Here is a 72,089-nt window from a genome sequence, read left to right on the forward strand (position 1 = left end):
ACAACAAATCTTTTCTTTGATTTTTTTACCGTTGGGATGATAGCTTCCTTAGCTTACACGGCTAACACGCTCCTTAATAATTAACCTATTTTTAATCACAATCCCTAATAACAAGGCGCCTTATCCCGTTTAATCTGCTTTATATTATTTTTTCCAGAAAACTGCTACCAAAACGGAAAAAAATAGAAAAAAAAACGAGAATCACCATCGCTGAATAGCCGCACAAAATTGAATCCACCACCACAAAAATTCATTTCAAAACTCCAATCACATACTAAAATCGAACCCTATTTTGCTCAGCAACCCTCCATCCGCACCCCCCATTGATAGTCATACACAGTTCACTTCAGAATCAAACGACACAGTAAGCACTCATATGAGGACGCAGTATATATTAGTTGGAGAGAATTTTGTATAGATCCATACGGATTGATATTCTAAGTGCTTCGTTTAGCACTATTATATTCTAGTCACTAAATAGTAGGGACTAACAAGATGTTTATTTAACAAGATTCATACTTACTGAACCTAACTATTAAAATTGAAGTTCGCTTTTTAAGTGCTAGCTACTATTAAAATTAAGTACGTTGTTATCATGTCGGGATCTGAAGAAAATATTATTTAAGCGAGGTTATTATTTTATCAAGTATAAATTTTTTTGCCGATTTTTTTTCATGAAGCAATTAGCGAGCCTCGTTATAAACATTGTTGGCCAAAATAAGGAAAATAGTTTCTCTTACGACAAATGTATAAAATATTGATGGAAAAAAAACCTATCTAAAAGAAAATAGTGGAGGACCATTGAAAAACACATTTAGAGTTTAATCAATTTTTTTCGTTATTTCTTACTTTTAGTAATTTATTTCCGATATATAGACTATGAATTTATTTCCCATTGCAAGTTCGGGTTCTCTTTCCTTGTTCTAGGCCGACAAGTTTTTTAACGATGCCACGTTCCTTTCATGGCAAAAAAAAATACAAAAAAAAAAAATACAAAAAAGAAAAAAGAAAAACCCATTCCCAAAACTCTTAAGATTTGGAAATAGTTTTGAGTAAAGAAATGCTACCTGTCATGATTTTGGTATGGTTTTGATTCTAACCCTCGACATTAGTTATCTGACCATTTTTTTTCCCAAAAAAAAATTGGGCATGGAAATTCCCAAAATTCCTCGACGTAAAAAATGGTAAAACTATATACATGTGTGTCACTTGATTATGTTATCTGACGTACAATAAATACTGCATATGACATGGAAAATTGGTCATCACCAATCACAGAATTCTCCCTTTCTTTTAGGCTTCGATAGCAATAACAGAGATTTACGGAACACGTTCTAAAACATGCTGCAATGCCTTTTTGATTCCATCTTGATCCAGTGAAGTTATCAGTTGTATTTCTTGTACCTAAACCCCCACAAATTTAGACTTCGTGATACATATATACATAATTATATATAAAGAGTGTGTGTGTGTGTGTGTGTGTGTGTGCGTGTGAGAGAAAGAGAGAGATACATAGTACTTGCCTGTCGTCCAGCTCGTGCAAGAAGAGTGTATTGATCTCCAATAGGTGGTGCCTGTAATTAAGAAGACTTTTTAATTAGTCCGTGTCGGTTAATTTCTACTGTAAAATCAACACGAGACCAGAATTGGAATTTCTATTTTTGGTTCTCTTACATTAGAAAGCCAAAGCTGCAAATCTTGGGAAACCACCCTTTTCTCGAATCCTTGCCGACTAATTCTCACATCATTTATGCTGGACATTACAAACAATAAATGACATGCCAATTATTTATTATTGCTAATGTTAACATAACTACTGTTTTAAACAAAGAGAAGCTCAGAGAAAGTGGAAGGGGGGGGGGGGGGAACTTAGAGCTAGACACTGTAACTTGATGAGAATATATATATATATATATATATACAATATATATATATATATATATATAAATATTACGGAAACCAATCTATGATATAATTCTGAAACGTAAAATATTAATCAGTACTGTTGGTTTATATTTCCCTGTTCTCCTAGCTGTAAGAAAAATTAAACCTTAAATAACAAAGAAGAAGCAGAAAAGTTAGCAATTATATATTATATCAGACCTCGAAACAGGAAGTTGCAAAAGGTTGTACTTGGCATTTTATTATTCGCTGATCAGTGGGACATATATTTTAGAAATCTTTGGACTCCCTCTTACAGATTTCAACAATATGAGTAAGAGCTTACATACAATCAATCACCTATTAATTTTTTTTAATTAGCAGTCATGCTTGTTTTAAATAGATATTTCCACAGATAGGGATCGGATAAGGTTTTGTTCGGTATCACTGTTCCTTTTGCTTACGAGCAGAAGATCACAAGAAAGACAAGCCAAAGGAGAAAACCTTTAGAACAAAAAACCGACAGAATAAAACAACATATGTTATATCTAAAACATACCCATCCTCCTTTGATAGCTCTTCAATAATTACGTCGAGCCCGGGAAGAGGTTCTATAGTCAAACTATCACTTGCAGTCAACACATCAGGGTCTTCTACGGAGACACCCTGTCATTGTCAACCGTAAAATATCATCACCTATTTCAACTCCCAAAAAACACTAGTAAACTAAACTTTTTCCAAACCTGAGGGATAACTTTGTCTAACGTTTGTAATAGAGGGTCCTCCTCCAGTTGCTTTATCGACAACGTAATCCTTGACTTTTCCCTGCAAAATATATTTATATAATTAATATATACAATATATAATCAACTAGCCATCCATTTCAATGAATATACAAATTCCCCACGTCGTTCAAGTCATAAGTATACTCGAAATACATTAATCAGCTCAAATTTGCAGCAAACTAGATTCAATTATCCATGTAAAGATGTTATATATATTGTATCTAGTGCATGAATTTTTCGGCAACTTTGATTTTTTTCTAGTTTTAATTCTAATACTTGGTTGCAGTAGTTTTGTGCGCATTCCTGCCCCCAACCACAAACACCCCCCCCCCCCCCCCCCCCCCCCCCCCCCCCCCATACATACACTCACACACACACACAAAATTAAGAAAAAAGAAAAAAAGAAAAACAGATACAGAAGATATATATAGAATAACATTAAATGGGATTCACCTATATATTTTAACAACTTTGACTCGCACTTTATCACCCTCGGATAGGATGTCTCGAACATCTTGTACTAAATCCCATGAAACTTCCGAAACATGGACTAGTCCAGTGAGGTGATAATAACCTGTAAGGATTAAAAACTAAGATTGATACATAGTTATTTCCAATTTTTTAATATATTATTATTTTTTATTTTTGAGATAAGATTGTTGACTTAATCAACTCAAAATTTTGGATAAATGTATATATATATATATAGAGATATATACCGTCTGGGAAGCGAAGATGAACAAAGGCACCATAATCCTCTACAGATCCTACTCTACCCTCGAAAATGTCTCCGACATTTAGTTGAGGAGAAAACTTTGACCAGCTGACTTCCTTTTCTGAGAATATCAACTTCCTGTTTTCCTCGTCAGCTTCGATCACCTAAGAACAGTTTCAATTATTTAAGAAAAACATTTTCGTAATACTATCATTATTTATTCAGCAATATCATCGGTCATCAGAACAATGACCTAAATTTGAAATAATACTTGTCGTAAGAGAACATCAGCTACCATTCCAGAATAAAGTATTTACCCGTGTTCCACGAATAAGAACTATATGAGAGATTAAGCTTACATATCGTCTGATTTTCCTCAAAAGAATTTCTAACTCGATGACACTGTTCTAAAAACCTTTTACCCGCAAATATGCTAAAAGACTACATGAGACATGACTTAGCAATCCTTCAAACTTTTAGTAGTCAAATAACCATATTTTCTGATCAGAGTTTTTCGTTAAAAATTTAGTAACCGAAACACTTCACTAAATCTAGTTCTTTTGTTATTTTTCCTTGGAAAATCATTTTGACATAATCCAACCAGCCACAGAAGTTTCAAATAGTTGATTCAGTCTACAATGTACTGAGAAGTGAGTTTTCAAGAAGACTTAGTTGTTAGAGATAAGGGTCAAACAAGAGTTGAATTAAGAGAATATAGCCGAGTAATTATTATATTCTGAAGCCAATCGTACTTCTAAGTTCCAACACATTAGAAGATTGAGGTTCAAGAAAACGAACACATATATCAAAATTGTTCTTATACCAACCATAAGTTTCTAGTATATTAGTGATATTAGCGTTCGATGAACCCATATATTCTGTCCTTGTGCCAAAAGCATAATCATATTTATGCAAGCAAGCCACATAAAACTTTATATCTACCAAGTTCATCCTCATAATTCATCCAATGCCCACACAATTAGGCGTTTAATGGTTTCATCATAAATCCGTACAAATCCTACATTACCTAAAGAACAACTATCTACTTGCTCAACACATGATTTTTTAGCAACCTTTCTTTTGGTGTGTCGTACTTTTATCATATTGCAAAAAACAAGATTCAGTGAATAGTTTTCTAGCATTGGTCGAACTAGTTAGCATTATAAAACAGAATTCAATTTACGTTGAAAGTTAACACAATATCAACGAGGTGAAAAAAACAATAAACATCAGTGGCAAAATTCATACCTTCACAGAAATATTAGAACCAATCAGAGCTTTTGCAATCTCTTGGATTGTCTTGTGAGGTTCTGCATAACTTACCATTAGAAAACCAGCAATTCTTGCTAATCACAACATTAATTAATTAACAGCATAATCAGTGAAGCTGAAAACACAGAATTGATAGGCAAGAAAAGTACAACTTTTGCATCAAGTGGTTAGAAAAAAGTTACACATGAAAATTAGAGAAATGTGGAAAAACATATAACTAAAAATGTTTTATTAAAATGTATATAATGAGAGGCTTAATACCTTTGCATGAATGATAAGGGCTCAACTGTGGGAAGGGAAGAAATCCAAGGAGAGAATAAAATTTGATGAGCAATCCACCACCGTTGAATCCTTCTATTTTTCCTTCATAGAATACTCCCTTCTCCTTATGCGCCTTTGCTGCTTTCCAATCCGCAGACCTCTACTTCTTTCCACAACAACAAAACAGGTAAGAAACTTGCAATTTCCAATCAAAATATCATTTATCAATTCATCAATATATATATGAGTGTGTGTGTCCTCCTTTTTTAATGGTTCTTGAGCAGTATCAAATAGTCTCGACTCCCATAAAGTAGGAATTTCAGTATGTTTTTAATCATTAATAGACCTAGTTGAAATAACTTGGATTGCAAAATGCATCAAAATATCCGTTCCACGTCAGAATTAGAAAATGCAGATACAATCGAATTATCTGTTCGAATCTAGCCAATTAGATGCAGAAGACAATCAACACTTGCTACATTTCTAAAATGATATCGGCCCAAAAATAACGGACAATGAGTTATCCACTGTGTTCTTCGTGTATCAAGATCATTTCTAATTATCTCTCAAAACTCAGTCCTATTTCCCTATAATTTATGTACAATGGAATAACCAATATTCATGAAATTTTCATCTTTCTCTCCATTCATTAACAAATTACACAAATGTGAAAGAATAGCGGCAAAAAAGAGAGATTAGAAAGAAACACACCCGGGCAAGTCGAACATCATCGAGAGACTGATCGAGGCCATCATCAGTTGCGGTGGTGGTGGTGCTGCCATTAGATACCGATACTTTAGGGGCACTCAAGAAAGGGGGACGCTTGTTGGAATAAGTGCAAAGGCAACGAAAATTCAATGGTGTTGAACTTGTAGGGTTTGCGACGATGAACCCATTCTGCGATGTGCTGGTATTATTATCATTGCTCCCAAAATGAGGAGAGAGAAACGAAACAGAGGCGCCACCGAAAACAGCCATTGATTGATTGAATTTCAGAAGCTTCAATTGTGGTCGTTAATGGCGGTTTGGTTTGGGATTAATTACTATGGGAACTGAGGTCAAAATTAAAGTTTGTGTTTGTGTGTTGTGAATGTGTGTGGTTTTGGTTTGTTTATGATGATAACACAGAGACGATAGTTCTGGGCCATCCATGTGTCATCCTCACATCCATACTCACAACTCACAACTCACAACTCACAACAACAACAACAACTCATACAAAATTATCGATTTACCGACTGAGTGAACACCCTTTTTTATAAGTACGGGGTGGGTTTTTATCATTTACATGATTTTTTTTTAACACAATTCAGAAAACCTTTCAACTCGTTAACAAACTGTCTCTATCTTCTAAATTATCAAAACAAATAGATCCATAAGTTTTGTCCAATAATATCAATTAGGAAGCAACAATTATTCATATGAACAAATACCATCGCGAAGTTGAGGTAAATATTACATTTTGTTGTAAAATTGATTTTAGGTATTTGCGTTTGTTTTATACGAAATCATTGTTTAAAATATTGTTAGAGTATCTAACCAACAAACCAACTTGTAGATGTGGTATTTTCATATTTATATGTGAACAATTTATTTTATAATTAATGAAAATCTTTTTTTTTGGCAAAATGCATCTCTATTGTCCCATTATTTATGCGTAAATATAGACCTTATAGTTTGTATTAATATACTATGAATTGATTGAAGGGAATTGTGTCATTTAGTATACTAAGAGCTCGTTCGGTTACTGCTATAAGGTTCTAAAGGGCTCGTTCGGTTACCGCTATAATGTTCTACTAACTAAATAGTAGAGGCTAATTACATGTCAGGTTGGTAAGATTCACACTTTTTCAAACCCGCTACTAAAATCAAAGCCCGCTATTAAATACTACTATTTCATTAAATTAGTAGCACCCCTCCCCCCTGAGATTAATTTAATAGGGGGTGAATAAAAAGGAAAAATACAATTTTATCCTTAAAATCATAATTTATTACTGATATGCTAAATCTCACACCAATTTTACCAAATCATACACACAATTGAAATTTTTTCTCTCTCTAAAATCTCATCTTCTCCTTCCCCACCCTTCTTTTTTTCCCCTAACCTTTTTCACAAAATCACACACTAAAAACATCCATATCATTCCAAGTTTTTTTTTTTGAAAGTAAAAGCAATTTCATTTCATCAAATTAACTCATGACCAACAATATTTTGGACATTAGTAGGCAAAGAATCACCAAAATATGACTCACATGTAGAGAGCTTAGCTAGTGCATGTGCAACACGATTACCTATCCTTCGTACATGCTGAGCTGAGAATGTCCCAAAAATCTTAGCAAGGATATGAATGTCGGCTACTAAAGTCACATACGCTGAACAATCTTCATCAACTTTATTTATTGCATTAATTACCAAGTTAGAGTCTCCTTCAATGACTATCCTTCTCCATGTTTGATCACGAGCATATTCAACTGCAACGATAGCTGCTTTTGCTTCCGCCGAAGTAGGGTCGAGTGCTTGCCGGACACAAATAGACTTCCATCCCATACAAACCCCACCATGATTTCGAGCAGTGATTCCAAGTCCGATCTTTCCTTCCTTCGAATTAATTGCCGCATCGAAATTGATCTTAATAAAACCCATTGGTGGTGGCTGACATCTTGCCTCCTCAATACAACTCAGGCTCCTAAGACTAAGTACTTTGGCAAATGGATGACGAACTTGGTTTACAAAGTTTAGCGCAAAAGAGACGACGTCCATAGGTTCGACCGAATCGCCTTAAAAAAAGGATCTATTACGATAATACCAAAGTGCCCAACATATCACCACACAGTGATCAAGGACTGCAAGATCTGGCGATTTTCGCATATTTATGAACCAATCCATCAATTCCAATCAATTCCACCTGTGTATTGACCACGGGATAGTGCTCAAAGCCCATACTTGCCTTGCAAATGCACACATAGCCAAACAATTTCGAAGGTCTTCTACCTCTCCTCCGCATCGAACACAATTAACCTTTGCCGTTATCTTCCTCCTGCTCAAATTAGCTCGGGTGGGTAATAGATTTTTACCTGCTCTCCACACAAATATTTTGATCTTATTAGGCAAATTCATCGACCACACCCATTTCCACGTGTTTTTCATATCAATGTACGAGTTGCTAGTAGAGGATCTGCTGCCCTCGACTTCGAAAAGGGTTGCAAAATAATATACACTACGAAGAGAGAACCGTCCATTACGCTCGTAATGCCATACGAGTTTGTCTTCATTGCAAGACTGACCTAACGGAATTGCCAAAATAATCCTCCAATCATCTTCAAAGGAAAGTTGTCTAACCAGCCCTTCATTCCAATGATTTGCACCATCTACCATCATTTCCTTAACTCGCATATCCATCGACAAATCTCCTTGAGGCGTAATTGTTGGGAACAGGACACGTGTACGCAACGAAAAACAAAAATTTTATGCGAATGAAACGAATTAAAAACACATAATCACATGCCCGATAATTGTAAACAATTAATTGCGTACCTTTGCGCTTCCAGCGAAATTAAAAACAACATACATGCGAATTATTTAATCAACATTAAATCAACTAGCATGCTCGCATTAAATCAGTTAATCATGCTCGCAGTAAATAACGAATATCATGTAATCACATAACATACATAAATTCATACAATATATTTACGATACGAACATACATATTTAATCTAAATTAAAACGAATCGAATAACTACGGATTCAAAACTTTACCTCTTGAAGCGTGAGGTAGGCGCACAAATTAAATGAAGCAAGATTGCCACGGAAACCAATCTGTGCAATCCGGGGCAGCGACGACGTGAACAACGGCGGTGCGTGTGGTTCACGCGCTGTCTTCGGGCGGCGCGTGCGTCATTGGCTCGGGGCTGCTCCTCGATTGTTCGATTCTTCAATCTTCCTCCACTCGGATTTCACCTCGTATACTTCGATCTACTAAAACATGGCACTAAACACGCAGTAGTTAGAATAAACGGAAAGAATAAAAAGGAAAATGATCTACCACGATTAACCGGCCAAGGGGAGGCCGATTCCGGCGAATGGACGGCGAAGGCAGCGGTGGTGGCCGCGGAAGAGATTGGCCGTGAGAGAGATTGGAGCGGCTAGGGTTTTATTAGGGTTGTGTGTGTGTGCAAGACCTATAAATCAAGTATTTATAGTGTCTTGCATAAAAGCCCTAACGGGCTTAAGTTGGAGGGCCCAATAACTTAAGTTCGTTAGTCTTTTATTCGCTCGTTTATCTCAATTCAATGATTGGAAAATTGTAACGATTACATTTTCGGAATCATTATAATGTCCTCGTCATTACGAGTGTCAACTCTCGATTTCAAACGTTCCAAAAGTGGAAACCCTAATTCAGTGCACTTTCTAAATTTGGAAATTTCCCGATTTAGAAAGTTCACTAAGATGTTCGTCTATTCTTTTCCTTTTCTTATTCTCATTCATAATTCCAAATTACGAATGTTGGACCCAATCATATTGACTTCCAATCATGCAAAGATAAAACATTTTCATCTCTGACCGTTCATTCAAAGATCTCATGTGCACGAACAGTGTGACCCTCGATGGTTCAAATGTAAGCTAGCCGTGGGCCCACAACCCTTTGTGGTCAAAACTCGTCCCTTAGAGTTATGATTAAGATGAAACTCGTTTCACCTTAATCACCCAACGAATCAAGATTGACGTCTAGCAACTACGCGTCATGATTCCCTAGATACAAATGAAGTGGTTGCAAGAACCTTTTGATATAGTTAGCATACAGTACGATCCCTTCAATTCATATGTCCCGATTGAACTAGAGGCATTGGTTCATCGAGACCTTCTTAGTAGTTCAATGACTGTGCGATCGTTCTAAGTGTTGTAATCGGTACGTGCATGACTTAGAGAATCGAATTCTCTAATGATCACTTAGTCAGCTCTGGCCAGAGACTTAGACATTACAAACTATGAGAACACACATAAAATCTAAGACTATTCTAGCGATCGAATCCCCTACTACAATGCACAGACCTCCCACTAGATTTTGGATTGTACGAACACTGACCCTTGGGGCGGTCCTCGGTGGAACTCAGGGACAGGTCACGATACAGCTGGTCCTCTAGTGAAGTCACGGTGATATTTAGGTCATAAGAACTAATGGTGTACAACTATACCATAGATATCTCTACTCGATTATTGAGAACCACTTAGAGATTTCTAGGGTGAGGGAGTTCAGTGAACTCGTCAACTTACGAGCACCCACTTATGCATGCCGATATCACAATACCATTTACTGATAAGATGCAGTACACATACACTACGTGCTAGTCGCTTAATGAGAAATGTCGATATCCTCATTGGTGGCGTAACCCTTCGACTAGGAACACATTTAACAGTTATAATACTAACGTAAATATCTCACCATCCTAACGATCAATTACTCGTACTTGTAATAACTGTAAGGACTATATCTATGCTTGTGACAAAGGGACAAAGATATAGAATGCCAAGGGGTTTTATCATTAATACGAAAAATGTTTGTTTATTACAATAATAAATATGAAAGACCACAGCCACAAGTTGGCTTGTTGGTCACCTACTCTAAAAGTAATAAGTTTAAAGGTTGTCTCCCTGGGAATCCACCTATCAGTCCATTAAGCGATCGATGCTCTGTTTCCTACCCTCCATCTAAGACCACCCTCCACAATATTCTTAGTACTCAATATGCACCTCCACGTGAAAGATGGATTAGGATCGAGTTTAGCCCCCAAAACCCCTGAAGTTGGGAAATAACGAGCTTTGTATATCTGACCAAGAAGACTATTTGGTGTCTCGATTAGCCGCCATAATTGTTTTGCAAGAAGTGACGAATTGAAAGACTCAAGATCGCGGAAGCCCAATCCGCCATCTTGTTTGCTTTTACACATTTCACTCCACCTTATCCAATGTATTCCTCTTCCTTTGGTATCCTCCCACCAGAATTTTGACATCAATCTTTCAATGTCCTTGGTAAAGTATGATGCAAGTTTGAAGCAGCCCATAGCATAGCCGGAATAGCTTGTAAAACCGCCTTTATAAGAATCTCTTTACCTCCCTTTGATAGACACTTATCTTTCCACCCTTGCAACTTTTGGTAGAATTTGTCCAAAATGCTCGAAAAAACCATCTGTTTTGATTTATCGATAACATAAGGAAGCCCCAAATACTTCTCATGTTTCTCGACTACCTCCATCGGAAGAACTTTGCTGACTTCATCGATAGAGCTCCTCTTGGAAGTTTTGCTAAAAACAGTACTAGACTTTTGGTAATTAACCACTTGTCCAGAAGCATTTTTGTAAGCCTGCAAAATGCCTCGGATACTTCTAGCTGTGTACTCGTTTGTATTACAAAAAATAATAGTATCATCGGCGAACATAAGATGCGATATATGTGGAGCCCCATTGCATACCGAGAGTCCCCGTATGTTTCCGAATCTTTCCTCCTTTCTAAACAAGGCACTCAAAGCCTCCGCACAAAAAAGAAATAAATAAGGCGATAGAGGATCCCCTTGTCGGAGTCCTCGTTCTGGAGTAAGGCTACCAAAAACTCCACCATTAAGAACGAAGGAGTACGAAACCGAAGTCACGCATTTCATTATCAGCTCAACAAACTGTGCCGCAAAACCCAATTTAAGCATCACCAGACGAAGGAAACTCCATTCAATTTTATCATATGCCTTGCTCATATCTAATTTGACTGCCATGTGTTCTGCCGAACTCCATTTTATATAGTGCATGACCTCGTATGCGATAAGAATATTGTTCGATATCAGTCTAGCAGGAACTAAAGCTGATTGGGCTTCCGATATCACATTGTTCATCACTGGTTTCAATCGATTCACAATACACTTAGACACTAATTTGTATACTACATTACTCAAGCTTATAGAGCGAAATTGGGTCATCTTTTCCGGATTTTGGCACTTCGGAATGAGTACTATATGTGTATGATTGTAGCACCCAGGAGACCCTCCATTATTGAGTACATTAAGCACCCACTTAGTCACATCCTTCCCCACAATCCTCCAGAATTTTTGAAAAAAAAGGGCTGGTAATCAATCTGGTCCGGACGATTTTAACAGTTGCATGCTCTTTAACGCGGTTTTCAGCTTGAAGCATATCGTTTGTCTCTTGTCCCACTCGTGATTTGATTTCATTTTTCACTTCATCCAACTCATTACTAGAGGGATTTTTTGATGTAATTATGTCACGAAAATAGCTCGAAATAATATTTTCTATCTCATTATCCTTTTCGCACCAATTCCCTGACTCATCTCGAAGACCCAAAATCGTATTAATCCTTTGATGGCTAAAAGCTTTAGAGTGAAAAAACTTTGTATTTTTGTCTCCCTCTTGTATCCAATGCATCTTCGCCCGTTGTCGCCACATCATCTCTTCTTTATTGAAAAGATCATTCAACTCAGATGAAAGTTTGCAAATAGTTCTTGAGTCTCTTCAGTTCGATCTTCCGTTTTGAGCTGCGCAATATTCTCGTTGAGCTTTGCTATACGTTTTTTAACACCCCCGAATGAGGTTGAGCTCCATTGTCTTAAACCCGTTTGACAAAAGCTTATATTTTCTTGTAGTGAATTGTGACAGCCCCAACTATCTTCCAAAACCTTCTCGCACTCCGAATTATTTAACCACATGGCCTCGAATCGAAACAATCTATTTCGACTTTTCCTAATAGAATTTCTCTGGTACAGGCAAATACGAATAGGCAGATGAACATAATGAAAAGTATCCAAATTGATACGAACCCCGTAGAACTTGTTACGAGACCCTAATACCTTACGCGGAAGCAAGATCGAAAACATCCAAAAAACAGATTCAAAGGGTGGAACCGCGACCCGTTGCCTATAAAGAGGCAAGAACCTTGGTATGTGAAGACGCTACAATCGATTGTGAAAGATCGATTGGTAAGTCGGGGTGAACAAACGGAATCCACCGATATGTTCGAAGAGTTCTTAAAGAACCAAAGAGAATATTCTCAATTAAATCATCAAAATTCGTCCCTAAAATAAGCCAAATTGGCGACCTATTTATAAGGTCTAAAAAGACTCCTTTTTCACAAGGAAAAGGACTCCTACCTAAACTATAATAAGGAAATAAAAAAATAAGCAAATCCTAACCATTAAGGACTCTAAAATACCAAAATAAAATAATAAAACCTAAATTAAAAACGTGCATAAATAAATTAAATAACTTGATCTTCAAGTCGGCTTCTCGATCACCCTTCTAATCTCGCGACATTGGGCTGTGCACGTGCATGCAATTAAAGCTCAATTTCGACACTGTTCCACTTAGAATATCTCTTTGCTCAAAACATGAAAATTGTAGATCTTTCAGTTAGCTTTCCGAATCATTTTGAATCAGCTCAATTGAACTTCGGATGCGAGAGTTATAACTCGAAAGGTAAACTCTGCCAGAATAGGCGAGAATCTTGGATGCATGGAATTCGACTTGTCCAACGACTTCTTCTCTTTCTTTTTTTCCAATTCCAAACCACGGACTCTTCAATGGTCTTATTCAACCCTTTACTCTCCAAGGACAGCTCGAATAATGTCTTTAAACTCGTACGCTTTCGCGTCTTCCAATTCTTCGTCATGGAGCATCTCTGGATCGTATCATTCTCCCCCTCTTTAAAAGGATTCGTCCTCGAATCCGGACAAATATCACAAGGAGTATAAACAAAATTGACTTCATGATCAATCTCCCTCTTTGGCAGCATACTAACACATCGCTGCACCACATCGCAGAACACACCATCTTGCAGCCATTGAAATGTGTACGAACATGGATATTTTGTAGCTCGAATTCCCAATGCGTCCAACCTCTGTATAGAGAATGGATGAAGCATCTCTCTAGGCACCGCTATCTCATCAACATTCACACTGAGAGTTTGCACTTTGTTTAGCTCGACATTAACTTCATTGCATGGCTGACTCATATCATTCTCCACCTCTTCAAAAGGATTCGTCCTCGAATCCGAATCTTCAATTTCTTCTTCGAGTGGTGGGGCGGTTTTGCACTTTTGATCCTCCTCGGGCTGCAACTCTAAAATATCGTCTTGCATCCCTTCAATTTTTACACCAATGCTTTCCACGATGCCTTGAACATTTTCCTCCATGGGAATTTCAATGTTATCATTCCTCTGAGGTGGTGACACGTAAATAATATTTTTCTCCTTTGTAGAATCATCCACCATCTTGCAGCCATTGAAATGTGTACGAACATGGATATTTTGTAGCTCGAATTCCCAATGCGTCCAACCTCTGTATAGAGAATGGATGAAGCATCTCTCTAGGCACCGCTATCTCATCAACATTCACACTGAGAGTTTGCACTTTGTTTAGCTCGACATTAACTTCATTGCATGGCTGACTCATATCATTCTCCACCTCTTCAAAAGGATTCGTCCTCGAATCCGAATCTTCAATTTCTTCTTCGAGTGGTGGGGCGGTTTTGCACTTTTGATCCTCCTCGGGCTGCAACTCTAAAATATCGTCTTGCATCCCTTCAATTTTTACACCAATGCTTTCCACGATGCCTTGAACATTTTCCTCCATGGGAATTTCAATGTTATCATTCCTCTGAGGTGGTGACACGTAAATAATATTTTTCTCCTTTGTAGAATCATCCTCAATGTTGGACCACAAGTTCACGAATTGCTTGCTCGGACACTCTCCTCTCTTAGTCTTGAATTGCTGCTCGGTTTTTGATTTCTCTCTTTTAGGCTTTTGTAACGATTCTCTCACCATGCTTGCTGGAGAACTCCTTTGCGATTCCCACCTCGGCGAACTCCGTTCTTCTAACTTAGTAGCTTGCCTCAACCTTTGCAATTGTAAGTCCCTATAATATTGTGAAGGGACAAACCTCCTTCTCATGATTGCCTTCATGGACTCCCAATCTTCAATTGGTGGTTTGCCACAGCGGCGCCTACTTAAGACAAATTGGTCCCACCAAGTAATTGCATAGTCAATGAACGCTTCGACGGCGAGCTTCACCTTCTTCTTTTCGGAATAATAATGACAATCGAATACGAGCTCAAGCTTTCTTTCCCATTCAATGTACGCATCAGGATCACTCTTACCTTGGAAAGATGGTATTGTCAACTTGATAGACCTGATGTTTTGATAAACGCCATCTCTTTCTCCACCAAAATTGCCTCGGCTCGATGTTTCCAATTTGGACCCTCGTCTCATACTCTCCCTCCTTGATTTTGTAGCATTCACACCAAAATTTCCATCACAATCTACCTCTTTATCGGGATAAGGTATGACTGGTTGGTGAACATCACGTCGTACGTATGGCCCTCGAACATGTTGATCTTTGCGTAGTTCCTTTAGTTGGGTAACAATTCCTTCCATCCGATCTTGGAGTTCTTGGAAGCGTTTGTCCATTGACGTCCTACGCTGCTCAATTCTTTCTCCGTAATAACCGGCCTTCTCGGACATGATCAAAGAAATATCTTTTTTTTTTTTTTTTTTTTTTTTTTTGAGACACTAACAAACTCTTAGACTCTAAGAAGCTTCAACAAAAATAAATTTCGAATATTTTTTTTTTTTTTTTTTTTTGTGACGAAGACTCAAGACAAAACCTAACTTAGACTCTAAGAAGCTTCAAACAAAAATAATTTCGAATTTTTTTTTTTTTTTGGACTCTAAATAAACAAAACGAAAGAGTAGAAGACTCAGCAACAATAGACACGAAACGAGAAAAACAAAACGAGGACACGAAAAAAAAGGACTGACTCAACAATCAAGATAAAGGATAGGCGAAACCTGTTTTGGATGTTGGCTCTGGTTACCAACTGATACGAACCCCGTAGAACTTGTTACGAGACCCTAATACCTTACGCGGAAGCAAGATCGAAAACATCCAAAAAACAGATTCAAAGGGTGGAACCGCGACCCGTTGCCTATAAAGAGGCAAGAACCTTGGTATGTGAAGACGCCACAATCGATTGTGAAAGATCGATTGGTAAGTCGGGGTGAACAAACGGAATCCACCGATATGTTCGAAGAGTTCTTAAAGAACCAAAGATAATATTCTCAATTAAATCATCAAAATTCGTCCCTAAGATAAGCCAAATTGGCGACCTATTTATAAGGTCTAAAAAGACTCATTTTTCACAAGGAAAAGGACTCCTACCTAAACTATAATAAGGAAATAAATAAATAAGCAAATCCTAACCATTAAGGACTCTAAAATACCAAAATAAAATAATAAAACCTAAATTAAAAACGTGCATAAATAAATTAAATAACTTGATCTTCAAGTCGGCTTCTCGATCACCCTTCTAATCTCGCGACATTGGGTTGTGCACGTGCATGCAATTAAAGCTCAATTTCGACACTGTTCCACTTCGAATATCTCTTTGCTCAAAACATGAAAGTTGTAGATCTTTCAGTTAGCTTTCCGAATCATTTTGAATCAGCTCAATTGAACTTCGGATGCGAGAGTTATAACTCGAAAGGTAAACTCTGCCAGAATAGGCGAGAATCTCGGATGCATGGAATTCGACTTGTCCAACGACTTCTTCTCTTTCTTTTTTTCCAATTCCAAACCACGGACTCTTCAATGGTCTTATTCAACCCTTTACTCTCCAAGGACAGCTCGAATAATGTCTTTAAACTCGTACGCTTTCGCGTCTTCCAATTCTTCGTCATGGAGCATCTCTGGATCGTATCACAAATGGTCTACCCGAAATTGTGGGAACATCGCTTTCCATTCATCAGAGCTGCAAGCCCGATCTAGTCGTTATTCCACAAAGTTTGGTGGGGCTCTATTATTTGACGAGGTGAAAGGGTATCTGACAAAACCGAGATCTCTCAAACCTGCCTCATGTAAACATTCCCCGAAAGCTGATAGCGCTCTGAATCCAGCCTCCGAACCACCCTTTTTTTCCGAAGCTGATAATATAGCATTAAAATCGCGTGCACAAAGCCACAGTAATTCAGACACCATCGATAGATTTCGAATAGATTCCAAGAGCAGTTTCGTTCTTGTTCAATTGGATCACCATAAAAACTTATGAACCTCCACTTCGGCTCCAACTCATTATCACATATGTTAACATCAATGTTATTTTTCGAGAAACTCTGCAGAACAACATTAAAATCTTTAATCCATAGCTACGCTAATCCACCCGATCGACCTCTTGCGTCCACCGCAACACCAAACATATTAATTTTCTTCTTAATAAATTCAAATTTCTTAGCAGACAATTTAGTTTCTGATAAGAAAATGAGATGAGGGTTATGAACCCAAATGAGATCTTCGAGTGATCGGACTGTACGGGGTCCCCCAAGTCCCCGACAATTCCAAACTAGGAAAATCATTGCTGCACACTAATCTGTTGATCGGAAAAAGCCTCTACCTAGAGAGAAAAACGCCTCTCATTTCGAGAGAAAAAACCATATCATTCCAACTTCGAATTTGAGAAAAATCTTCATGTGTTCAAACTAAAATAAAGTTGGAATTTGAGAAAAAAAATCGAATTGATATGAATTTAAATAATTAAAAAGGCATAATGAAATTAAAAAAATATTAAGCCTAAACTCACCTTTTATGATTATTCACGTGAAAGATTAACGAATTTTGAGTGAATTGGAAAAAAATCATCACAAAAAAAGTTAGAGAGAATATAAGTAGAGAGAGATTATTATTTTAATTTATGTGTGGGATTTAGTAAATTTTAGTGTGGGATTTAGCATGCCCTATTTTATTATTGCAAACTTAGTGGTTTTATAGACACTTGATATATAATAACCGATTTTAACAAATTTAATAGAAAATCTAATCTTAGAAACCGAACATGCTACCAACTAAAAAATTAATTAGTCAGAAGAGAGTTAATCCAATCTCATGTAACCCAACCTAATCTTATATAGGTAACCGAATGAGGGCTAACTATTAAATTAGTTCATAGTCAATGGGTTGCGCAAATAATTAGGATAATGACCTTTCCCCTTTGAGACTAGCATTTAGTGTATGTGAGTTGAGTCTCATCAACTACAATGTAGATACATGAGCATACATAAAAGTGGGTGTTCATAGCCGATGAGTTCACTGAAACCCCTCGTCCTAGAATCTCTAAGTGGTTCTCAATAATCAAACAGAGATTCTATAATTATAGTTGTACAATATTAGTTCTTAGGACCTAATACATCAGTGCAACTTCATTCGAGGACCAACTATGTTGTGAGTTGTCTCGAAGTCTCTTCGAAGACCGCTCCAAAGGCCAAAGTTCGCACAATCCAAAATCTATTGGGAGTCTTTATATTACAGTTAGGGGTTTGACCGTGTTAGAATCCCATGGATTCTAATTGTACGAGAATTAATAAAACTTGTGCCACAAGTTTTCATATACCGTGAGCTAAAGAAGGGAAGAGTCCTCGTAGCTTTTAATTCTTTTAATTTGTCATTAATTGATTTATAATAGGAATTATTCTTCTAAAGAGTTTCCTTGTGTTGAAAATATTATTTCCTACGTGATTAAAAGTTTCCTAACCCTAATGGACTCTATTTTCTTGTAGTATTCTTATCACCTATAGAAGTATAAATACAGCAACACGGCGCCTCAGATCTTACGTCTTCTTGCAGAGAAAAATTACACAGGATATTTTTCTTTACTCTCGTTATTTTATTGACGTCTTTTTTATCGAGAGAAGTTGAACATAAAATATTTTTTTTTCTCTCGTTTTTATTGCTCCATCGTGATACGTTCTTTTCATAGAAAGTATATCGGCTTCAAGGCTTTGTGGTGAAGACACCAAGATTCAAGGAGTATCACAAGTTTGCTTCTTCTATATAAAAAGAAGATCGGTTCTTCGGGAGAGGGGCTTAAAGAGATCTCGGGAGGAGATCGATCCGCCGACTGAGGGATTCAGCGTTGAAGGGAGTTCAACTGTGCGGAGCAAGGGACGTGCTGCAAATTGAAGATTTATAATTCAGCGTAGTATACAAGAACGGCGTCAACAAAGAGGGAGTCTTTGTATTTTGATTAAGTCCTATTATTGTATTCGTAAAACAAAAAATTAGTAAATTTTATTTGCAGGTCCCCGTGGATGTAGGGTACAATTGTATCCGAACCACATTAAAATTTGTGTCTCGTTTATTTATGTTTTTACGAACTGCTTCATGAACTGTTGCAACACTTCACGCAACAGTAACGAAAAACTGAATCTGACACAAATAATTTATATCTGCACAATTCTAACAATTGGCATCAAGAGCCTATCACTAGATACACTTAGTGAGATTTTGGGATTTAATTTTTTTTTATTTTTTTGTGCAAAGATATGAATAATCATCGTGAAGGCGCATTCCTACCACCTCTCTTGGGTGAATTGAACTACTCTGATTCGAAAATAAGGATGAAGATGTTCATCAAATCTATCGATGAATGGGCCTGGCGCGCGATTCTAATTGGTTGGACACCTCCTACCTCGATGAATGAGTCACACGAGATCATTCAAACGCCAAAAGAGAAGTGGAGTGATGAAGAAGTACGAATAGCAGATTATAATTCCAAGGCAACCAATGCTATCTTGAGTTGTATCGATGAAGACCAATTCAAATTGATATCAATGTGCAAATCAGCAAAGGAGGCATGGGATGTTCTACAAGAGGCCTACGAAGGAACTACTCAGATAAACGAGTGCAAACAGACTATCGCTGAAACTGTTGCAACAGTTGGACATACTGTTCAGACAGAACTTAGGTATGATAAGTTGCATTCAATACCTGCTAAAAGATTAACTCCATTAAATATTGCAGGTGATGATGGGGATTCAGAAAATAACAGTGATGATGACGTGTCAACCTTGGAAGAATTAAAAGAGTGCTATGAAAGAATGTACGAAAAATTTCTTCAGGTATGCGAGTCTAATAAATTCTTAGAAAAAGAGAAGCTTGTCTTAATTGAGGAAAATAAAGTGTTGAAGGTAAGAATTTCTACTCTTGAACAAAATGTTATTTCTTCTACTAGAGAAACAGATAGCTTGAAGGCTAAATTTGCTCAAACCCAAGATGCTATTTCTATGTTTAATACCGGTAGGGTAACTTTGAATGAAATTTTGAACAAAAATCAGCCAAACTGCGGTCATATAGGTATAGGGGGTAATCAACTATCTAATGATGCATTGAAACAGAAAGAAGATCCAAAAAGAAAAATCAATTTTGTTAAACAATCCACTGTTTCACAATCTGTTGCGACAGTTGCATCAACGCAGTCATCTCAAAGAAAACGTTTTGTCCCTACCTGTCATTTTTGTCATGTTTCTGGTCATATACGACCTAGGTGTTTTAAGTACTTGAAAATGGTTAAAATAATAATGGCCCGCTCACCACTTTCCGCTAAAATTGATCACACTTTTGTGTCGTCTCAAAAACCCAAGATAAAGGTTGATTTAGTGAATAAAACTCAACAAAAAATCTGGGTAAAGAAGTCTGATCTTAATTGTTTATCTGCCATTACTTCTTTAAACCCATGTGATGATAGTACTAACTGTTCCAACAGTTCTGGTGACAAATCTAGTTTGGGGAATAAAAAACTTGGTAATCTGAATTGTGATAATTTGTATGCGAAAAACAAGTTTATGAATCCAATTCAGCATTCGAGAACTAAGCTTACTGATATTTGTCATCTTTTCATAAGGGGCTTGGTTGAAAAGGGGGTTGTCTCAATTGATTATGCTGCAACGGAGAATGAATTAACTGATGCTTTTGCAAAAACCCTTGATGCACAGAGATTTGATTCCTTGCGAAAATCGCTGGGAATTTATGTTGCTTAATCTGATGCAGTTGCATGAAATGTTGCAACAGTCTCTGTGTCCAGACTTGCAACTTTTAGTGGTAGGACACTTCATATGTTTTTGCATCTCATATAGGATTTGCATTAAGCATACTGCATCTGATTGAGACAAATGTGAATTTGATGCTTCATGTACTTCTAATCTTTGTGGGGGTAGAACTTCACCAATTCCCAAAATGATTACTTAAAAGGCTCCAACTTATTTATTTCTCTGAATAGTCTTGTCATGGTTGGATGGTTTTGTAGGGAAAAGCTGCCTCTTTTAATGAGTGAAAGCTACTCTTGAACTATTTTTATTAATATATATATATATATATATATATATATATATATATATATATATATATATATATATATATATATATATATATATATATATATATATATATATATATATATATATATATATATATATATATATATATATATATATATCTACAACCATTTGGTCAGTGAATAGTTCGAAGCCTTTTTGAGTCGAGCCAGTAAATCACGTGGCCGAAAGCTCGCTACAAGGCTCAATTAGAAAGCCCAGGGGACTACACATTGCACGACCAATATAAATTATATATATGGTCAGTGAATAGTTCGAAGCCTAGTTGAGTCGAGCCAGTAAACCACTTGACCGAACACTTACTACAAAGCTCAATTAGAAAGCCCAGGGGACTACACATTGCACGACCAGCATAATCTTGTTCCTTTTAATTGCTCTGTTTTTCATGGGAAAAAGCTACCATTAGACGTGTGTGTATGCTACCTAATAAGAGCATCTTTGTATTTGACTTGAGATTATTAAGTTTATTGGTTGCATTGGCAGTCGGATTTTTAGGGATTGCGCTTGTCGTAAATGTGAAGATAAATCCCATATGTTTTGTTTGTCCATGCAGTATCCTATTCACATATGTCTCTTCACTCATGTTTATTTCTCATGTTTACTTCTTGTCTTGCATTAGGCATTATTTAAAAAAAAAAAAAAAAAAGAGAGAGAGAGAGAGAGAGACGGGATTTTTGTTTATGTGCCGGTTAAATTTGATCTTTTGTTGCAACCGGATCTATTGGGCCTACTACTCACATTTCCACGTTTCGTATGAAGTTTGGCAAAGTCTGTAGTCTTTGTTATTTAATGTTGGATTTGATATCATTATCCTTTGATTTTCGCATTGCAATTATCGTGTGGTATTGAGTTGTGAGTTTGTGACTTTGTGTGCATGTCATGTATGGTGATTCTTCTCACTTACTTTCAAGATTCTCTCTTCATTTGATCTTTTTGTTAAGTGTTTGAACAGCTTGCTCGAATCATCAAGATCATTTGTCCATGTTGCGTTATCTATGCATGGTGATTGCCCAGAAAGGGGGAGAAAAGAACAGTAACGATGGCATGAACACAGGGGGAGTTCCGATAACTGTTGCTACAGTGCATCAGACAGTTGCTGGGCAGAAATATAGGACAAATAATAAGCATTGTGCAGAGAAGTTGTTTCTGCTACTGCATATCCTTTTATCTCGTGCTTATATGAACGAATATCTGCTTTTATTTTGGAACTATGGTTCATTTACGGTTTACACTATCTGCTGAACTGTTTGATAAACTGTTGCAACAGTTTATATTTGCAGATGTTATTTTGAATTTGCTGACCCTTGTTCATGCATATATCATATATTTAGGGGGAGTAAATGTTCTGACCAATCAATGCCAAAGGGGGAGAGTGTTATAATCTCGGTGGGATTCTAAAGTCCACAACACCAAGTGGAATTCTATGGAGATGTGTATTAATATGAGGAACATATTTTCCTTAGTTGTCTCATTAGATAATTTGAGAAGAAATAAATTATCTCTCCATATTAATCACCCGATAGTGTCTATCCAAAATGGAAGGAATTTCATCTTTTTATTATTGTGGTAATTGTCATTAATTGGTTTCCTTGTTTGATTTCTCTAGAGCTTCACAAGAATATAAAAGGAGGAGCTAATGCCGACGTTATTTGCTAAGTCTCTTATCACGTGGATAATTTACCACGTTGTCATCCACCGCCTTCCAAGTTTATCAAGCCGAGTAAGCAAAGGGGAAGAATGAATGCATTTACAAGAGGAGCTGCCTAAGGATGATTCACAGAGGGAGATACACATGCAGGGGGAGCTGAATCTGTGGTGAACCACCTGCCGAAGCCACTACTGTGGGAACAGTTGCTGAAACTGTGGCACTTACTATTGCAGCAGTTGATGCTACTCTTGTTGTTGAAAAGAGTTGATGATGATCTTTAGTTTTATTTGCTTTTGTCTAATCGTTACTGATTGTTTTATTTTCAGGTTTTTTACTGAGCGGGAGAAAATGATTATAATCAATAAATGACAAAGTTTGACCGTGTTAGAATCCCATGGATTCTAATTGTACGAGAATTAATAAAACTTGTGCCACAAGTTTTCATATACCGTGAGCTAAAGAAGGGAAGAGTCCTCGTAGCTTTTAATTCTTTTAATTTGTCATTAATTGATTTATAATAGGAATTATTCTTCTAAAGAGTTTCCTTGTGTTGAAAATATTATTTCCTACGCGATTAAAAGTTTCCTAACCCTAATGGACTCTATTTTCTTGTAGGATTCTTATCACCTATAGAAGTATAAATACAGCAACACGGCGCCTCAGATCTTACGTCTTCTTGCAGAGAAAAATTACACAGGATATTTTTCTTTACTCTCGTTATTTTATTGACATCTTTTTTATCGAGAGAAGTTGAACATAAATTTTTTTTTTTTCTCTCGTTTTTATTGCTCCATCGTGATACGTTCTTTTCATAGAAAGTATATCGGCTTCAAGGCTTTGTGGTGAAGACACCAAGATTCAAGGAGTATCACAAGTTTGCTTCTTCTATATAAAAAGAAGATCGGTTCTTCGGGAGAGGGGCTTAAACAGATCTCGGGAGGAGATCGATCCGTCGACTGAGGGATTCAGCGTTGAAGGGAGTTCAACTGTGCGGAGCAAGGGACGTGCTGCAAATTGAAGATTTATAATTCAGCGTAGTATACAAGAACGGCGTCAACAAAGAGGGAGTCTTTGTATTTTGATTAAGTCCTATTATTGTATTCGTAAAACTAAAAATTAGTAAATTTTATTTGCAGGTCCCCGTGAATGTAGGGTACAATTGTATCCGAACCACATTAAAATTTGTGTCTCGTTTATTTATGTTTTTACGAACTGCTTCATGAACTGTTGCAACACTTCACGCAACAGTAACGAAAAACTGAATCTCACACAAATAATTTATATGTGCACGAAATAAATTCTAACAGACCGCTTACTTAATTGCATGGATATCATGTGTGGTCTTCAAGTATATCGTCCAAGGAATCTTCGACCGAAGTAGAAAGTGTGGTGATTAGAGAAAGGGTTTATCTAAGTCACACATGAATGGACTTTATAGTTTTTGGAACATTCGCACAAATATCAAAGGGTAAATAGCATTAAACCACCTAAACTTTTTAAGATTTTGCGGACACCACCTGAACAATTTTTTTTTGCACGAGTTCACCCGTACTTAATAAATTGGAGTAAACTGCAAAAACTACCCCTGTGTAATCTCGAAATAGCAAAAACCCCCCTGTGATAAATAAACTAGCAAAAACCCCCCTGTGAAATTATTTAAATAGCAAAAACCCCCCTATGGAACTATTTGAGGGTTGACTTGATATAAAAAGACACAAATACCCCTGGAGTCTTGCAATTAATAAATTCTTATATTTTATAAATATTTTAATTATTTTATTTAAAAAATAATCAATTTAGTTGTTTACTATTTTTTTTTAATTTCTAAACAAATAAATTAAAAAGAATAAATATACATATAATATGTATATATATAAATACATTTTGAGGGACAATTTTGTCATTTCGAGTCTAAAAAATCAGCTAGGGGGGATTCTGCCTTTGACTAAATTTCACAGGGGGGTTTTTGCTAGTTTATTTATCACAGGGGGGTTTTTGCTATTTCGAGATAACACAGGGGTAGTATTTGCAATTTACTCTAATAAATTGTGCCACTTTGCCCATTTTTGCCCGTTTTCAGGTCAAAATGACCGAATCTCAACCCATGTGCGTTGCACATGACAAATCCAAGACTATTGACGTCTTTTCCATTTTAAAAATGGAATATTTTTTTTTTGGAAATGGAATATAGAGTAATTAAAAAAAAAAAAATCTTCATCTTGTTCCTTCATTTTGTTCCCAGCAGCGGAGCCCTGAATTTTGAGAACCCACGGCTCGAAAACTTCAAACAAACCACCTACATAAGTACTTTCCCGCCTTTGCAATTCCAAGGAAGACCCTGCTGCCGCACCAATTTCACCACCCACCGCCCACCAGTGCACACCTCCGCCGCGGCATGGGGATGCCTCAATTGTGAGAAGATCATCTAATCCTCCATTCGTTGGAAGAAGATCTAGTTGATTCGGAGGAAGAAATCGAAAGAAAATAGTGTTCATAAAACCCGATTTTCGTAAATACAGATTTCTGAATCTGCTTCCTGGTGATTGCTTCGACATTTAGGAATTCTAAGATGGGTTTTGTCCGGAAAAGAGATGTTGCATCCTGATTATAAGGGACACCGCCAGGACCGAGGCTGTTTTGTCTTGGGTGGCGTACATTGTAGCCTGGAACAGACATCATCAAATTACAATCAGTAACAAAAATTATGAACTCTGTGAGTAACCACATTTGCATACATATCAACATTTGAAATATAACAAATATAACACCGAGTGATATAGGTTTGTAGTGATCCCGCAACAAATCGGTTAACAATTAGCATTTCAAAACAAATCTAGATTCAAGTTTCAACATTCAAGTTCCAAATAGCGAGACCCAGTCTACATCACACAAACCCCGACCTAAATCGAACATGAACACCAAATTCGGCCTGAATTGTGCCTAAATCGCGAAAAAACAACGCTACCCAGTCGAAATCGCAAGCAATTCACATCAAATCGAGCTTGAATCACCCCAAAATTGCGATAGTCCCGTATAAATTGAACAAAATCGTGATTTGGTAAGTAATGTTCGAATAGTTGTTGGATTTTTCTTGAAGAAATTAAAAAACATGAAAGAGGGCCAACAAAAAATCTGAATCGAGAGAAAATAGTTTATTTATTCTATTTAACATTTATCCCATGTTAAAAATAGAAAAGATGTCAATAGCCTTGGATTTATCATGTGCAACGCACATGGGTTGAGAACCGGTCATTTTGACCTGAAAACGAGCAAAAATGGGGAAAGTGGCACAATTTATTAAGTACTGATGAACTCGTGCAAAAAAAAAAAATTGTTCAGGTGGTGATCCGCAAAAACTTAAAAATTTTAGGTAGTTTAATGCTATTTACCCAATATCAAATAATATTAGAGGTCTCGGTGAACCAATGCCTCTATTTTGACTGGGACATATATTTTGTCAAAGGTACCGTATTGTACGTAAACTATAATAAAAGGTTCTTATAGCCACTTCATTTGTATATAGGGAATTATGATACTTAGGTTGCTAGACATCAATCATGATTCGTTTGTATTAACCGTTGTAATCGGCATTGAAGATAAAAAATATTTTAATCTAAACCGCGAAACATGGGACAAGTCCGTAATCGGATAAAAAGTTATTCGAATCACAAAGAGTTGTGGGCCCACGACTAGTTTACACCTGAACTATTGAGGGTCACACTTCTTGTGGAGATAATTCCTTACTATGGTCTCCTTCTTTACGACTTCCTCCATGATGTGATTTAATCGCCTTTGCTGCTCAACTGAAGATTTGTGGCCTTCCTCCAAGATAATCTTCTGTTGGCAAAAAGTTGGACATATGTATTCGATGTAGAAAATAGTCCATCCAATAGCTAGTTTGTGTTCTCTCAAAACATCGACAAGTCTTTCTTCAAAGATGAAGAAATAATTAGGGGCAAGGTATCATGAGCTCAAGATAAACATATTTCAAATGAGAAGGTAAAACTTTAAGATCAAGCACCGAACGTTTAAATGTGCTAGAGACTAGGAGTTGCGTGTCCAAATTTGAAAGCGGGGTTTTGGTAATAGCTTTGCCGAATATAACCAACATAGTTGCTCAACCACTGCTTCTTCCTCAATTTTTGTTCCTGCAATCAAAGATGCTTCCAAAGGATCCACAATTAAAGCGTAAATACAATCAAAACTCAACTGATCCAAAACTTCAAACACAAAACATTCACCAACCACTTGTGGATGCTTCCTTGTACGAAAAACATCAACTTTAATTGTTTCATCTCCCAAAGACAGACAAAACACCATTATACACATCAATTATAGTTCTACCTGTTCTGAAAAAAGATCTCCCCAAAATCAAGGGAATTTCTTTTTCTTCTTCGATATCAAGAACTACAAAATCTCACTACAAGAAAATGTAAAATAGACAATGATTTCTTTATCAACGAAATTAATTTTTTTGCCATTAGTTAAATTTTAGCAACAAAATATAGTATTTGTGGCTAAAGATTAATATTTTGTAACAAGATTTTTTTGTTGCCTTTGAATCTCCTAAGCAACGAAATATATTGTTGCGAATAGTATCATGTATATTTCGCAACGAATTTCATGAAAGACAACAATTTTGTTTGTTGCAAAAGAATATTTGTTTTTGCTACGATATAAAATAGTAGTAAATATATTTACAGCAACAAATTTTTTTTTTGTCACCGATAAGTGACGAAAGATGACAATTTTTTTGCTGGCAATGCTCCACCAGGTTTTGGCAACAAAAATATAATCGTTGCCAATTTAAAAACTCTTTTTTCTTGATTTTAATTTACAGTATATGTGTTATTAAAATTATATATGTACATATATATATATATATATATATATATATATATATATATATATATATATATATATATATATATATATATATATATATATATATATATATATATATATATAATTACATATAGTTTTCGTTATGACTCTATATTATTTATTTATATAATGTATTTGGCATTATCTATATACCTATTTTAATCATTTTACTTTGTCTATTTAGGTTTTATAAATTTATTTGAAGACTATTCACACAAATATGTTATTGCCCCAGCGGTTGGAGGTTTCTCTAATTTGATATCAACCAGGGTTCAAATCCTTCTATTGCCATCTTGCCATATATTTCACATTTATCAGGTTGGGCCCGTTGGGCCAGCCCTAAGCTCGACCCAACAATCTGATCTGAATAGGTTGGTGGTCCAAAGGTGGACTCCAAAGATGGATGTGGGTCGGGTCGGGCTCCAATACAAATGCGGACCATTATGAACAACGATTTTTGATTTTCGTTGCCATGAACTTTCAATAACGAGGCTTTGACAACGAACATGGCAAAATTTTTTTTTGTTGCGAATTGTATTGCCAACGAAATTTTACCCTTTCAACAACAAAATATTTCATTGTGAAATATAAAATTTCTTTAGTGTCTGCAGGAAATATGGATTTATCTACTTTGACTTACACATCCTCTACTATGCCTTTTGAGTATATTAGTGATCTATCTGCTAACTGTAAAGTCACGTACATTAATTTTATATCTCCTAATTCCAAACTTTGAAAAACACAAAAAATGCATGAGATTAATACTAGCTCCCTAAGTGTATGACGGATTTTGTAAGCTTACCAGAGTCTCTGAGTTTTAGTGGAAATGGGCAAGTGAGAATTTTGCTACATTGTTCGGTCAAAGCTATCATCTCATGTTGGACAAATTTTCGCTTTTTATAGACCATATCTTTAAACAAATTCACCCAATTTGGCATTAATTCAAGAGCATGAGTAAAATGAATATTAATATGCAATTCATTCAGTTGCTCAAGAAAAAAAATTATAATACGATTTAAGATTGGCTTTGACCAAGCGTTGAGGATACGATACCCATGGGGTCGGCTTCGGCGCAACGACCCTTTTTTCGCATAGGTCATGTGTCAGATTCACCACTTCTCATGCAGCTTTCTCTCCTCCACCCCTACTTTTCTCCCTTTTCTTTGGCACTTCCTCCAACTATCTCTTGCATTGGTTGTTGGTGCTCTTTCGAGGATTTTTTGTATTTGAAGGCAGTGGACTTACCAGTCCTGTGCTGAGTTGGGTTGCAAATTGATCCATATGTGTTTCCAGGTTTCTGATGGATGCTTGAGTTGATGTCATTAATTGGGCTAGAATAGTAGTGAGGTCTTCTCCTTGGTCCAGAGCTTGAGGTGGATTTTGGAATCCAGGAGCTAGCTGAGGTCGTTTGAGGTTGACCATGTGGTGGTGCTTGACCTTGATGTTGATTTCCTCTCCATCGCGGATTGTATCTGTTCGAATACGAGACCTTTGTTGTCGATTTGCACTATTCACATTATTCAGAGACTCCGTTTCTTCTAGGCTATGGTCCGAGCTTTGGACTACATGGGCTTGTTAGGTTTGTAGAGCTGCTACTTGCTTTGACCACTACCCTAACTGGGCAATGATATCTGTGACTTCGTCTAACTCCAAAAGTCCTCATATCTTCTTGGTTCAACTCTTTAACATGTCTGAAGCTTGCATGTATTTCTTCCTTGCGGTCCCCTCCAAAAGTTTATAGGCTTCGACGTAGGTCAAACTCATGAATGTTCCGCGAGCTGATGAATCGAGCACAAATCTCGAATTATCCTGCAGTCCATCATAAAATATTTGAAGCTGGCGCCACTCTTGAAGTCCATGGTTGGGGCATCTTTGGATTAGCTGTTTAAACTGCACCCAGGTTTCAAAAAGTGCTTCGTCTTCTTGTTGTATTTATCTCTGGATCTTTTTGGTTTCAGTTGGAGAGTTTTATGTGTTCATGAACAGTTCTGCTAGCCGGGGCCAAGATGATATAGAGTGTGGTGCGCGAGTTTATAGCCATTCTCGTGCTTCTCCTTGTAGAGAGTGCTTGAAGAGGTGGAGCTGCAGTGCTTCTGGTCACATTCCATTCTTCCTATGCGAATCACACGTCTCAAGAACATTAACCAAGTGAAGATGTGGTTATTCATGAGCTAACCCGCTAAATAAACTGTTGTTTTGGAGCATTGTGAGGATTCCGACTCTGATTTTTAAATTGTTGGCTTCAGTGGGGGGTTGCTGAAAGCTTGATTGAAACCCATTGAGTGTCGGAACGGTGTAATCTTGAAATGCTCGTTGGTGAGGCCGACGAGTTTGCTGATCGCCGAGCTGGAGGTGTTCCTGCTCATTAATGATGTTTCCATCCACATCTAGGAAGTTCCCTTGGTCATCCCTCCTATGGATGTTTTCTCCTTCCATTGCTACGTGAACGCTCCGAGCTAACCTCTGATTCCTTCTGGTTTACCTAAAAACCCGCTTGATTTCATGATCAAGAGGTCGTAAGTGCGTGTCGTGTCCTCTTCGCCTAAAACGTACCAACAACGAAACAAAATAAAATAAACAGAAATATAAGCAAAATAAAAAAAAATGACTAAAGTAAGAAAAAATGCTTAAATTCGATATCAGAATAAATAGATAATTTGCTATAGTCCTCAACAACGGCGCAAAAACTTGTTGGTATAAATACTTATTAGAGTATGTGACCAACAAGCCAACTTGTGGCTGTGGTCTTTCCATTTGTTATTGCAATAAATAAACCTTTTTCGTATTAATGATAAAACACCTTGGCATTCTATATCTTTGTCCCTTTGTCACAAGCATAGATATAGTCCTAACAGTTACTACAAGTACGAGTAATTTATCGTTAGGATCATGAGATATTTATTTTAGTATTATAACTGTTAAACGTGTTCTTAGTCGAAGGGTTACGCCACCAATGAGGATATCGGCCTTTCCTATTAAGACGCTAGCACTTAGTGTATGTGTGATGCATCTCATCACTAAACGGTATTGTGATATCGGCATGCATAAGTGGGTGCTCGTAAGTTTACGAGTTCACTGAACTCCCTCACCCTAGAAATCTCTAAGTGATTCTCAATAATTGAATAGAGATATATATGGTATAGTTGTACACCATTAGTCCTTATGACCTAAACATCACTGTGACTTCACTAGAGGACCAGCTGTATTGTGACCTGTCCCTGAGTTCCACCGAGGACCACCCCAAGGGCCAGTGTTCGTGCAGTCCGATATCTAGTGGGAGTTCTGTGCATTGTAGTCGGGGATTCGATCGCTAGAATAGTCTTGGATGTCCTGTGTGTTCTCATAGTTTGTAATCTCCAAGTCTCTGGCCAGAGCTGACTAAGTGATGATTAGAGAATTCGATTCTCTAAGTCATGCATGTAATGATTACAACACTTAGAACGATCGCACAGTCATTGAACTACAAATGAGGTCTCGATGAACCAATGCCTCTAGTTCAATCGGAACATATGAATCGAAGGGATCGTACTGTACGCTAACTATATCAAAAGGTTCTTGCATGCACTTCATTACGCGTAGTTGCTAGACGCCAATCTTGATTTGTTGGGTGATTAAGGTGAAACGAGCTTCATCATAATCGTAACTCTAAGGGACGAGTTTTGGCCACAAAGGGTTGTGGGCCCACGGCTAGCTTACACCTGAACCATCGAGGGTCACACTGCTCGTGCATATGAGATCTTTGAATGAAAGGTCAAAGGTAAAAATGTTTTATCTTTGCATGATTGGAAGTCAATATGATTGGGTCCAACATTCGTAATTTGGAATTATGAATGAGAATAAGAAAAGGAAAAGAATAGGCGAACATCTGAGTGGACTTTCTAAATCGGGAAGTTTCCAAATTTAGAAAGTGCACTGAACTAGGGTTTGCACTTTTAGAAAGTTGGAAATTGAGATTATGTAAAAAGTGTAAAAAGTGTCTACGATTCGTAAAAAGTGTCTACGATTCGTGCTTGTGTTTGCACTTAAATAGGTTCTCCAACTTGGTAGAAGATCCGGGTTTCTTTGTGCAATTAAAACTCCAAAACTGCTCTTCCCCGTGTCTTCACACAACCATGTGAGAATCAGTACAAATCTCACACGACTGTCTCAAATTTTGAGGCTTTCTGCCAAAATTTTGCAGGTGAGACGGCCATGTCAGAAATAGGCTACTTCTCACATAGCCATCTCAGGCCAATTTTCAGCGTCCAACATGTTTTCTTCCGTTTTTGCCCGGTTTTGACCTGTTGTTGCTCGTTTCATCCGGGAAACTCCTAAAATTTTAAATTGTACCTAAAATACAATAAACCAATCATTAAGCAATATTATATAGATAAAATTACACAAAAATCTCTTAAGAAAGTATAAATTGAGTGTAAAATCTACACTCAACACGTGGCCTCTCCGTGTTTTCAAGGTTTAATATGCAATGTCACACATTTGTCATTGGACAAGTTTGATGTAGAGCGCAAGTCCTCTATGCAGATTCATGATAGTTGTAAAGTATCTTATGTGTACCCATGGACTCCCATGTGCATGTGAAATTTCATAAAGACTTCGAGGCAAACATATGTTTATCGCTAGCGACCTACAACTATTCTAGAGTATGATGACTATTAAAGAATTTGAATGACTCTAATCACATTCAACCCGCATTGAAGTCATTAAAATATAGTTTTGATACTGATCATCGGTAGAAGTATAGAAAGAAGAATTACACAAAAAAAAAAAAAAAATTTGCAATACATGCGTAACATCTTTCATCCTGACACATACACTTGGAAGATCATTCAACAATTAGGCACATGGGACTGTTAGAGTAGGTGACCAACAAGCCAACATGTGGCCGTGGTCTTTCCTATTTATAGTCCTTACGGTTATTACAAGTACTAGTAATTGATCGTTAGGATCGTGAGATATTTACTTAAGTATTATAACTGTTAAACATGTTCCTAGTCTAAGGGTTACACCACCAATGAGGATATCGGCCTTTCCCATTATGAGACTAGCACTTAGTGTATGTGTACTGCATCTCACCAATATACGGTATTGTGATATCGGCATGCATAAGTGGGTGCTCGTAAGTTGACGAGTTCACTGAACTCCCTCACCCTAGAAATCTCTAAGTGGTTCCCAATAATTGAGTAGAGATATCTATGGTATAGTTGTACACCATTAGTCCTTATGACCTAGACATCACCGGGACTTCACTAGAGGACTCGCTATATCGTGACCTGTCCCTGAGTTCCACCGAGGACCGCCCCAAGGGCCAGTGTTCGTGTAGTCCGAAATCTAGTGGGTGTGCATTGTAGTCGGGGATTCGATCACTAGAATAGTCTTGGATGTCCTGTGTGTTCTCATAGTTTGTAATCATTTTAAGTCTCTGGCCAGAGCTGACTAAGTGATGATTAGAGAATTTGATTCTCTAAGTCATGCACATAACGATGACAACACTTAGAACGATCACACTGTCATTGAACAAATAAAGAGGTATCGATGAAGCAATACCTCTAGTTCAATCGGGACATATGAATCGAAGGGATCGTACTGTACGTTAACTATATCTGAAGGTTCTTGCAGGCACTTCATTTGTATCTAGGAAATCATGACGCGTAGTTGCTAAACGCCAATCTTGATTCGTTGGGGGATTAAGGTGAAACAAACTTCATCTTAATCGTAACTCTAAGGGACGAGTTTTCACCACAAAGGGTTGTGGGCCCACGGTTAGCTTACACCTGAACCATCGAGGGTCACACTGCTCGTGCACATGAGATCTTTGAATTAACGGTCAAAGGTAAAATTGGTTTATCTTTGCATGATTGGAAGTCAATATGATTGGGTCCAACATTCGTAATTCGGAATTATGAATGAGAATAAGAAAAGGAAAAGAATAGGCAAACGTATTAGTGAACTTTCTAAATCAGGAAGTTTTCAAATTTAGAAAGTGCACTGAATTAGGGTTTCCACTTTTGGAAAGTTGGAAATCGAGAGTTGGCACTCGTAACGACGAGGACATTATAATGATTCCGAAAATGTAATCGTTCCAATTTTCCGATCATTGCATTGAGAGAGACGAGCAAGTAAAAGAACTAACGAACTTAAGCTGTTGGGCCCGGTCCAACTTAAGCCCGTTAGGGTTTTATGCAAGACACTATAAATACTTGATTTATAGGTTTTGGACAAAAACAACACACAAAACCCTAACCCTAGCCGCTCCCTCTCTCTCTCTCTCTCGGCCATCTCCCCGCGGCCACCGCGCCGTCCTCGATGGAAGATTGCCGGAATCGGCCATCCGTTGGCCGATCCTTTTTGGTATTACTTTCCTTCTTTCTATTCTTCCGTTTTTCTAACTATTACGTGTCTAGTGCCATGTGTTTAGTAGATCGAAGTATACAAGGTGAAATCTGAGAGGAGGAAGATTGAAGATCGAAGAATCGAGGAGCAGCACACGAGCCGAAGCCGCACGCATCCCCACGCACTGCCCGAAGACCGCGCGTGAGTCACACGCGCCGCCGTGGCTCATCTTGCCGCTGATGCCGTTCAGACGCTGCTGCCCCGGATTGTACGGATTGGTTTCCGTAGCAATCTCGCTTTGCTTAGTGCGCCTACCTCACGCTTCAAGAGGTAAACTTACGAATTCATTGTTCTTTGATTCGTTTACGTTTAAATAGAATGTTTATGTTCGTTTTTGTATGATTTTATGTGACTACATGGAATTATTTATTTATTGCGAGCATGAATATTTGATTTAAACGCGAGCATGCTAATTGATTTAAATTTAGTTAAATTATTAAGCATGTATGTTGTTTTCAATTCGCTGGAAGCGCAAAGGTACGCAATTAATTGTTTTCAATTATCGGGCATGTGTTTATGTGCTTTAAATTTGTTTAAATCGCATAAATTTTTTGTTTTCCGCTGCGTACACGTGTCCGATTCCCAACAGTGGTATCAGAGCTCGTTGCGCAATTAATTGCGTTCGTTTTAATATGCTATGATTTTATGCATGTTCGATTTAAAGTACCGATTGTTGTATTATGTAATTGGGAGTTTTCGTAAGTTTGAAATACTTTTGAAATATTGTTTAGAATTTTTCTAGCTTTAAAATTGTTTAAGATTGTAAACTCGGATCTGAAATTATTTTTAAAACGTCGATTTTTAATTTGTTCGGATGGAACCGGTCGAACTGGTCGGTTCGATGGTTATGCGCGATCCAATTGACCGAATCCACGTGGATTCGGGTCGGTCAGACCGGTTCTCGGTCCGACTGACCCGGCCCAGTGATTTGGGTCAACTGGACCGGGCAGAACCGGACCGCTTCGGTCCGAACCGGTCAGACCGGTTGGGCCGAACCTGTTCACTGAAAAAAAAAATTTATTTCAGATTTCTAAATTTAAACTTAAAACAAATTGATTTTAATTTTTGGAAAATTATTTTCAATTGATCCCAATTAGATAATCGAGTCAACAATCATCTATTTTAGTAAATATGTATTAGATTAATTAATTAATTTAAATTATTAAATTGATTTCAATTACTAGAACACAAATATAATATTGATTATAGTTCAACCTAATTAATAGTACCTCAACATTATTTGAATGATTTATGCTAGTTGAGGTTCTATAATTATTTTGAAAAACCCGATAATTAATTAATGTAATTAATTATGTAGTTAGGTCGTATGTTCCTCTTAGGACAATATGCGTTTCCATAAACCTTTAGAGAACATACACGTAGGAATCACATAGACCAATCCGAACCTTCAGATGAGATAAATTTTTTTAACAAAATCCCTCATTCTTAATCTAATTAAGAATCATTTCAAGCTATAAAGAAAAACCCAATCTGTTGAATTTTTCTTTCCTTCTGCCAACGGTTGGATTATGTGTAGCCCTTTACTGTAGTTCAGTAAGCCGTGTTAGCGAGGAGTGCTATCGTAAAGTAAGCTGTAATTCAATTGACATAGCGATGAAGGTAGCCATAGAAAAGGATTATGCTAGATTAACGTGGTCGGCTAGATTAACTAGGGACTGCATTAGTTTGGCATAATCAAGTTCTATGAGCATCTTTGATTGGTAGGTCAGACTTGACACACGACGATTTTGATATTCGCGAGATTAACTTAGGTCATTATCAAGTGTGAGGAAAATTAATTTAGGGTCATATTGTGGATATGATTGATTGTGATCTACCTTTGGGCAAATATAATCGGGCTAGATTAACTACGGGTTATATTTGTCTATTGGACCTAAAGCCCATTAAGAAAAAACAGTTTTCTCGTTTGTCTACTAGAGGGAAGTGGAACTCGATAAAATTAGTGGAAGAAAAATTAAATAACATAAGGCCAAGCATTTAATTGTAACAATCATTTAACGCGAATCTCTAATAATCCTCTTCTCTATACCTCTCAGATAATCATGTCTAAGAATCCCATAATGTCAATCCTCGACAATTAACTCAATGGCCCTAATTACCTAGATTGGTTGCGTAGTCTTAAGCTTGTGCTAACTGTTGAAGGGCGTCTCTATATTCTGAACGAGAGACTTTCCGCCACTATACCTGCCACAACGACTGATGCTGAAAAAGAAACTTATGAAGCTTGGAAGAAAGATGACACTCATGCTAGGTGTTATATGATAGCCGCCATGGAGCCCGCGCTTGCGAGGAAATATGAGTCTCACTTACATACTTTCGATATAATGACTCATCTCGATAGCATGTATAGTGAGAATATTAAGGCATCGAGGTACGCTTCTACAAAGGAGTTGATCACGGCAAGACTGCGCGAAGGGACTTCTGTCCACGAGCACTGTCTCAAAATGATCAATCTCCTTGAAAAGCTAGTGAATCTCGATGTCACCCTCCCGACCGAGCTCTCGTTGGATTTGATCCTGTTGTCTCTTCCTAGTTCCTATCAGTCGTTCATAGTGAACTTCAACATGAACAAACTAGATCCTCCCTTGAATGAGTTAATGAACATGGTTGTCAGCTTCGAGTCCACCATTAAGAAAGAGAAGTTCTTCCCAAAAGAAGAGAAAGGAAAGAGTTCCCTTCCCAAACAACAAGTTCGAAGTGGGTGAAGGTAGTGGGGGCCCCTAAGGCAAAAATCAGCAAAACGTAAGGAGATAGGTCAAAACCCCGCATAACTTTGGCACGCTAGATTAGGTCATGTCTCTTTAAGAAGGATAAACGATTTTGTTAGTGAAGGATTGTTCTCTTTGGAGGACGTGAAATCACTACATACTTGTGAATCTTGCCTTAAAGGGAAAATGACCAAGTCACCCTACAAAGGGAAAATGGAACGAGCCGAGGGTCTTTTGGATATGATCCATACAGACGTATGTGGTCCACTAAGTGTTAGTGCGAAGGGTAGATACAACTACATCGCTACCTTTACCGATGATTGTTCTAGGTATGGGTATGTGTACTTGATGAAGTACAAGTCTGAAACATTTGAAAGGTTCAAAGATTTTAGAAACGAAGTAGAGAAGCAACTCGGACGAAGTATTAAGAAGCTGCGATCCGATCGTGGTGGAGAGTACTTGAGCATCGAGTTCATTGATATCTAAAAGAGAATGGAATACAATCTCAATGGAATCCACCTGGAACTCCTCAACTTAATGGAGTCTCCGAACATTTGAATCGAACTTTATTGGATATGGTTCGATCAATGATGGGGTTCATAAACTTACCGGCATACTTATGGGGTGATGCACTTCGTACTGCCGCGTATTTGCTAAATAGAGTTAACACCAAAGTAGTTAAATCCACACCTTATGAACTTTGGCATTCCCGGAAACCCAACTACAAACATATTAGGATATGGGGTTGTCCCGCTTATGTGAAGCGATTAGTGGGAGATAAGTTGGATAGTAAATCCGACTTATGCTATTTTGTGGGGTATCCCGAAGACTCAATGGGATACGAGTTCTATTATGTCAAGGAAGCAAAGAAGTTTGTTTCAAGAAATGCCACCTTTTTGGAAAGGGAGTTTCTATCCGATAGAAAATGCAGCATGATAGAACTTGAAGTAGTTCAAGAACCGGAAAGTGAAGTTCAAGCACAAGAACTGTTAGAGTAGGTGACCAACAAGCCAACTTGTGGCTGTGGTCTTTCATATTTATTATTGTAATAAACAAACCTTTATTCGTATTAATGATAAAACACATTGGCATTCTATATCTTTGTCCCTTTGTCACAAGCATAGATATAGTCCTTACAGTTATTACAAGTACTAGTAATTGATCGTTAGGATCGTGAGATATTTACTTAAGTATTATAACTGTTAAACGTGTTCCTAGTCGAAGGGTTACGCCACTAATGAGGATATCGGCCTTTCCCATTAAGACTAGCACTTAGTGTATGTGTACTGCATCTCATCAGTAAACGGTATTGTGATATCGGCATGCATAAGTGGGTGCTCGTAAGTTGACGAGTTCACTGAACTCCCTCACCCTAGAAATCTCTAAGTGGTTCCCAATAATCGAGTAGAGATATCTATGGTATAGTTGTACACCATTAGTCCTTATGACCTAGACATCACCGTGACTTCACTAGAGGACCAGCTGTATCGTGACCTGTCCCTGAGTTCCACCGAGGACCATCCCAAGGGCCAGTGTTCGTGCAGTCCGAAATCTAGTGGGAGGTCTGTGCATTGTAGTCGGGGATTCGATCGCTAGAATAGTCTTGGATGTCCTGTGTGTTCTGAAAGTTTGTAATCATTCTAAGTCTCTGGCCAGAGCTGACTAAGTGATGATTAGAGAATTCGATTCTCTAAGTCATGCACGTGACGATTACAACACTTGGAACGATCGCACCGTCATCGAACATATAAAGAGGTCTCGATGAACCAATGCCTCTAGTTCGATCGGGACATATGTATCGAAGGGACCGTACTGTACGTTAACTATATCTGAAGGTTCTTGCAGGCACTTCATTTGTATCTAGGGAATCATGACGCGTAGTTGCTAGACGCCAATCTTGATTCGTTGGGTGATTGAGGTGAAACGAGCTTCATCTTAATCGTAACTCGAAGGGGACGAGTGTTGACCACAAAGGGTTGTGGGCCCACGGCTAGCTTACACCTGAACCATCGAGGGTCACACTGCTCGTGCACATGAGATCTTTGAATAAACGGTCAGAGATAAAATAGTTTATCTTTGCATAATTGGAAGTCAATATGATTGAATCCAACATTCGTAATTTGGAATTACGAATGAGAATAAGAAAAGGAAAAGAATAGGCGAACATGTTAGTGAACTTTCTAAATCGAGAAGTTTCCAAATTTAGAAAGTCCACTGAACTAGGGTTTCCACTTTTGGAAAGTTGGAAAACAAGAGATGGCACTCGTAATGACGAGGAAGTTATAATGATCCCGAAAATGTAATCGTTGCAATTTTTCGGTCATTGAATTGAGAGATACGAGCAAGTAAAGGAACTAACGAGCTTAAGCTGTTGGGCCCAGTCCAACTTAAGCCCGCTAGGGTTATATGCAAGGGACTATAAATACATGACTTATAGCCCTTACACACACACATGAAACCCTAACCCTAAAGCGGCCGACCCTCTCTCTCTCGCCCTCTCTCCCGCGCGGCCACCACCGCACCACCGTCGCCGCTCCGTCGCCGGAACCGGCCGTTCGTCGGCCGTTCCTTGTTCGGTATTCTTTCTCCTTTCTTTTTCTTCCGTTTTATTCTAACTACTTCGTGTCTAGTGCCACGATTTAGTAGATCGAAGTATACGAGGTGAAATCCGAGAGGAGGAAGACTGTAGATCGAAAAGTCGAGGAGCAACGCACGAGCCGAAGCCGCACGCTGCCCCACTCGCCGTCCCGAAGCCGCGCGTACACTACACGCGCCGCCGTGACCTCACGCGCCGCTGCTGCCGTTGCACCGCTGCTGCCCCGATTCTACGGATTGGTTTCCGTAGTAATCACGAAGTGCTAATCGCTCCTACCTCACGCGTCAAGAGGTAAATATACGAAACCCTAGTTTCGTTTAGGGTTTAGTTTAAACTATGATTTCATGCTTGTGTTTGTATGATTTTATGTGATTATGTGTAATCGGTTTTAAATCATTGCAAGCATGTTATTTGGTTTAAATTGCGAGCATGTTAATTGATTTAAGTACGGTTAAGTTTATTAGCATGTATGTTGTTTTATTTTCGCTGGAAGCGCAAAGGTACGCAATTAATTGAATTTAATTTATCGGGCATGTTCTTATGTGTTTTTAAAGTCGTTTAAATCGCATAAATTTTTGTTTTCCGCTGCGTACACGTGCCCGAAACCCAACAGTGGTATCAGAGCTCGTTGCGCAATTAATTGCGTTCGTTTTATTATGCATGTTCGATTTATTAAAGTAGTGATAGTCGTATTATGTAATTGGGAGTTTTCGTAAGTTTAAAATATTTTTGAAATATTGTTTAGAGTTTTTCCAGTTTTAAAATTGTTTAAAATTGGAAAATCGGATCTGAAATTGTTTTAAAAACATCGGTTTTTAATTGATCGGATCGAACCGGTCGAACCGGCCGGTTCGATGGTTGTGCACGATTTAGTTGACCGAATCCAAGTGGATTCGGGTCGGTCAGACCGGTTCTCGGTCCGACTGACCCGGCCCACTGATTTGGGTCAGCTGGACCGGGCAGAACCGGACCGCTTCGGTCCGAACCGGTCAGACCGGTTGGGCCGAACCGGTTCACTGAAAAATAAAAAAAAAAAAAAAAAAAAAAAAAAAAAATTATTTCAGATTTCTAAAATTAAACTTAAAACAAATTGATTTTAATTTTTGGAAAATTATTTTCAATTAATCCCAATTAGATAATTGGATCGACAATCATCTATTTTAGTAAATAGGTGTTAGATTAATTAATTAATTTAAATTTTTAAATTGATTTCAATTAATAGAACACATATATAATATTGATTATAAGTTCAACTTAATTAGTAGTACCTCAACATTATGTGAATGATTTATGCTAGTTGAGGTTCTATAATTATTTTGAAAATCCGATAATTAATTAATGTAATTAATTATGTAGTTAGGTCGTATGTTCCTCTTAGGACAATATGCGCTTCCATATACCTTTAGAGAACATAGATGTAGGAATCACATAGACCAATCCAAAACCTTCTGATGAGATAAAACTTTTAAATAAAATCCCTCATTCTTAATTCAATTAAGAATCATTTCAAGCTATAAAGGAAAACCCAATCTGTTGAGTTATTTCTTTCCTTCTGCCAACGGTTGGATTATGTGTAGCCCTTTACTATAGTGCAGTAAGCCGTGTTAGCGGGGAGTGCTATGGTAGAGTAAGCTGTAATTCAATTGACATAATGATGAAGGTAGCCGTAGAAAAGGGTTATGTTGAATTAATGTGGTCGGCTAGATTAACTAGGGACTGCATTAGTTTGGCATAATCAAGTTCTATGAGCATCTTTGATTGGTAGGTTAGACTTGACACACGACGATTTTGATATTCGCGAGATTAACTTAGGTCATTATCAAGTGTGAGGAAAATTAATTTAGGGTCATATTGTGGATATGATTGATTGTGATCTACCTTTGGGCAAATATAATCGGGCTAGATTAACTACGGGTTATATTTGTCTATTGGACCTAAAGCCCATTAAGAAAAATTAGTTTTCTCGTTTGTCTACTAGAGGGAAGTGGAATTCGATAAAATTAGTGGGAGAACAATTAAATAACACAAGTCCAAACATTTAATTGTAACAATCATTTAACGCGAATCTCTAATAATCCTCTTCTCTATATGTCTCAGATAATCATGTCTAAGAATCCCATAATGTCAATCCTCGACAATAAACTCAATGGCCCTAATTACCTAGATTGGTTGCGTAGTCTTAAGCTTGTGCTAACTGTTGAGGGGCGTCTCTACGTTTTGAACGAGAGGCTTCCCGCCACTTTACCTGCCACAGCGACTGATGCTGAAAAAGAAACTTATGAAGTTTGGAAGAAAGATGACACTCATGCTAGGTGCTATATGATAGCCGCCATGGAGCCCGCGCTTGCGAGGAAATATGAGTCTCACTTGCATGCTTTCGATATAAAGGCTCATCTCGATAGCATGTATAGTGAGAATATTAGGGCATCGAGGTACGCTGCTACAAAGGAGTTGATCACAGCGAGACTGCGCGAAGGGGTTTCGGTCCACGAGCACTGTCTCAAAATGATCACTCTCCTTGAAAAGCTAGTGAATCTTGATGTCACCCTCCCGGCCGAGCTCTCGTTGGATTTGATCCTGTTGTCTCTTCCTAGTTCCTATGAATCGTTCATAGTGAACTTCAACATGAACAAACTAGATCCTCCCTTGGATGAGTTAATGAACATGTTGGTCAGCTTCGAGTCCACCATTAAGAAAGAGAAGTCTGTTCTCATTGCTGCTACTTCTGGAAAGAAGAGTTCTTTCCAAAAGAAGAGAAAGGAAAGAGTTCTTTTCCCTAACAGCAAGTTCGAAGTGGGTGAAGGTAGTGGGGGCCCCAAAGCAAAGGTTAGCAAACAAGTTGATTATGCTTGCCATCACTGTGGAAAGAAAGGACATTGGCGCCGCAACTGCAAGGCTTACCTAAAGCAGAAAGGTTCTGAAAAGGGTACGTATTTCATTGACGTAAATTTGTCTGTCAACTCTTCTTCTTGGGTATTGGATACGGGCTGTGGCTCACATTTGTGCAATGATTTGCAGCTAATGACAAGAAGTCGTAGACTTAGAGCGGGTGAGACCTACCTAAGGATGGGGAATGGAGCAAGAGTTGCTGCTGAAGCCATTGGCACAATTTACTTAAATGTTTTGGATTCTAGTTTTCCTATTGTTTTGAAAGATTGTTTATTTGTTCCGTCGCTCATTAGAAACCTTATTTCTATTCATGTATTAGATATTGAAGGTTTTACTTTTGTTTTTGGAAATTCGATTTGCATTATACAAAAGAATGAGAATTTAATTTGCAAAGGACGACTATTAAACAACTTGTATGAACTAAATCCAAGTGAAATACCTATTAATGTTATATCAGCAAAACGTAAAGAGATAGATCAAAACCCCGCAGAACTTTGGCACGCTAGATTAGGTCATGTCTCTTTAAGAAGGATGAACGATTTTGTTAGTGAAGGATTGTTCTCTTTGGAGGACGTGAAATCACTACAAACTTGTGAATCTTGCCTTAAAGGGAAAATGACCAAGTCACCCTACAAAGGGAAAATGGAACGAGCCGAGGGTCTTTTGGATTTGATCCATACAGACGTATGTGGTCCACTAAGTGTTAGTGCGAAGGGTGGATATAACTACTTCGCTACCTTTACCGACGATTATTCTAGGTATGGGTATGTGTACTTGATGAAGTACAAGTCTGAAACATTTGAAAGGTTCAAAGATTTTAGACATGAAGTAGAAAAGCAACTCGGACGAAGTATTAAGAAACTGCGATCCGATCGTGGTGGAGAATACTTGAGCATCGAGTTCATTGACTATCTAAAAGAAAATGGGATACAGTCCCAATGGACTCCACTGGGAACTCCTCAACTTAATGGAGTATCCGAACGTCGGAATCGAACTTTATTAGATATGGTTCGATCAATGATGGGGTTCACAAACTTACCGGCATACTTGTGGGGTCATGCACTCCGTACTGCCGCGTATTTGCTGAATAGAGTTAACACCAAAGCAGTTAAATCCACACCTTATGAACTTTGGCATTCCCGGAAACCCAATTACAAACATATTAGGATATGGGGTTGTCCCGCTTATGTGAAGCGATTAGTGGGAGATAAGTTGGACAGTAAATCCGACTTGTGCTATTTTGTGGGGTATCCCGAAGACTCAATGGGATACGAGTTTTATTATGTAAAAGAAGCAAAGACGTTTGTTTCGAGAAATGCCACCTTTTTGGAAAGGGAGTTTCTATCCGATAGAAAGGGCAGCATGATAGAACTTGAAGTAGTTCAAGAACCACAAAGTGAAGTTCAAGCGCAAGAACAAGTAATCGAACCAATACAACAAACCACTAATATACCTCCTGAACCTACGGTGCGTAGATCCGAAAGAGTTCGGAAAATGCCGGATAGGTTATTCCTCCTCGAAAATGATGAAGATCATGTTGACCTTGGACGAGATCCAAGAACATATAATGAGGCCGTATCGGATGCGGACATGGGACATTGGCTAACTGCCATGAAATCCGAAATGGACTCCATGTACTCCAACAAGGTGTGGACCTTGGTAGATCCACCTAAGGGAATTGTTCCTATAGGCTGCAAGTGGATCTATAAGAAGAAAATTGGAGTTGATGGAAAGGTATCGACCTATAAAGCTAGATTGGTAGCAAAAGGATACACTCAAAGGCAAGGTGTTGACTATGAGGAAACCTTTTCGCCAGTCGCGATGCTGAAGTCCATTAGGATTTTGCTGGCCATAGCTGCGTGGTACGACTACGAGATATGGCAAATGGATGTGAAGACCGCCTTCCTTAATGGAGATATTGAGGAAGAAATTTACATGGCGCAGCCGGAAGGCTTCATATCTTCTGGAAGTGAGCAAAAGGTTTGCAAGCTCCAGCGATCCATTTATGGATTGAAGCAAGCATCCCGTAGTTGGAACATTAGGTTCGACTCAACTATCAAAGAGTTTGATTTTGAGAAGAATCCGGAGGAACCTTGTGTATACAAGAAGGTTAGTGGGAGGGCAGTAATATTTCTAGTGCTTTACGTTGATGACATTCTACTCATTGGGAATGACGTAGGAATGTTACAGCAAACGAAAGCATGGTTGTCCACACGTTTCTCAATGAAGGATTTGGGAGAAGCATCTTATGCTTTAGGAATACGCATCTATAGAGATAGAGCAAGAAATATGCTTGGCTTATCCCAAAGCCTGTACATAGACACCGTTATGAAACGGTTTAGCCTGGAAGAATCCAAGAAGGGATTCTTGCCAATGTCCCATGGGGTTCGTCTCTCGAAATCTATGTGTCCCCAAACACCTAGTGAAATCGAGGAGATGAAAAGGACGCCCTATGCTTCTGCCATAGGAAGCATAATGTATGGCATGCTGTGTACGAGACCCGATATTGCGTATGCTGTGAGTGTCACAAGCAGATATCAGTCTAACCCCGGCCCGGCTCACTGGAAAGCCGTGAAAGATATCCTCAAGTACTTGCGAAGGACTAAGGATATATTTTTGGTCTATGGGGGTGCCGAGTTGAAATTAGAGGGTTTCACTGACTCTAGTTTTCAATCGGACGTGGACGACTCAAAGTCGAATTCTGGATTTATATTCACGCTTAATGGTGGTGCTGTGTGTTGGAAAAGTTCCAAGCAAAACACGACGGCCGATTCCACTACCGAAGCGGAATACATTGCAGCATCCGAAGCTGCAAAAGATGGGACTTGGATAAGGAAGTTCATCCAAGAGTTGGATGTCATTCCTAATGCTAGTGATCCAGTACCGTTGTACTGTGATAACACCGGAGCCTTGGCGCAAGCTAAGGAGCCGTGATCTCATCAGAAGTCGAAGCATATTCTGAGAAAGTATCATGTGATCCGAGAGATCATTGATAGAGGTGAAGTTAAGGTAGAACGAGTCACCTCGGAAGAGAACGTTGCAGACCCCTTCACGAAGCCTTTACCAAGATCGGTCCATGAGAAACATCGAGAGTCGATGGGATTGCGGTTTATGGGTAGTTGGCTTTAGGTCAAGTGGGAGATTGTTAGAGTAGGTGACCAACAAGCCAACTTGTGGCTGTGGTCTTTCATATTTATTATTGTAATAAACAAACCTTTATTCGTATTAATGATAAAACACATTGGCATTCTATATCTTTGTCCCTTTGTCACAAGCATAGATATAGTCCTTACAGTTATTACAAGTACTAGTAATTGATCGTTAGGATCGTGAGATATTTACTTAACTATTATAACTGTTAAACGTGTTCCTAGTCGAAGGGTTACGCCACTAATGAGGATATCGGCCTTTCCCATTAAGACTAGCACTTAGTGTATGTGTACTGCATCTCATCAGTAAACGGTATTGTGATATCGGCATGCATAAGTGGGTGCTCGTAAGTTGACGAGTTCACTGAACTCCCTCACCCTAGAAATCTCTAAGTGGTTCCCAATAATCGAGTAGAGATATCTATGGTATAGTTGTACACCATTAGTCCTTATGACCTAGACATCACCGTGACTTCACTAGAGGACCAGCTGTATCGTGACCTGTCCCTGAGTTCCACCGAGGACCATCCCAAGGGCCAGTGTTCGTGCAGTCCGAAATCTAGTGGGAGGTCTGTGCATTGTAGTCGGGGATTCGATCGCTAGAATAGTCTTGGATGTCCTGTGTGTTCTGAAAGTTTGTAATCATTCTAAGTCTCTGGCCAGAGCTGACTAAGTGATGATTAGAGAATTCGATTCTCTAAGTCATGCACGTGACGATTACAACACTTGGAACGATCGCACCGTCATCGAACATATAAAGAGGTCTCGATGAACCAATGCCTCTAGTTCGATCGGGACATATGTATCGAAGGGACCGTACTGTACGTTAACTATATCTGAAGGTTCTTGCAGGCACTTCATTTGTATCTAGGGAATCATGACGCGTAGTTGCTAGACGCCAATCTTGATTCGTTGGGTGATTGAGGTGAAACGAGCTTCATCTTAATCGTAACTCGAAGGGGACGAGTGTTGACCACAAAGGGTTGTGGGCCCACGGCTAGCTTACACCTGAACCATCGAGGGTCACACTGCTCGTGCACATGAGATCTTTGAATAAACGGTCAGAGATAAAATAGTTTATCTTTGCATAATTGGAAGTCAATATGATTGAATCCAACATTCGTAATTTGGAATTACGAATGAGAATAAGAAAAGGAAAAGAATAGGCGAACATGTTAGTGAACTTTCTAAATCGAGAAGTTTCCAAATTTAGAAAGTCCACTGAACTAGGGTTTCCACTTTTGGAAAGTTGGAAAACAAGAGATGGCACTCGTAATGACGAGGAAGTTATAATGATTCCGAAAATGTAATCGTTGCAATTTTTCGGTCATTGGATTGAGAGATACGAGCAAGTAAAGGAACTAACGAGCTTAAGCTGTTGGGCCCAGTCCAACTTAAGCCCGCTAGGGTTATATGCAAGGGACTATAAATACATGACTTATAGCCCTTACACACACACATGAAACCCTAACCCTAAAGCGGCCGACCCTCTCTCTCTCGCCCTCTCTCCCGCGCGGCCACCACCGCACCACCGTCGCCGCTCCGTCGCCGGAACCGGCCGTTCGTCGGCCGTTCCTTGTTCGGTATTCTTTCTCCTTTCTTTTTCTTCCGTTTTATTCTAACTACTTCGTGTCTAGTGCCACGATTTAGTAGATCGAAGTATACGAGGTGAAATCCGAGAGGAGGAAGACTGTAGATCGAAAAGTCGAGGAGCAACGCACGAGCCAAAGCCGCACGCTGCCCCACGCGCCGTCCCGAAGCCGCGCGTACACTACACGCGCCGCCGTGACCTCACGCGCCGCTGCTGCCGTTGCACCGCTGCTGCCCCGATTCTACGGATTGGTTTCCGTAGTAATCACGAAGTGCTAATCGCTCCTACCTCACGCGTCAAGAGGTAAATATACGAAACCCTAGTTTCGTTTAGGGTTTAGTTTAAACTATGATTTCATGCTTGTGTTTGTATGATTTTATGTGATTATGTGTAATCGGTTTTAAATCATTGCAAGCATGTTATTTGGTTTAAATTGCGAGCATGTTAATTGATTTAAGTACGGTTAAGTTTATTAGCATGTATGTTGTTTTATTTTCGCTGGAAGCGCAAAGGTACGCAATTAATTGAATTTAATTTATCGGGCATGTTCTTATGTGTTTTTAAAGTCGTTTAAATCGCATAAATTTTTGTTTTCCGCTGCGTACACGTGCCCGAAACCCAACAAGAACAAGTAATCGAACCTATACAACAATCCACTGATATACCTCCTCAACCTACGGTACGTAGATCCGAAAGAGTTCGGAAAATGCTGGATAGGTTATTCCTCCTCGAGAATGATGAAGATCATGTTGATCTTGGACAAGATCCAAGAACATACAATGAGGCCGTATAGGATACGGACATGGGACATTGGCCAACTGCCATGAAATCCGAGATGGAATCCATGTACTCCGACAAGGTGTGGACCTTGGTAGATCCACCTAAGGGAATTGTTCCTATAAGCAGCAAGCGGATCTATAAGAATAAAATTGGAGTAGATGGAAAGGTGTCGACCTATAAAGCTAGATTGGTAGAGAAAGGATACACTCAAAGGCAAGGTGTTGACTATGAGGAAACCTTTTCGCCAGTTGCGATGCTGAAGTCCATTAGGATTTTGCTGGCCATAGCTGCGTGGTACGACTACGAGATATGGCAAATGGATGTGAAGACCGCCTTCCTTAATGGAGATATTGAGGAAGAAATTTACATGGCGCAACCGGAAGGCTTCATATCTTTTGGAAGTGAGCAAAAGGTTTGCAAGCTCCAACGATCCATTTATGGATTGAAACAAGCATCCCGAAGTTGGAACATTAGGTTCGACTCAACTATCAAAGAGTTTGATTTTGAGAAGAATCCGGAGGAACCTTGTGTATACAAGAAGGTTAGTGGGAGGGCAGTGATATTTTTCCTGCTTTACGGTGATGACATTCTACTCATTGGGAATGATGTAGGAATGTTGCAACAAACGAAAGCATGCTTGTCCACACGTTTCTCAATGAATGATTTGGGAGAAGCATCTTATGTATTGGGAATACGCATCTATAGAGATAGAGCAAGAAAGATGCTTGGATTATCCCAAAGCATGTACATAGACACCGTTATGAAACGGTTTAGCATGGAAGAATCCAAGAAGGGATTCTTGCCAATGTCCTATGGGGTTCGTCTCTCGAAATCTATGTGTCCGCAAACACCTAATGAAATTGAGGAGATGAAAAGGACGCCTTATGCTTCTGCCATATGAAGCATAATGTATGGCATGCTATGTACGAGACCCGATATTGCGTATGCTGTGAGTGTCACAAGAAAAAATCAGTCTAACCCCGGCCCGGCTCACTGGAAAGCCGTGAAAGATATCCTCAAGTACTTATGAAGGACTAAGGATATATTTTTTGTTTATGGGGGTGCCGAGTTGAAATTAGAGGGCTTTACCGACTCTAGTTTTCAATCGGATGTGGACGACTCAAAGTCGAACTCTGGATTTATATTCACGCTTAATGGTGGTGCCGTGTGTTGGAAGAGTTCCAAGCAAAGCACGACGGCCGATTCCTCTACCGAAGCGGAATACATTGCAACGTCCGAAGCTGCAAAATAGGGGACTTGGATAAGGAAGTTCATCCAAGAGTTAGGTGTCATTCCTAATGCTAGTGATCCAGTACCGTTGTACTTTGATAACACCGGAGCCGTGGCGCAAGCTAAAGAGCCGCGATCTCATTAGAAGCCGAAGAATATTCTGAGAAAGTATCATGTGATCCAAGAGATAATTGATAGAGGTGAACTTAAAGTAGAACGAGTCACCTCGGAAGAGAACGTTGCAGACCCCTTCACGAAGCCTTTACCGAGATCGGTCCACGAGAAACATCGAGAGTCGATGGGATTGCGATTCATGGGTAGTTGGCTTTAGGTCAAGTGGGAGATTGTTAGAGTTGGTGACCAACAAGCCAACATGTGGCTGTGGTCTTTCGTATTTATTATTGTAATAAACGAACCTTTATTCGTATCAATGATAAAACACCTTGGCATTCTATATCTTTGTCCCTTTGTTAAAAACGTAGATATAGTCCTCACAGTTATTACAAGTAATAGTAATTGATCGTTAGGATCATGAGATATTTACTTAAGTATTATAACTGTTAAACGTGTTCCTAGTCGAAGGGTTACGCCACCAATGAGGATATCGGCCTTTCCCATTAAGAGACTAGCACTTAGTGTATGTATACTGCATCTCATCAGTAAATGGTATTGTGATATCAGCATGCATAAGTGGGTGCTCGTAAGTTGACGAGTTCACTGAACTCCCTCACCCGGGAAATCTCTAAGTGGTTCCCAATAATGGAGTAGAGATATTATGGTATAGTTGTACACCATTAGTCCTTATGACCTAGATATCACCGTGACTTCACTAGAGGACCAGCTATATCGTGACCTGGCCATGAGTTCCACCGAGGACCACCCCAAGGGCCAGTGTTCGTGCAGTCCGAAATCTAGTGGGTGGTCTGTGCATTGTAGTCAGGGATTCGATCCCTAGAATAGTCTTGGATGTCCTGTGTGTTCTGATAGTTTGTAATCATTTTAAGTCTCTGGCCAGAGCTGACTAAGTGATGATTTGAGAATTCGATTCTCTAAGTCATGCACATAACGATTACAACACTTTGAACGATCGCAGGGTCATTGAACAAATAAAGAGGTCACGATGAACCAATGCCTCTAGTTCAATCAGGACATATGAATCGAAGGGATCGTACTGTACGTTAACTATGTCTAAAGATTCTTGCAGGCACTTCATTTGTATCTAGGGAATCATGACGCGTAGTTGCTAGACGCCAATCTTGATTCATTGGGTGATTAAGGTAAACGAGCTTCATCGTAATCGTAACTCTAAGGGACGAGTTTTCACCACAAAGGGTTTGTGGGCCCACGGCTAGCTTACACCTGAACCATCGAGGGTCACACTGCTGGTGCACATGAGATCTTTGAATAAACGGTTAAAGGTAAAATTGGTTTATCTTTGCATGATTGAAAGTCAATATGATTGGGTCCAACATTCATAATTTGGAATTATGAATGAGAATAAGAAAAGCAAAAGAATAGGCAAACGCATTAGTGAACTTTCTAAATCGGGAAATGTGACACCCCTTTTCTAATTACACTTACTTAGTAATTTAGAATATGCTAGCGGAAGACTTATAGAAAATAATGAGTGTGGGATGCTCGTTTTTAATAATCACCTTCTACCAATAGAAAGTTAAGCATAAATTTTTCTTTTAGAATCAGAGGAAGAGTGTCCACATAATACCATATCATATACAATTAACCAAATATCACAAAAGGAACATGAATGACTAGATTATTTAAATTATCAAGAGTAACGAGAGGAATTTCGGACAGATTAGGTAGATCAACTTCGAAAATTAACTTCTCTTAAACCCTTCATGAACATACTTTGAAAATTTAACCACATACTCTCATATGGGTCTGAATTACTCCTTTAAAACATTTTTAAAATATCATAAACCATATGAGAGAAATAATTAAAGGCATGCAACTGTACAATTTGAAAATCCAGAACAGGGGAGGGAGCTTTGAAAATTCTTTATAAATTCCCCACTATTCTAAACACTAACAAATTTTATACCAAAGTAGATAAGTGAGTTAGGAACATACTCCAAGTTAAATGGATTCATTTGAGTAAGAAAAACGTCATATATTGGTGCATGTCCTAAAATGACTCAGCATATGCATAGTTATGGAAATTAATTCATAATAAATTCGTGACTTATTTAAATGATGCAAAAGACCTACCAAAATAACCCGAACAGAAAGACCTGTGACACTGTGAAATTACATGCAATTCTACACAGAAAGTATATTTAATACAGATTATCGAACAACAGGGCAGAACACAACATATAAATTAACCGATAAGCATTATATAGAAGTTTGGCAAAAAGAGGAAATCAAAATCCTAATTATTATTAGATGCAATGTTCTTACTAATAAGATCCCCCGAGGGGTGGAAGAGTACGATAATAGATATCTAAGACGATATCGAAAGTCTTTAAAATTAAACTATATAAGTAACTATATTAAGAGCACACAAGATCCACACGCCTTCCATATGAACACATCCCTCGATTCTCGAACTCGACTCGAACTTTACGACTCGTGCTCGGGATTGAAAGTACCTACAAGCATTTCAACACCTATATGAGTCTTTTGGACTCAATGAGTATTCCGAGGAAATACCGAATACACATAGGCAAACAAGCATATATTTATGATATGTATATATACCATCTCAAATCGCACATTACACAATATAAACCTTTCATTTTACCTCAATCGTCATTTCATTGAGGAACTTTACCAATTTACCTTTACCTTCTCGGATACCTCTTAGACCATTCTCATTTTACCTCTTAGACCTTCCTTTCCTCATTTCATAAGGAATAAGAGTAAATCCCTTAGAAGGGGGTCGTCATTCTTTTACACATACATTCATTCAACTGCTCATACAATGTGTGGGAAAAACATTTTTGTTCGGATATCCTTTGGAAAATCAAGTAAAACCATAGACAATAAGCCTTCATTTATTTGGAACCCGTTTCATAAGTGGAATCAAACCACACACTCTTCATCTCATTTTTTGGGTACCGGTCCCTCATAACCTGTGCTTATTCGATCTATGTTTTACAAGACTTTCCAATTTTAAAAACGTGCAAGTGGGGTTAGTACATACTTTCATTCATTTCAAGCAATTTGATTAGGTGTGTGAGAAAACATTTTTCGTTCGGATATCCTTTGAAAAATCAAGTAAAACCATAGACAATAAGCCTTCATTTATTTGGAACCCGTTTCATAAGTGGAATCAAACCACACACTCTTCATCTCATTTTTTGGGTACCGGTCCCTCATAACCTGTGCTTATTCGATCTATGTTTTACAAGACTTTCCAATTTTAAAAACGTGCAAGTGGGGTTAGTACATACTTTCATTCATTTCAAGCAATTTGATTAGGTGTGTGAGAAAACATTTTTCGTTCAGATATCCTTTGAAAAATCAAGTAAAACCATAGACAATAAGCCTTCATTTATTTGGAACCCGTTTCATAAGTGGAATCAAACCACACACTCTTCATCTCATTTTTTGGGTACCGGTCCCTCATACCCCGTGCTTATTCGATCTATGTTTTACAAGATTTTCTAGCTTTAAAAACGTGCAATGTGAAGTTAGTATATATTCTTCATTTCACAGATTCAAAGTTAGCTTTCACATAAGCACACATATTTCCACATATTTCACAAAGGCACATAGTTTGTCACAAAATCACAAAAGCAAGTAAGACACACAACAACTCAAGCAAAGAACATAGATCACCTATTTACACATATAGCAAAATGACTCAAAGCATTCGGTTATTTATAATTACTATCTCCAAGTTTCATTAATTAAAGTTCAACCCCTCTTTCTCAAGAGACTTGAAGTTTTCTTTCAAGTAGCACCAAATTTCCATTTACCTCATTTTCTTTCCAAAATATTCGAACCATCAACAATTCAATCACACAAAATTCCATTTTTATTAATATTGTTCTCGGTTTTTATCTTCGTATATTATCTTATTACTCATAGATCATAAACCATGGATCGTAAGCTTCCTCGACCCGAAGGGAGTACACTTACAACCGCGTAGGTCGATATATATATATATACACATAGAAACATATACTTATATATATAGCACATATAGATTATAAATAACCATGGATCAAGTACTTTCTTTGACCACGCAGGTTTACGAAAACCATGGATCGAAGTTTCCTTAAGATCACGCAGGTCTAGTATATATACATAAATAAAATTACAATATTATTCTTAGTTCTTCAAGATTATATCATTTAAAGCTTAGATTCGTACATGCATGGATGATCAAAGCATAAATTAAACACAAAGTTTTATTTTCTTTCTCCTTTAGTTTTCGGTCACCACAAGAACATTAACAAGAAATTAAAGAGAAGAAAAATACTATTAGTGTTGAAGCACTTGTAGCAAGAGTTCGAAAATTCTCACCTTAATCTTCTTAGAAATTTGGAAGGGTGTTCTTTCCTTTCTACAACGAGAAGAAGAAGAAATTTTAGAAAGAGGGGAAGAAGAAGCTTAGTTTCTTGAAATTTTCGAAAATGAAGAAAAGAAAGAAGAGGAAGAAGACTTACTCCTTTGGCCAAGAACTTTACTCTTGAAAGAGAGAATTTGGGGCTTTCCTACACTTTAATTTCGAAAATTGGGAGAAGAGGAGAAAGAGATTTCGATTTTTAGAATGTGTAGAGAAAAATGAGAAATAGATGAAGGCTTGGGTTCTATTTATAGAGTTGTGAGGGACTTGCATGCTTAATGATTAAGGGTGGTCTTTTTGCAATTTATGAAAACTTAGGAATTATCTAGAGGGACTTCTTTGCAATTTCATTTAACTCTCCAAAAGAAATTCAAAAAGGAAAATCTTAATGTACATGGGCTCACCTAGAGAAGGGTTGTACTCAAGGAAAATTTTAGTCTTGTGTTGTACCATGGTCAAAATTGCGGGATGAATAGGAGGAATTTTCTATTTTTATTTAAGAAAATATGTGATTTAAAATTTTCCTAAAAAATAAATTCTAGCAAACAAAGGAGTGTAATTAATCTCTAGATTAATATATAACTAAGATGATCAATTTAAATTCGTCCAAAAACTATTTCGGACAATGCATTCTATATGAAATTTCACCGGTTATCACATAAATAAAATCTTAAACTAATAAACTCACATAAGAGATAAAATCACGTTAACTAAATAGATGCCAATTAATGAAAAATTAAATTATCGGAGACGCGGGGTGTTGCAGGAAGTTTCCAAATTTAGAAAGTGCACTGAATTAGGGTTTCCACTTTTGGAAAATTGGAAATCGAGAGTTGGCACTCGTAATGACGAGGACATTATAATGATTCCGAAAATGTAATTGTTACAATTTTCCGATCATTGAATTGTGAGAGACGAGCAAGTAAAAGAACTAACAAACTTAAGCTGTTGGGCCCGATCCAACTTAAGCCCGTTAGGGTTTTATGCATGACACTATAATACTTGATTTATAGGTCTTGCACAAAAACAACACAGAAACCCTAACCCTAGCCGCTCACTCTCTCTCTCTCTCGGGCATCTCCCCGCGGCCACCGCGCCGTTGTCACCGGAAAATTGCCGGAATCGGCCATCCGTTGGCTGATCCCTTTTGGTATTCCTTTCCTTCTTTCTATTCTTCCGTTTTTCTAACTATTACGTGTCTAGTGCCACGTGTTTAGTAGATCGAAGTATACGAGGTGAAATCCGAGAGTAGGAAGATCGAAGATCGAAGAATCGAGGAGCAGCACACGAGCCGAAGCCGCACGCATCCCCAGGCGCCGCTTGAAGACCGCACGTGAGTCACACGCGTCGCCGTGGCTCGTCTTGCCGCTGCTGCCCCTGATTGTACGGATTGGATTATATGTTACAGAATTAAAAATTAATCTACAACTTTCTATTTCGTGTGCTTCTTAGAACTCATCTTCGGCGCAAGAACGGGTCCTTACTCTTCATCGTTTGATTGGAAATTCGGAGTTCTGAAAACATCAGTCTTATATTGTATAACCCGGACTTGTTTTTCTATAAGGTGGGCTTATATATCTAAAAGACACTAAAACTATAGTTGACAAACAGAAAAAGAATAATTCTTCTCTTATACTTCTACACGTTCGGAAGAGAGAGAGAGAGAGAGACTTTTTTCTTTAATCAAATATCTATTAGGGTGCATTTGGATGGAGGGATTTGGGGGAGGGATTTCAAATCCATAATAACAAATCCCTCGGACTTGTTTGGATTGAGGGATTTGGAGATGGATTTCAAATCCCCACCCCTCCTTTTTAGTTGATTTTGGAGCAATAATGATGGATTTCAAATGACTCCAAAATTGGAGTCATTTCAAATCCATTCCCCAAATCAAATCCCTCCCCAAATCCCTCCATCCAAATGGACCCTTATGTAAATTACAAGGAATTAGAGTCGCACAAGAAAAAGACTACATGGAAAAAAATCCAACACTTCCCATAACTCTATATAACCGGAAATAATTGTCCATGGGAGACTTTATTTTTTTTCATATTAACTCTAATATACAATATTGGATTAATTTTATATTTTCTCGACATTGATCAATTAAATACATCATCTCAATAGCGTATAATAGGGACATAATGAGTAAACATGGAATGTACTTCTAATATTGAATGGTGTTTTTGTGCATAAGTTTATAACCAACCATCTTTATTATTTTAAGTTTAGGAGCTATATCTCTTTCGCCAATAAGCACATCCCCTTTAATATTTATTATAAAGAAAGGAAAATTCATGTATATGAGGAAATTACCCCAACCCCTTACACCCAATTCTTAATTGTAATTCCTATTTAATCAATATTTACAACAAAAATCCAAGTTTGACTTTTTTTGTTTCAAACCTTTTTTTTTTCAAAAAATATTTTTTTGCCGCCATTTTCCGGCGTTGATTTTTCGATTTTTTTTTTCTGGTCTGTTTTTTCCGCGCTGGATTCCGGTGTTGACTTTTTTTAGTTTTTTTTACGCCCGCTGCTACATGTTGACCGTAATTGTGCTGTCGTTAACGGTAATTATATTCTCACTGACAGTAAATTAACGTAATTATACTGTCACTACAGTACATTAATGTGATTGTAATGCCGTTGACAATACATTTATGTAATTGTACTGCCATTGATAAATGCAATTAGAGTCAACGACAATACTATTATTTTTTTGGTTAATTTTTTTTTTATTTTGTTTGATTTGTTGATAAGTCAACGTAATTAGATTACTGTCGTTGACCGTAAAAAAACTGTAAACACAATAATATTACTGTCAACCACATCAATATTTTTATTTTTTTGGGTTTCTTTGTTGTGTTTGAGTTATTCACGGAGTAACGTAATATTGTTATTGTCTATTATTGTATAATATTACTGTAAACACAATAATATTACTGTAGTTGACGGTAATATTATTGTTGTTACAGTAATATTAATTCTTTTGACTTTTTACTATGTTTACCTTTGTTGAACGGTCAACATATTAATATTACTCTATTACACACTTTTGTTGTGTTAATATTACTATGTTAGAGATTATAGCAATATTACTGTATTAAATTGTAGTATAATTAATTTTAATGTTGTTTAACAGTAATATAGTTAATATTACTGTTAACCACAACAATATTGCTGTTGAAATGGGGGGCAAAAAGATGTTAAAGAACCAAAAGAAAAAAAAATCAACGCCGGAAACTGGAGGTGGAAAAATCAGGAAGAAAAAAAAATCGAAAAAGTCAACGCCGGAAACCGGCGAAAAGTTAGGAAGAAAAAAAAAGTCAATGCAGGAGACCTGCGGTCAACGGCGGTGATGGATGAAATTGTCCATAAAATTGTGTTTTGGATCAAAATTGAATAATTTGTGAAAGTTGCGGTCCATTGAGGTTAGATTAGATTAAATCATGAAATTTGAGCATATTAAAATACGAGGGCTATTTTAGTCTTTTATAAACCTCTAGACCATGTGTGGACTTTTTTATAAAATAGTTTATTGTCTAGACCCTCTTTATGAAAGTATCCATTAATGAGCTAATTTGTAAAGTGTCCATAATTAATTAACTATTAATCCTCAAAGAATTAATTTAATTAATTAATTATAAATAACAATTATCTTCCACTACTAAATAATTACTGCACTCTTCCATATTCCCAAATATTACATTCGAGCTCTTGTTATTACATTACACTAAGAAAGTGGTTGGCTAAACTAATAAGATGTTAAAAGGAGCTTATAAGATGTTTTAGAGCTTATAAGCTCTTCCAAAGTGTTTGGTAAATTTAAAAAAAAAAAGATCTTAATTTTTTTTAAATAAGCTGTTGGAGACCAAGTAAGATCTTTTTAAATAAGTACCCCACCTTTTTATTTAAGAAAATAGGAAATAATCTCATCATCAAAACACTCTAAAAATTAAACCAAAAAATAAGATGTACAGCTTTTCAACTCTAAAAACATCTTATCAGACGTAAGAGCTTATCAGCTGTTTAAAATAAGCTTAGCCAAACACCCTCTAATTCTCCTCACATAAAGATAATCTATAACCATCAAATTAATTTATTGCCTCGTAAATAAATGAATTGATATATTTTCATGAGTCTTACCTGCTTAATTTATTTGATTATGTTGGATACATAAATCCACTCGGCCGAGTCGATGGCATAAACAAAAATTATAAGCTACTCAATGGTTAATATCAATCTCTTAAATTAGAAAGATGGATTCCTTTCAATAAATAATTTTCACCAACTAATTAATACCTCCACCCAATGCCCCAGGCCTCTTGATCCACCTTCTTGGGAGGTCACCCTCTATTGACATCAAAGTCGAGTGTACCAATAAATTTTATACGCTAAATATTTATGGATTAAGAGAGCAAGTATTTTTCTGATAACTTGAAATAACTTATTCCATTAATTTCAGTTATGAAATAATTATTTCAGGCGACCGTTCAAGACTTGCCTAGAGTGTTAGTACAATAAGTTAAGACAAATAACTATAGAAGTATTTCTCTATTTACTGCAATCAAGACATATCGCTTAAGTTTGTGTTTTAATCGTTATTCCAATGGATTGTTTATATCCATCTAGATTGTGAACGCTTAATTTAATATTCTATAAGTGCCGACGAAATGATCTTGTGTTGAACTGGTAATTGTCCATTTCGTCTATGAATAGAATATTAAAACATGCATTTAATTTAATTAATTTAATGTATAAATGCAAAAAATTCCCAAATATTTTATCTCATAATATAATAATAAAAATGTATTAATAAAATATCATTTTACATAGATAAAAGCGAGGGTTTTAGTTTACTATTCTAACAAAAATATTCATGGTAATTTCAACCACTGCTCAATAAAAAAACACACTCTTGCTGGTTGTCCCTAGGTGGTTGATGGGCAAGCCCTTCTTTTACTAGAACTCTTTGATGCTGAAAATGAGAGTGAAGTGGACATCGATGGAATAAATATTGTGGTTCGAGTATATCATATTTCGATGGCCCAAAGAACTATTTAAGTAGCAACTCAAATTGGGAATCATATAGGCTCATACATACAGTTCATGAAGGCCCAAAATATGGACACAACACAATACCTGCGAATTAAAGTCTTGATGGATGTTACTAAGTGCTTGAAGCAACTTATTTCTTCACAAATATGAGGGCTCTAAAGTTTGGGTTGAGTTCAGCTACGAGAGGCTGCCGAACTTCTGCTTCCTATACCGAATCCTTGGACATGGTGAATCAAAATGTCCTATGTGGTATGAAGAGCATTTCGAGGATCCGGGTGAAAACTCCCTTACGGAATTTGGTTGAAATCACAGCAAGACAAGGATGTACCTGAACCGAGAATGCGTATCCATGTTATAAATGTTGAAAATCGATGCACGTACACGCAGCGGAAACAAAAAAAAATAAAAAAATCACAAACCAAAAACATTCATGTGATCAAAAGTACGATTATATAAGAATTAATCGCGTACCTTATCGCTTCCATCACCAGAAACATGCTCAATAATTAATTTAACTAAAAATAAATTAACTCTAACGAATCTAAACAAATCAAAGAAGAATCTCATGTAATGATTCTAATTATTTTGCAAGTTGAAAATAACTCATAATCATATTATGAAGGGTTAATAACATTTCGCCACATGAACTTTTCCCGTTTTTGCACTTTGCCACCTTAACTAAAAAAGTTGCACGTGCACAACCAAACCTTCATTTTTTACGCACATAACCACCTCGGGCGAATAGTCCGGTGAATCTTCTCACATTCCGGCGCACGCGCATTGCACATGCTTAGTGTAAGGGTTTTTAAGTCTTTTCCACTCTAAAAATTTGTGGGCCCTGTTCTTTTCTCTGTTTCTTTCTCCTCTCTCTTTCTCTCTCCTTCTCTATCTTCCCTTTCTCAAACGCACACTCTAACAGATGAAGTAGAAAAACAAATCCTCCCTTGCCACCAGGTCCCCTTTGGCTTCCAATCCTCGGATATTTGTCATTTCTTTGCAACAATTTATTTCAAAAGTTCACAGACTTGAGGCACAAATATGGTACAATATTCAAGATTTCTCTTGGGATCAAATTGTGTGTTGTAAAAGAGGTGATTCGGGATCAAGACTCTATTTTCACTAATTGGGACATTCCTGTTGTAGCAATTGTTGCCACTTATGGTGCAAATGACGTCGTTTTTTCTGAGCTCAATCCACAGTGGCGAGCAGTGAGAAAAGTATTCGCTCAAGAGATGATCATTATCAAAAGTCTCGACTCATTCTATGATCTTCGCAAGGACCATGAGGAAATCCCGTCGAAATTGGGCCCTTGATTTTCAGAACCGAACTAAAGGTCATGATGAACATGTTGTGGGGTGGGAAGTTTATAGGTGAAGAGGGCGAAGGAATTGCGTCTGAGTTGATGGTCGTGGCACCAAAGATTGTTGATTTCTTTCCACTTCTTGTTGGGCTTAATATTCAAGGAGTAAAGAAACAGATGAATCATAACATTTCTGATGAGAAATGTGAATAAATTCTTGCTCATGATGAATTCTTTTTTTTCCCTTTCTTCTTTTGGAATAAAATTTGGAGAAACAGAGCATCAATCTTAAAAAAACATAAATTCTTGACCAAGATAAGGAATTAAAAAAAGAAATTGTTAACGATGTTCTCGAAGTCAACTTATTAGAAATAAACTAATATGAAAGAGAGAATTACAGTTCAAAGTAAATTGCAGAAAGCATCAAACAAAATTTCATGAGTAGAAAGATTCAATTATTAGAGAATACATGTCTGTATGTGTGTGCGTATGGGGACAGAGACAAAGAGAGAAAATGAGAAAGAAAGAGAGAAAAGAATAGGACCCACAAATTTTTGGAGTGGAAATTAAAAGACTAAAAAACCCTTAAATTAAGCATGTGCAACGCGTGTGCGCCGGAGTATGAGAAGATTCGCGGGAACATTCGCCCGAGGTAGTTATGTGCGTAAAAAATGCATATTTGGGTGTGCCCGTGCAACTTTTTTTAGTTAAGGTGGCGAAGCTCAAAAACAGGCAAAGTATAGGTTGCAAATTGCTATAAACCGTATTATGAATTAACAATTGCAAAAACGGGTTCGATCACCCCTTGAAGCGTGAGATTCCAAGGAACGGAACCGAAAAATCATCAACATCACTCAGGCTGGGGAGTAGCGTACGGATAGCAGGGAACCGGAGCAGCAGCTTCGGTCAAGGTCCGGTGGCGGAAAATGCAACGCATGACTGGGGCGCGTGCGGCCAATTTGTAGTTCGTTCGTCCTCCAATCAGGTTTCACCTCGAATCTTTGACCCAATAATCCTATAACACTAGATATAGGATAGTCAGGCTACAACGGGAATTGAAACGAGAAGAAAATACCAAGAGGGATGAATTCCGGTGGCAGAAGGCGACGACAGTGCGGCAGGCGGCGACCGACGTTGGCTGTGGTGACTTGGACGAGAGGGTTTCTAGTGTCTTTAGTTATCTACTCAATTCACAAAAAGCTCCTATTTATATTGGGTCATCAAATAACCCTAGTTGACTTAAGTGGATCCGGTCCATTAACCCTTTGGACCTTCTCTTTTAAGTCTCGTTCCAAATGAACGAATGCTCCAGAAAAATATAACAATTGTATATTTGCGACGAGCATAAATTTCTCGTCGATACGAGTGTCACTTGTAGTTTTCAAATTTGCTAAATTGGAAATATCCGATTCAATGCACCTATAAAATCAGGAAATTCCCAGTTTAGAAATTCCACTAAATTTCGGCAGATTTTTTTCCCTCTATTTATTCCAATCCATAATCAACAATTACGAAGCTTGGATTCAATCATATTGATCTCAAACTATACAAAGATTAACAACTTCATCTTAGATCGTTGCAATCAAGGATCTCTAGGACACGAGAAGTGTGACCTTAATGGTTCAGGTATAAGCTAGTCGCGGACTCACAACTTTTTGTGATTCGAACAACACATTGTTCTTATACAAAGTCTTCCCTATAGTCGCAATTAATATATAACTCATTTTAGCTTAATCGCTGATCAAATTGATGAATGCCCAACGAATCAAGATTGACTTCTAGTAACTACGCATCATGATTCTCTAGATACAAACCCAACCCATATTTTTGGACTACTTTTTTTTTTTCTTCTTTTTGATATGATTAGTTTCCAATGTAATTTCTCTATATTAAAAGATTTATCAATCGTGTTAATTCGGATCTATTCACTAAAATTAATTTCCAAATAGTGCGATTGAATCTTTTGGAGCTATTGTGGAAGATTGTCGAAGAATATCTCAAGATTTTCATTGTTGTTCGGTACGTTTTGTAAAGCGCTCGGGTAATTGTTTAGCCCACACTATTGCTAAACTTTCATGTAATATTGTGCTAGAGGGTTTAACTCTTCCCCTGATTTAGCACATATCATCTAAATAAAAAGTACTCTCTTTAAAAAAAAAAAAAAAAAGAAAGAAAATCCAAATAAATATTTAGCACGTTTTTTCTATCGCTAGATGTTTTTTTCTATGTTTTAACCTTTGCTTACAATGAAAATTCTATCCCAAAAGTTTTTAAACAGGGTGATTCTCTATCACATAAAACAATTATTATAATTTGACGATCATTTTTTATAAGCAATTGATATGAAAATATAATAATTTAGTAGGTTTGGAATGGGTACAAACCTTCATGAATAATTTTATATTAATAGGAATAAAAATGTTTTAAATATTTTTGTAGACGGTTAGTGTAGAGTATGGAAACAAAAAGTAATTAAGGTCCATTTTTTTGGCTGTGAATTTCAATGCCTATAACTTGAGTACAACGATGAAAGAAATGGATCTGAATTCTTTACGAAATCAATTATCTTCTTTTGTCTTCTATTAATTCTCCTCTTAATCCTTATCCTAATTAAAATCTCTCGATTTCTTCTTAATTGTTAAATTATTTTTTTGTGCCCAAATGAGTACTAAGTAATCGCACAATTTTTGTACACATACATTGTTTTCTACATAGTGATTTGTTTGGAAATTATATAACGGTAAGATGAGACATAGGTATATTATAGCTTTTTGTTGTGATACGAAGGTACATTATCTACTTAAGAACTTTCCCAATGAAAACGCTTTGGAATACTAAATAGTGGTCTTCTTTTTCGACAGCCAACAACTTAGTAGTAATCGCCTTCTACATCAAGAAATTATTAAAATTGAAACTCTAAATATTAATTTAAATTTCCAAATGAAATTTTAAATAATTGCATGTAAAAAAAGAATCCTATTTCCCTATAAAGAATTTCACACAGTAAGTTATTTTCATCTTGTATGCATCTCCCATGGTTTCAAACTAACAATATTTTAATTAAGGTTGCAACACAAGTACTAAAAACTTGTTAAACATGCAGAAATCGTTGAAATATACATATGGATATAGTGATTAAACTTTCCTTTTCACTAATTAGCTCTAATAATTACTCATTCTAATTGTGAAAGTTAATTAATAATAGTAAAATTGAGAAAACAAAAATGACTAATGTATCATGAAATTATAAAATAATGTGCAAAAAATATGAAGAATATTATTTCTCACAATTGAAAGTTATCTTAAAACAGTATGAATATAAATGAAAAAACAATGGAATTTCGTTAAACTTTATATATTCATTTTCATCTGATAAAATGGAGAATTTTATTTTTTATGTATGAAAATAGTAATGATGTAAAATGAATTTCTTTGCAAAGCTCACCATGGAAGATGGGATACTATTAATGTCATCCTCGATCACAAGGAGGTTGTACATGGGAGTGGATATGTGGGTGTTATTTGTCATATAACTTTTTACTTTTTTTTAGTTACATAAATTTGTTGTATTACTGTATAATAGGTGCATGTGCATTTTCAAAGTAATAGTGGATTAGTGCATTTAGTGGGTTAATTCATATGTTGTCTATGAATTCCAATGTCTATAAATTGAGTTCTACGATGAAGAAAATGGATGTGAAGTATTTATGAAATCAATTATCTTCCTTTGTATTCTATTAATTCTGCTCTTAATCCTTCTCCTAATTATCTCTCGATTTCTTCTTAATTCTTAAATTATTTTTCTTTGCTCAAATGACTATAAGAAATCGCACAATTTGGGTATCCATACATTTTTTTATTTTTTATTATTTTACAAATTGATTTGTTTGGAAATGTTATAATGCAAGGATGAGAAATAGGTATATTATAGGTTTGGATGTTATAGGAATATAAGTTACATACTTCAGAATTTTTGCACGAAAACACTTTGGATTACCAAACAGTTGTCTTCTTGTTCGACGGGCAACAACTTAGTAGTAATCGCACCCTACATAAGGTAATTAATAAAATCGAAATTCTAAATGTTTATTAAAATTTCCAAAGTAAATCTTAAATAATGATATTTAAAAAAAGAATCCGAGTTCACCGTAAAAAAACATCACACAGTAAGTTGTTATTTTTATCTTATATGCATCTCCCTTGGTTTCAATCTAACAATATTTTAATTAAGGTTGCAAAAAAAGTACTAGAATGCTATTAAACATGCAAAAATCGTTGAAATATATGTATGTATATAATGATTAATCTAATTGTGAAAGTTACTTAATAATAATAAAACTAAGAAAACAAATATGAATAATGTATCATTGAAAATTTTAAAGTAATGTGCAGATAATATAGAAAACATTAAGCGAAAGTTATCTTGAAATGGTATGAATATAAGTTTAAAACAATGGAATTTTGTAAACTTTATATTTTCATGTTCATCTGATAAAATGTCGAAGTTCATTTATAAGGCATGAAAATAGTAATGATGTAAAATGAATTTGTTTGCAAGGCTCATCATGTAATATGGGGATACTATTGATGTCATGCTTCATCAAGAGGGAGGTTGCCCATGGGAGTTGACATATGACAGTTATTTGTCATATAACATTTTACTCTTTTTTTAGTTACATAAATTATTTGAATTAGTATATTAATTAGTGCACGTGTATTTTTCATTGTATTAGTGGATTAGTGCAATTAGTAGGATAATTTATAAGTTGGTTATGAATTGTAAAGCCTATAAATTGAGTACGTCAATGATGGAAATGGATTCGAATTCTTTACGAAATCAATCATCTTCTTTTATCTTCTATTAATTATCATCTTAATCTTTATCCTAATTAAACTCTCTTGATTTCTTCTTTATTCTTAAAAGATTTTTCTTTTCTCAAATGACTAATATGAAATCGCACAATTTTTATAAACATGCATTTTATTTTATTTACAAAGTGAATTGTTTGGAAATGTTATAATAGTAGGATGAGACCTAAGTATATTATAGGTTTGGATGTGATAGGAATTTATGTTAGCTACTTAAGAATTTTTGCAATGAAAACACTTTGGATTACCAAACAATTGACTTCTTGTTCCATAAGCAACAACTTAGTTGCAATTTCACCCTACATAAGGTAATTAATAAAATCCCAATTCTAGGTATTTATAAAAATTTCCAACTATAATCTTAAATAATAATATTTAAAAAAAAAAATCCTATTTCACTCTAAAAAATATCACATAGTAAGTCGTTATTTTTATCTTATATGCATTCCCCATGGTTTCAAACTAATAAAAATTTAATTAGGGTTGAAACAAAAGTACTAAAAAGCTATTAAACATGCACAAACCTTTCAAATTTATGTCTGTATAAAATGATTACAATTTCCTTGTCACTGATTAGCTCCAATAATTACTCATTCTAATTGTGAAAGTTAATTAATAATGGTAAAATTCAGAAAACAAAAATGAATAATGTATCATTGAAAACTTAAAATAATGTTCAGATAATATGTAAAACATTAAGCGAAAGTTATGTTGAAATGGAACGAATATAAGTGAAAGAACAATGGAAGTTTGTTAAAAAATATATTTTCATTTTCATGTGATAATATGTCGAAGTTTATTTATAAGGCATGAAAATAGTAATGATGTTAAATGAATTTGTTTGCAAAGCTCAGCATGCAATATGAGGATAGTATTATTGATGTCATGCTTCATCAAGATGGAGGTTGCCCACATTGGAGTCGACATGCGATAGTTATTTGTCATATAACTTTTTACTCTGTTTTTTGTTACATAAATTAGTTGGATTAGTATATTAATTAGTGCACGTGTATTTTCATTGTAATATTGGATTAGTGCATTTAGTGGGATAACTTATATGTTGGCTGTGAATTATAAAGTTTTGCAAAGAAAACACTTTGGAGTACCAAACAGTTGTCTTTTTGTTCGACGGGCAACAACTTAGATGTAATCGCCCTACATAAGGTAATTAATAAAATCAAAATTCTAAATATTTATCAAAATTTCCAAATTAAATCTTAAATAATGATATTTAAAAAAAAAATCCTATTTCCCAGTAAAAAAATTCACACAGTAAGTTGTTATTTTTATCTTATATGCATCTCACATAGTTTCAAACTAAAAACATTTTCATTAGGCTTGAAACAAAAGTACTAAAACGCTATTAAACAAGCACACATCCTTCAAATATATGTTTGGATAAAACGATTACAATTTCTTTGTCACTGATTAACTCTAATAATTACTCATTCTAATTTTGAAAGTTAATTAATAATGGTTAAATTCAGAAAATAAAAATGAATAATGTATCACTGAAAATTTTAAAATAATGTGCAGATAATATGGAAAACATTAAGCGAAAGTTATATTGAAATGGAATAAATATAAATGAAAATATTTTCATCTGATAATATGTCGAAGTTTAGTTATAAGGCATGAAAATAGTAATGATGTAAAATGAATTTGTTTGCAAAGCTCAACATGAAATATGAGGATACTATTATTGATGTCATGCTTCATCAAGATGGAGGTTGCCCATTGGAGTCGACATGTGATACTTATTTGTCATATAGCTTTTTACTCAGTTTTTAGTTACATAAATTAGTTGGATTACTATATTAATTAGTGCACGTGTATTTTCATTGTGATATTGGATTAGTGCATTTAGTGGGATAACTTATATGTTGGCTGTGAACTATAAAGTTTATAAATTGAGTACAACAGTGAAGGAAATTGATTTGAATTCTTTTCAAAATCAATGATCCGGTTTTGTCTTCTATTAATTGTCCTCTTAAAGTTTCTCCGAATTAAAATCTCTCGATTTCTTCTTAATTCTTAAATAAATTTGTCTTTTCTTAAATACTACTATGAAATCGCACAATTTTTGTGTACATGGCTTTTATTTTATTTCCAAAGTGAAATATTTGGAAATCTTATAATGGGAGGATGAAACATAGGTATATTATAGGTTTGGATGTGATAGGAATATACATTACCTACTTAAGAAGTTTTACAAAGAAAACCTTTGGATTGCCAAACAGTTGTCTTCTTGTTCGACGGGCAACAACTTAAATGTAATCGCGCTTCATAAGGTAATTCATTAAATCGAAATTCTAAATATTTATCAAAATTTCCAAATTAAATCTTAAATAATGATATTTAAAAAAAGAATCCTATTTCACTGTAAAACATTTCACACAGTAAGTTGTTACTTTTATCTTGTATGCATCTCCCATGGTTTCAACTAAAAACATTTACATTTTGGTTGAAACAAAAGTACTAAAAAGCTATTAAACATGCACAAATCGTTCAAATATATGTCTGTATAAAATGATTACAATTTCATTGTCACTGATTAGCTCCAATAACTACTCATTCTAATTGTGAAAGTTAATTAATAATGGGAAAATTCAGAAAACAAAAATTAGCTCCAATAACTACTCATTCTAATTGTGAAAGTTAATTAATAATGGGAAAATTCAGAAAACAAAAATGAATAATGTATCATTGAAAATTTTAAAATAATGGGAAGATAATATGGAAAACATTAAGCGAAAGTTATGTTGAAATGGAATAAATATAAGTGAAAAAACAATGGAATTTTGTTAAACTTTGTAATTTCATTTTCATCTGATAATATGTAGAAGTTTATTTATAAGGCATGAAAATAGTAATGATGTAAAATGAATTTGTTCGCAAAGATCAGCATGCAATATGAAGATACTGTTATTGATGTCATGCTTCATCAAGATGGAGGTTGCCCATTGGCGTCGACATGCGATAGTTATTTGTCATATAACTTTTTACTCTGTTTTTAGTTACATAAATTAGTTGGATTAGTATATTAATTAGTGCACGTGTATTTTCATTGTAATATTGGATTAGTGCATTTAGTGGGATAACTTATATGTTGGCTATGAATTATAAAGTTTTGCAAAGAAAACACTTTGGATTACCAAACAGTTGTCTTCTTGTTCGACGGGCAAAAAACTTAGATGTAATCGCCCTACATAAGGTAATTAATAAAATCGAAATTCTAAATGTTTATCAAAATTTCCAAATTAAATCTTAAATAATAATATTTAAAAAAAGAATCCTATTTCACAGTAAAAAATTTCACCCAATAAGTTGTTATTTTTATCTTATATGCATCCCCCATTGTTTCAAACTAAAAAACATTTTCATTAGGGTTGAAACAAAAGTACTAAAAAGCTATAAAACATGCACAAATCGTTCAAATATATGTAACTATAGAATGATTACAATTTCTTTGTCACTGATTAACTCCAATAATGACTCAATCTAATTGTGAAAGTTAATTAATAATGGTAAAATTCAGAAAACAAAAATGAATAATGTATCATTGAAAATTTTCAAATAATGTGCATATAATATGGAAAACATTAAGTGAAAGTTATGTTGAAATGGAATAAATATAAAACAATAGAATTTTGCTAAACTCTATATTTTCATTTTCATCAGATAATATGTCGAAGTTTATAAAGGCATGAAAATAGTAATGATGTAAAATGAATTTGTTTGCAAAGCTGAGCATGCAATATGAGGATACCATTATTGATGTCATGCTTCATCAAGATGGAGGTTGCCCATTCACTACAAGAAACTATAAAATTCGAAACACAAGGTGTCGTTGCTGAAAGTATATAATTTCGTTGCCAATTTAATTGGCAACGAAATAGTTTCGTTGCCGGCTTCGTTGCGGTTTCCTCGTTGCGGAAAGTCTGGGGCAACAAAAAGTACAAATTGTTGCCTATACATTGATTATTGACAACGACTTCATATTGTTGCCACACATATATCGTTGCCAATACCCAAACTATGGGCAACAATTTTAGTTTGTTGCCACAGATGTTTCGTTGCCAATACAATCAGCATGAGCAACAAATCTAGTTCGTTGACAATACATCATCGTACGCAACAAATTATTTTGTTGCCAATATATCCATCATGCGCGACGAATTTATTTTGTCGCCAATAGATTTATCGTGCACAACGAATCTATTTTGTCGCCAATACATTTACCGTGCGCAACGAATTTATTTAGTCGCCAATACATCCATCATGCACCACGAATGTATTTCGTCGCCAATACATTTATCGTGCGCAACGAATTTATTTCGTCACCAATACATTAACTGTGCGCAACGAATTTATTTCGTCACCAATACATTTACCGTGAGCAACGATTTTATTTCGTCACCAATACATTTACCGTGCGCAACGAATTTATTTTGCCGCCAATACATTTACCGTGCACAACCAATTTAATTCGTCGCCAATACATTCATCGTTCGCAGCGGATTTTGTTCGTACCCGCAATGAATTATTAATTATTATAACAAATCTTATTGTAATAATAATTTTTTTGTTAATTAAAAGATTAATTATACATTTTTAGATTTATAAATAAACAATGTAACAATGTAAATAAATAGACAAATAAATTAAATAAAATATTATAAAAGTAACAGTCAATTACTATCCCAAATAAATGAAAACTAAACTGAAATAAGTATTGACACGAAAATTCAAACGATCATTCTAAAACACCTAAAATAACAACCTAATATTAAAGTCTTCCTTACAAATTGAATTTGAAAACCTGAATAAAAAATATAAACTAAAACATCATTACTACTTTGAGCTTGAATAAGATGATAGGAAATCCACCAAGTGCATAACTTCTATTCTCTCGCCAAGTAGAATGTCTCCACTCTGCAAAATGATCGAATTATTACTTGATTATCAGATTTAAAATAAAATAAAAAGATATTCTAGAAAATATTACCATGGAGAGGTACTTGAACGTTGTTGAGACTCCATCAATTGTTGAATGAGACGACCATACTCTTGATGAGTTGTTTCCATGGAAACAACTCTATCCTTAAGCTCCAAATTTGCTTTTTCCTTCTCTTTTAAACGTTCTTCAAGCATTTTCATAGTCGAATTTGATGCAATTTTTTTTGGTTTTGGACCATATCCAAGTCCAACAATGTAAGAAGATCTTTTTCCAAGAACATCATCAGCAATTTTATCGGCATCAACTTTCTCACCAAATTCTTCGACTTCAGTCCTACGACGTTCCATTTCCACCTAAAATTGGCATCAAAGGACCAACATTAATTACTACAAACAAATGAAGTTTCGATCACCGAGAGTTTAACATTTATGTAAAGTGAAAAGCCTAATTCTAATTGACAATAGAAAGTACATAAGTCTTGCCAGATAAACCAAAACAAAAATCCAAAATAACATCCCAAAGCAAAATCATCGTATTATTCATGAAAAAATAATACGATTACTAATTACTACCGTGAATCAACTATAATATAATTTCAAGCTAATATATTCATATTAATATACAGTAAAGAACTCACTACAAAAAATATCATCATATAAGTAAGTGTACAAACAGAATACAATGTAATAGACAGTTGAAAATTTACTTACATAATTTTTTTCACATTGTGGAGTAGCCCACCCCTTCCCTTCTTTATAATGACAATGTTTGTAAAATTTTATCCTATCGACTTCCTCATCACCATCATCATCATCATCATCCTCCTCCTCCTCTTCTAGTTCTTTACTCTGTAAGAAAATAGATAGAGATAAATGACATTCTGTTATACATTAATATATTATATTATAGAAAATTTAAAGTAACTTACAAGTATATTGCGAGCTGCTACAAAAGACCTAGAGCCTTGATTATGATTTGTAATCATCTTTTTTCGATTGTTCCTATTTATTTTGCATCTTTCCTATAAAGTTGATTTACATTATAAAATGCATAATAAATATTAAAAACTTATTTTCACGAAGAAGATCATACTTGGTACTGAGGATCGCTAAAAAGATTAGTACATAGTAATTCCCAGTTCGCTTGAGTTAAGCCTCCAAAGTAAGGTTTATTTCGAATTGCTTCCTCCAGCGAAGTGAACTTCCCGAAATGTTTATTCAACCTATGTCGCTGGTGTCTGATTCGATGCTTTAACAATTCCAAGACATTCTCTTTAGTTTCCTCTTCTGGATTATCGATGGATAAATGCATCTGCAATAAAAAGATATTAAAAATTATAATGATATCGTAATAAGATGAACAACATACATAAATAAATATATAATAATTTCGCAAAAGTATACTACTAACACCAAGTTGATCAAAAGCCACCGACAACTCAGACTTTTCAAAGTCCTTCCATTTTAGCCGGTACACGCATGAATTCGCGAGAGAGTATCCCCAGCTCACTAGATAACTTTGCTGATTCCACACTATCAAGTGGTCTTCCGTGTTTAGCATCAATGTGAACAACCAATTTTTGTTTGTTTTGCTTATTTAATTTTCAAAGAGCTATCCCTCGAACATTCTGTTTGTTGGTTGAAGCTGCATGTTCACCAAGTTCCAATATGTTCAAAAGATTGCCTCCAAAACTTGTAGCATCCACCATACTCAATACGGAGAAAATCTTTCCAATTTTATTCCATCAGTAGAATGAGTAATACTTATGCAAATTCTTTCAGTCCGAAAATCAACTACAAACAAGCCAATCATGTTCAAACATTTAAGAGTTGTGATGAATTTATAAAACAATCTCATGTCTATCTACTACAAACAATGTTCAAATAGGAAAAATTAAATTCAAATATTAACCTGAGTGTCAAAGTAAAACACCGTCGCTGCACTATGGCAGAAACTTACAAATCATCAAAGGAATTTGATATGATCTGTAATAGGTGATTCTTTATATATTTGATATTCACCGAAAATGAAAATTAGCGCGGGGGAGTGGTGGTCAATTGCGAAATCCAGAAATTCCCTCCTTAGTGTAGTCGTGGAGTGAATGAAATGCGAACGTGTGTTTATTGAGTACATTGTGGTTGTAATTTGATTGGTACGTGGTGCCATGGTTGTCAGAACCGGGTCGGACCGGCCGGTAAAATTTCGGAAACTGACCCTAGAACCCGGTTTTTTTATCGAAACGCAGCTGGGTGTCAGAGTTGGGGGCTGTGTGGCCGGATGTTGATGTTTGGTGGTCGGATCTTGGTTTTTTGTGGCCGGATTTATGTGACAGATGGACAAATCTAAGAACT

At 36.5% G+C, this 72,089-nt stretch overlaps 2 protein-coding genes and 1 long non-coding RNA gene across 6 annotated transcripts in view; all 3 read right to left on the reverse strand.

Moving 5' to 3' along the window:
* Positions 1-1,108: 1,108 nt before the first annotated feature.
* Positions 1,109-6,278, reverse strand: LOC105972704 (Nucleic acid-binding proteins superfamily). The gene is made up of 10 exons (XM_012997678.2): positions 5,626-6,278; positions 4,915-5,074; positions 4,630-4,691; positions 3,386-3,545; positions 3,120-3,240; positions 2,625-2,706; positions 2,441-2,547; positions 1,675-1,753; positions 1,524-1,574; positions 1,109-1,404 (listed from the first exon to the last, which is right to left on the reverse strand). The coding sequence occupies exons 1-10, from the start codon at positions 5,890-5,892 to the stop codon at positions 1,321-1,323; spliced, it is 1,173 nt and encodes a 390-aa protein (XP_012853132.2). The 5' UTR covers positions 5,893-6,278; the 3' UTR covers positions 1,109-1,320.
* Positions 6,279-51,351: 45,073 nt separating this feature from the next.
* Positions 51,352-53,779, reverse strand: LOC148769115 (uncharacterized). The gene is made up of 3 exons (XR_016032014.1): positions 53,652-53,779; positions 53,509-53,548; positions 51,352-51,626 (listed from the first exon to the last, which is right to left on the reverse strand). It is a non-coding gene; the product is annotated as an uncharacterized LOC148769115 (long non-coding RNA).
* Positions 53,780-69,438: 15,659 nt separating this feature from the next.
* LOC105953742 (uncharacterized) overlaps positions 69,439-72,089 on the reverse strand; it is a 2,806-nt gene continuing 155 nt past the window's right edge. The window contains exons 1-7 of one of the 4 annotated variants that reach the window (XM_088820849.1): positions 71,544-72,089; positions 71,149-71,382; positions 70,831-71,049; positions 70,667-70,759; positions 70,449-70,586; positions 69,787-70,091; positions 69,439-69,713 (exon numbers count right to left, since the gene is read on the reverse strand). The exon at positions 71,544-72,089 is cut by the window's right edge and continues 135 nt beyond it. In XM_088820849.1, the coding sequence (XP_088676975.1) occupies position 69,713; positions 69,787-70,091; positions 70,449-70,586; positions 70,667-70,759; positions 70,831-71,049; positions 71,149-71,298 (906 nt within the window). In that variant the 5' untranslated portion in view covers positions 71,299-71,382; positions 71,544-72,089 and the 3' untranslated portion in view covers positions 69,439-69,712. Of the gene's footprint in view, positions 69,714-69,786; positions 70,092-70,448; positions 70,587-70,666; positions 70,760-70,830; positions 71,050-71,148 lie in introns of all 4 variants that reach the window. The other 3 variants (XM_088820850.1, XM_088820848.1, XM_088820847.1) reach the window with 3 other exon arrangements.

This window comes from Erythranthe guttata, chromosome 7 (assembly GCF_056151865.1).
Source record: "Erythranthe guttata isolate IM_541 chromosome 7, IM_541, whole genome shotgun sequence".
Classification (NCBI taxonomy): domain Eukaryota; kingdom Viridiplantae; phylum Streptophyta; class Magnoliopsida; order Lamiales; family Phrymaceae; genus Erythranthe; species Erythranthe guttata.

Coding starts and splice junctions, on each gene's coding strand:
- LOC105972704 (XM_012997678.2), bottom strand. CDS start 5,892: ATGGCTGTTTTCGGTGGCGCCTCTGTTTCGTTTCTCTCTCCTCATTTT. Junction 4,692..4,914: donor CCCTTATCATTCATGCAAAG/GTATTAAGCCTC, acceptor TAAGTTATGCAG/AACCTCACAAGACAATCCAA. Junction 3,546..4,629: donor GTTCTAATATTTCTGTGAAG/GTATGAATTTTG, acceptor AACTGTTCTTAG/GTGATCGAAGCTGACGAGGA.